We start from the raw sequence: 70,992 nt of genomic DNA on the forward strand, positions 1-70,992 counted from the left end.
GAGGTCCATCCATGTTATGGCAAATGGCAGGATTTCCTTCTTTTTTATGGTTGAATAACATCTGCTGTATATGTACCACATGTTCTTTATCCTTCACCCATCAATGGACACTTGGGTTGCTTCCATATCTTGGCTATTATAAATAATGCCGCAATGAACATGGGGATGCAGATGTCTTTTCGGGTTAGTGTTTTCGTTTTCTTCACATAAATACCCAGAAGTGCAAAGCTGGATTATATGGTAGTTTTGTTTTTAATTTTTTGAGGACCCTCCATACTGTTCTCCATAGTGGCTGCCCCAGTTTATACCCTCACCAACAGTGCAAGAGGGTTCCTTTTCTCCACATCATCACCAATGCTTATTTCTTGCCTTTTTGATAATAGCCACTCTGACAGGTGTAAGATTATATCTTATATTGTTTTGATTACTTTTTCCTGATGATTGGTGATGTTGAGCATCTTTTCATACCTGTTGGCCATCTGTATATCTTCTCTGGAAAAACATCTATTCAGATCTTCTGCCCATTTGTTAATCAGATGTTTTTGGCTATTGAGTTGTATTTTTTTAATATTTTGGATATTAACCGCTTATCAGACATATGATCTGCAAATATTTTCTCCCATTCAGTAGGCTGTCTTTTCATTTTGTTGATGGTTCCCTTTGTTGTGGAGAAGCTTTTAGTTTGATGTCATCCCACTTTATTTTTGCTTTTGTTGCTTTTGCTTATTGTGTCAGATTTTTAAAAAGTCATCACCAAGACCTATGTCAAGAAGCTTACCAATTATTTTTTCTTTTAGGAGTCTTATGGGTTCAGGTCTTACATTCAAGTTTTTAATCCGTTTTGAGTTAATTTTTACGTATGCTGTGAGATAGTGGTCCAGTTTCATTCTTTTGCTTGTGGCTGTCTAGTTTTTCCCAGTACCACTTACTGAAGAGACTGTCTTTTCCCCATGTTATATTCTTGGCTCCTTTGTCATAAATTAATTGACTATATTTAGTGAGTTTTATTTCTGGGCTCTCTAATCTGTTGCATTGATCTATGTGTCTATTTTTGTGCCAGCACCATACTGTTTTGATTACTGCAGCTTTGTAATATAGTTTGAAATCAAGTAACATGATACATCCAGCTTTGTTTGTCTTTCTCAAGATTGCTTTGGCTATTCAAGGTCTTTTATGGTTCCATACAAATTTTAGGATTGTTTGTTCTATTTCTGTGAAAAATGCCATTGGAATTTTGATAGGGATTACATTGAATCTGTATATTGCTTCTGGTAGTATGAACATTTTAACAATGTTAATTCCTTCAATCCATGAGCATGAATATCTCTCCATTTACTGTGTCTTCTTAAATTTCTTTTATTAATGTCTTGTAGTTTTCAATATATAGATCTTTCACCTCCTTGACTAAATTTATTCCTAGATATTTTATTATTTTTGATACAATTATAAATGGGATTATTTTTTAAATTTCTTTTTCTGACAGTTCATTATTAGTGTATAGAAATGCAACAGATTTTTGTGTATTGATTTCATATCCTGCAACTTTACTGAATTCATTTAATTAGTTCTAACAGTTTTTTGATGGAGGCTTTAGAGTTTTCTACATATAAAATCACGTTCTCTACAAACTGTGAAAGTTTTACTTCTTCCGTTCCAATTTGGATGCCTTTTATTTTTTTCTTGCCCAATTGCTCTAGTTAGGATATCCAATACTAGGTTGAATCCAAGTGGCAAGAGTGAGCATCCTTGGTTTGTTCCTGATGTGAGAGGAAGAGGTTTCAGCTTTTCATTGTCGAGTATGATTTTAGCTGTGGGCTTGTCATATGTGGCCTTTATTATGTTGAGGTATGTCTCCTCTATACCCACTTTGTTGAGAGTTTTTTTCATAAACGAATATTGAATTTTGTCAAATGCTTTTTCTGCCTCTATTGAGGTGATCATACGATTTTTATCTCTCATTTTGTTAATGTGGTGTATTGCACTGACTGATGTGCAGATGTGGAACCAGCCTTGCATCCTGGGATAACTCTCTTGATCATGATGCCTGATCCTTTTAATGAATTGTTTAATTCAGTTTTCTAATAGTTTGCTGAGGATTTTTGCATCTATGTTCGTCAGGAATATTGGTTTGTAAATTTTTTTCTCGTGGCACTCTTGTCTGGTTTTGGTATCAGGGTAATATTGGCCTTGTAAAATGAGTTTGGAAGGGTTCCCTCCTCTTCTATTTTTTGGAAGATTTGAGAAGAATGGTATTAATTTTTATTTGAATGTTTGGTAGAATTCACCAGTGAAACCATCTGTCCTAGACTTTTGTTTGTTGGGAGGTTTTTGAGTACTGATTCCATGTCCTTACTAGTAATTGGTCTGTTCAGATTTTCTATTTCTTCATGATTCAGTCTTGGCAGTTTTTATGTTTCTAGGAACTTATCCATTTCTTCCAGGTTGTCCAATTTATTGACATATAATCATTCATAGTAGTGTCTTATAGTCCTTTGTACTTCTGTGGTATCAACTGCAACATTTCCTCTTTCATTTCATTTTTTTTGGTGAGTCTAGCTAAAGGTCAATTTTGTCCATCTTTTCAAAGAACCAGCTCTTAGTTTTATTCATCTTTTCTATTGTCCTTGTAGACTCTATTTCATTTATTTCTGCTCTGATCTTTGTTATTTCCTTCCGTATACTAACTTTAGGCTTTGTTCTTTTTTTTTTTCTAGTTCTTTGAGGTGTAAAGTTAGGTTGTTTGAGACTTTTATTGTTTCTTGGGGAAGGGATTTATTGCTATGAACTTCCCTCTTAGAACTGCTTTTGCTGCTTCCCATAAGTTTTAGTATGTAGCATATCCATTTTCATTTGTCTCAAGGTATTTTTTGATATCTCCTTTCATTAATTCTCTGACTCATTGGTTGTTTAGTAGCATCCTGTTTAATCTCTGCATATTTGTGAATTTTCCAGTTTTCTTCATGTAATTAATTTGCAGTTTCATAGTAGTCAGAAAAGATGCTTGATGTAATTTCAAGGCTTTTAAATTTATTAAGATTTGTTTTGTGGCCTAGTGTATGATCTATCTTGGAAAACATTCCACATGCACTTGAGAAGAATATACATTCTGTTGCTTTGGATGAAATGTTCTATAAATGTCTGTTAAGTCCATCTGGTCTAAGAAGTCATTTAATGCCAATATTTCCCTATTGATTTTCTGTCAGGATGATCTATCCATTGATACAAGTGGGGTATTTTTTTTTCAAGTGGGGTATTAAAGCCCCTTACAATTATTGTATTGCTGTCAATTTCTCTCTTTAGATCTAATAATTTTTGCTTTATGTATTTATGCCTGCTACTATGTTATACCTTCTTGTTGCATTGACCCCTCTCTCATTCTGTAACACCCTTTTCATCTCTTGTTACAGTCTTTGTTTTAAAGTCTATTTGTCTGATATAAGTATAGCTACCCCAGCTTTCTTTTGGTTTTCATTTGCATGGAATATTTTTTTTCCATTCCTTCACTTTCAGTCTATACGTGTCCTTACATCTGAAGTGGATCTCTTGTTGGCAGCATATAGATGGGTCTTATTATTTTTTATGCATTCAGCCACTCTATGTCTTTTGATTGGAGAATTTAATCTTTTTACATTTAAAGTAATTAATGACAGGTATGTGCTTATTACTAGTTTAAAAATTGTTTTCTGCCCGTTTTTGTATTTTCTCTGTTTCTTTCTTCTCTTGTCTCTTCCTCTGTGGTTTGATGACTTTCTTTAGTGGTATGCTTAGATTCCTTTCTCTTTCTCTTTTGTGTATTTACTACAGGTTTTTGCTTCGTGGTTACCATAAGGTTTACGTATAACAACTTATACCTATAATAGTCTATTTTAAGTTGATAACAACTTAAGTTTGATCCCATTCTAGAGCTCAATATTATTACTATTCTTTCTACATGTTTTATGTTTTTGATGTCACATTTTACATCTGTAAACTTCATGCTTTAAAAACAAAATGTGAATTTCCTAGCTCTTGCCTCTGAAAAGGATGGAAATGTATGCTTACCCAGTTGCAACAAGCACTGAGAGTACCTAGATTCTGGTCTCTAAATTCCTTGCCCCAATTTTTAAAAACTCATGGCCAAAAGGTTGATATCACATCAGAGGCAGGCAATATTCAAGGTGAGCCTGAGACCATCCCGGGCTTAAAGTGAAGGAAGGCATCACAGACTACTGAAGTCATACTAAAAGGACACAAAGGCCTTTCACTGGCCAACACCAGCCAAGTCATCAGAGAGAGCAATGACTACACTTGACTGAAACACCTTTCAGATATAAAAATCCGTTTGTTTCTAATGACCCTAAAAAAGAAAGTAAAAAAAAAAAGTTTAAATCACACTTGTTACCATTGGAAGTAATTGTTGTACCAACTTCTTACTCTGAAAATTAATAATTGAAGGGGAAAAGGGAAGTAATTAAGTATTTATCTTATCTTTCCTATACAGCCTATATTTTGGGGTAACCAAATAGCCCTAGTTGATACAGTGAAAAGCTTTTTTTTTTTTTTTTTGGCTGTGCCGCACGGCATGCAGGATCTCAGTCCCCGACCAGGGATCGAACTCATGCTCCCTGCAGTGGAAGCGCTGAGTCTTAACCACTGGACCACCAGAAAAGTCCTGAAAAACTCTTCTTTACAAAAGAATTCCAGCTAATAAATCTCGAATGAATGTTGGAATATGGAAAATCAGTACTTTGCAAGTTCTTACGAAACAACGACTCAAGCAACCCTCACCAGCAGACTCTAAAGCTATTAGGTTAAGGCCACCGGGAACCTGGATATTCAAGGTGTCCACAGGCCCTTGCTGGTCGACGGGGGAGCTCGCAGCTGTATGGTGGAGGGACCAGGCTGCCACTGCAAGCATCACTGGTCAGTCCTAGCATCCTCGTGGCCAAACAGCAAGATGCCTTCTGAGCGATGCAACATCTGCGAAGTTCTCCTACCAAAAATGAGGAGCCCGAGTCTAACGGAGCCTTTAGATCTAAATTCTCATTTACCCAGGGAAAGGGAGATGGAGGACAGTTCAACGTCATCACAACAAGCAGAGACATCCTGAACGAGGGACTTGACCTGGTTTCTTGAATAAGCCTTGGCATGAAAGAAAAAGAGGGAGGGACTGTTTACAGATTGAAAGAAAGGTAAGAGACTTAAAAGCAAATGCAGGGTGGGGACCTTGTATCATTATTCAAACAAACCAGCTGTGAAATAGAATCTGGGGGACCGTGGGAAATTTAAATGTGCACTAGCATTGGACGGCATGGAACCGCCTCTGGCTAGCTGCGGTGGTAGCATAGATACCCTAAGAGAAGTCGTCTGTGTCTGTCGAAGATTTATCTAAAGCAGAGAGGTGCAACGCCGGGAAGCCTGTGCTTTGCCTTAACGCATCACACGTGCACACAAACGATAAAGCAAATGGGGCCAAAGAAGGTCAGTAACTGTTTGTTTGTTGATGGAGATGAGGGATGTTATACCTAGTTCTGTATGTCTGAACATTTTCACAACACAAAGGATTTAAGACTCTGGGAAGGAAGGGCCCTGTCTCACACAGCTCTCGGTGGTCCTGGGTAGGTTGGTGAAAGCACAAGGAAGTCTGGGCCCCAGGGGTCTCCCTCGGTTTACAGACAACCAAGTGGGACGGTTTACAAAGCAACTAGGGCTAGGGCTTTCGGGGGTCTTAGAGCTCTCTGTGTGCACGGTGCCACAGACGCCCTCCTTTTACACAATCCCAAGTCTCACGGCCAGAGAGCAAAGGAACGCACCCAGGGCCACCCATGTCCCGCGGCATCATTAAGGACAGCACTGTCGGCAGGCGGCCGGGCAACCTGGCAACCTGGTGTGTGCGGGAGGTCACTCCAAAGACATTTCCCAGGCTTGACCCTTCCAGGCCCGGCGCTGCGCTCTACAGTGACACAGCCTGGGATCTCTGGGCTCCTCTTGGCCTTGGGGCCTGTGAGAGGGGAGGGACAGGTCAGAGTTTGAAAGCAATGAGGGGGCATGAAGGCCTCTGTGGATTTCACTTGGAAATTTCGCCTTAGGAAATGATCTTGCCAACACACAGATGCTCTTCTAACGACATTAATGACAATTGTTACAAATCTGTGATAGTGAAGAAGGAAAGCGATCCGAATTTCCTACAGGACAGCCTCAAAGGGCAGCAGCAGTACAGCATGGTCCCGAGTTTTAATTATACTGTATTACCTTGATAAGATGGACGAGAATAAACCAACACTTTTCAGAGCGCGTGAGTGACGGATGGTAGAATTGAAGGCGACTTTTACTCCTGAGCTGTGGGGTTTCCCTATGCACCTTATGGTAGCAGTATTATTTATTTGATGCCTGTTGCAGTCCCAGCGCCACACCTAGGGCTTTAGGTGCAGACTGTGTGTGTTATTGACACTTTGCAGACGAGGAAACTGAAGTGCAAAAACGTTGAAGCGATGTAGCTGGTGATGGTGGAGCCAGGGTCCCAGACTAGAACACAGAGCCCAGAAGAACTGCAAATTCCAGACCTTGTTAAAGATGCAGCTTCCCGGGCCCCGGCCCGCCTTCTGACGGGATCTGTCTGGGCAGAGTCCAGGAATCTGTATTGACTAGGTCCTGGCTGATAGACTTCTGCTCAGCATCAAGGTCCGACGGGGCCCAGAGTGCCCACCTGGCATGGTTGCAGGGACGTGGCTCCCAGGAGCTGGAAGATCCAGGGCTTGAAACCCACCTGCCCCCCGAAACTCACCTTGCGGGTTAAGTACCCGCTCCCTCGTCTTGGTGCCTGTGCATAGGACCCTCCCTGGAGAAAGCATTCATGCCTGTGGTCTCCCTGACCCGCAGCAGCCTGTTTCACTGACAGGGAGGTGGGGGCCTAGGCTGGGGATGGGCCCAGGAGGGGGCAGGATCTGAACTCAGATCTGTCCACTCAAAGCCCGGTGAGCTCCCACGAGCAACGGAACCAGGAGCAAAAGGAGCACGTGGACCGAGGGATGACAGTGTCAGAAACAGGCCGTGACCCCAAGGGTCGGGTTCCAGAAGGTTCCCTAGAGACCGGACCAGAGCCTGACTCTAAGTTGGGGGGTGGGAGGGGTAGCTCCCTGCCCTGCTTGGCCTGACACACTGACCCAACTTTGCTCCCTGGGGCATGGTCACCCAGGTCCCTCTAGCTCTGCCCTTGTTGGGGGTGGTCCCCTCGGCCAGGCCAGAACGTTTGCTGCCCTTCAGGGGAGGGTGGAGGGGCTGCTCCATGACCCACCGCGAGCATTTCACTGGGCAATAGGAGCGTTTTAGCCCTTCTTGTTCGGAGCTGCAGCGTCCCCAGTGCCAGCAGCGGCCGGGCCGTGGACAGACTCTCCGGATGCCGGCTCCAGGTTTCCTGTCCGGAAGGCTGGGCTGACGTCAGCCTGTGTGCAGGCAGGGGCGGGCCCAGAACTGGCGGTGCTGGGAACCTGTCCCCTGAACCCGGGGTGAGCCATGGGCTTGGGACCACATGGGCATGCCTGGGAGCCCCCGGCCCACACCTGGTGGTGTCCCGGCAGGTTCAAGGAGAGAAAGCTGATGTCAACAATCCCGGGGAAAAGGGAGGCTCTTCCAGCCCCAAACGGGAAGTCGGCTGGACAGGAAGGTGAGGGCTCTGGGCTGGTAAGCTGGCCGCTCAGGCACGGCTGGAAGTCCAGTCCCAGGGGGGCCACTGCGCCCTCCAACTCCTCCCCCACTCCTTCTCGCCTTCCCCCTTTGGCTCCCCTTCCGCATGCTTCCCTTCCTGCCCCTCCTCCTGGGTTTCAAGCCCAAGGGGTAAAAAGTTACAATAAACCTCAAGACTGCCTGCCCACTGCCCAGATGAGCAAGGGGAGCCCCTCCCTCCTCCGGAGCTTCTCCACCTGAGCCTGCTGGAGGCTCCGGCTGGAGAGCCCAGAGAGGTCGACCCTCCTCCTTCCTTTCAAAGGACAGGCTGGCTCAGAGAGAAGCCCGGCTGGATCCCAGGCGGCTCTCAGCCCAGGCTCTTGTGCGGGCACCTGGTCTGGGTGGAAGGAGGCTTCTAAGGGCGGGGCCTGCCTGCTCACAGCCCGGCAGGTACTCAGCCCGAGGCAAGACATTCATCGCTGCCATGCACGCTGCCAGCAGGTGATCTTTTCCTCCAGGCAGCCCTGGGTCCAGCACAGCCCCTCCCGGCCCCCTTGGGACAGAGGAGGACTGTGGAGGGGCTGGGAGTGGGCTGGGAGGCCCCCCAGGCTCCTGTGTCTCCATGAAGCACGCGACACCCCACACCGTTTGTAAGGTGCAGACTCAAGGTGCGGAGCCCCCGAGGGTGGCCTGAGGCTCCTGACGCTTTTCAGAGCCCTGGCACGTTCGTGTCGCAGTCGCCTGTCCAGAGCATGGATGGCAGGACCTGTCTGAGCCTGGGAACCACCGTCAAGGAAAGCTCTTTGCTCAGATCACCCCGCCAGGTGTGTGTGTGTGGGTGCGTGTTTCTGTGGTGTGTGTCTGTGTGTGAATGGAGTGTGTCTGGTGTGTGTGTGTGTGTGCATCTGTGTGTGTACACCCTCCCTCTCAGGGTGGACGGGGAAGGCTTTGGGGCCTCACAGCTCTGCCTGGGCCGAGAGGGCAGGTCCACATGGACACAGGTGGGCCTTGGACAAACACACCCTGCACACGTATGCACACGCATGCACACACTTGCACACGCTTATCCGGAGCCTGTGGATGGTGGGGACCCATAGGGATGACAATGACTTGAGGCCTTGAGAACAGCAGGAATGGGGACACTTAAAGCCCTGTCACTCCCATCAGGTGGAATTCCTGGCCCCCACTGGAGGCCGTGCGGAGTGGCCCTGTGCCGGGGGAGAGAGCCAGCGCCCCAGAGGCTGCAGTCATCCTGGGGACGTCGGGGGCCTGCAGACGCCGCCCACAGTCAGGGGCCTCGGCCTCAGGCCAGCCTCAGGTCTGCAGGACGGGGGAACGGGTCGCCGGGGCCCTTCTCTGGGGCAGGAGGGGCCGCTGGTTAGAGCGGCTCAGAGCCCGAGCGTCCGCAAGCTCCAGCGGTGCGGTCTGTGGGGCTCCTGGGCGCTGTGTACGCCTGGCCTCAGCAGACGGAGGCAGAGGGAGGCCTAGCAGCCCACAGGGAGCGCCCCTGTGATCAGAGAGCAGGCTGAACCACAGGGCTGCCAGCCAGGGAACGCCGGCGGAGACAGGGAGGGAACCCCCTGGAGCCTTGGGAGGGAGCCGGCCCTGCCGACACCTTGATTTCAGGCTTCTGGCCTCCAGACTGTGAGACGATAGATTTTGGCTGTCCTAAGGGCCCCCCGAGACACACACACCCGCTTTGTTTGGTTTGGTTTGGGGTGGCTTAGCGAGAGCCCCCTGGCCCTGCGGTGCGCAGTCGTTGCAGGAGGGGTGGCCCTTTTATTAGGGGTGGGGCCCAGGACTCCCACGCTGTGGGGCTGAGGTTCCTAAAGCCGGGGGTTGAACAGCATGGCCCCAGCAAGACCAGGGCCAGGGCCAGTCCTTGGGAAGGGGACGTCCAGAATGGAGCCCCTGGCTCAGCTCACGTCCCGGGGCTTCTCCCAGGGCAGCTCCTGGGATCCCACCCTCCTGGGGCCACCCCACGGTCTCTCATGTTTCCACCTAAGACCCATCACGGACCGGCCCCCTGTTGAGCTGCAGGCCCCCTGGGGCTCTCTCGCTGGAGAGGAGCTTAGAGGTCGTTCATCGCCTGCGGCTAGAGGGCTCTTCCCTCTGGCCTCCTCCTTCTCGAGTGTCACCCCCTCCCAGCAGTCCTCCCTGACTACCTCATCTAAAGCGGCACCAGTCACTGCCTTCCCTGTCACACTCTTGAGCGCTCTGCACAGTGCCTCTCCCGGTGGGCAGGGTGGCACAGGGCATGTGCTCGGGGTCCAGGGCCCCGGCGTTGGAGTCCGGCTCCTGTGTGACCTTGGGAAAGTGGCCTAACTTCTCTGTGCCTCTGGATTACGGGGGCCCCTGCTTCATGGGGCGGTTTGGAGAGCTAAGGAGCTCAGAGCAGTGCTGGGAAGAGGAAGTTCAGCAGGCGCCACCACCCCAGGGGCAAAGGCTGCCTCTGCTCTAGACCGCGAGCTCATCGAGCGCGGCGACGCTTCATCCGGCACCCCGGCCTGAAGCTGCTGCCCTGAAGGAGGATGTGGGTGGATGAACGGCCTGGTCTGCTGCTTCCCAGCCCTGCTGCGTGTCCGTCCCCCCAGGAGATACAGAAAACTACCTGGAAATGTAGCCCTCCAGCCCCCGCAGGGTCTCAGGCCTGGGCCCCCCACTCTCTGTTAGCAGTTCCCACCTGACTCCTATGGACAGACCCCCTTCCCACCCCAGGGGCCAGCGTTCCAGGGTCGCTGGCCCAGTGCAAAGCCAGTGGGTGCAGAGGGTGGGCCCGGCCTCTGGCCACGTGGGCTCGTGCCTGTGCAACCCCATGAAATGATGGCGAGGCCAGGAAGGGAGCAGGCACCCCTCAGACAGATAGCGGGGGGCCCATCCCCCAGCCCTCCTTCCCTCCCAGTCAGCTCCAGCTGTGCTCTAAACACCAGGCGCTCCTCTTGAGCCCTGGGGACTCAGGCCCACCCAGGCTGTGGTGGTACAGTTGGTTTGTATTCTTTTTTTTTTTTTAACATCTTTACTAGAGTATAATTGCTTTACAATGTTGTGTTAGTTGCTGCTGTATAACAAAGTGAATCAGCTATACGTATACCTATATCCCCATATCTCCTCCCTCTTGCGTAGTTGGTTTGTATTTGCAGCTCAGAAAATACTGAGAGAAGCCAGTGAAAAGGCAGCAAGGTGACGCTCCCGTGCTCCCGGCACCCCCTTCCCTCAGGAAAGGGGGGCAGCATCCGTCTCAGGCTGGTCCCCCAGGGCGGCGGGAAGCTGTCCAGCCCCACAGCTGATGTGCTGTCTGAATGACATATACGTGTCCCCTCGACAGCCAAGCTGGCTGGCTGTGACCACAAAGCCAGGCCAGCAGAGATGACCATTAAAAAGCTGTCTGGGGGCTCCCTTGGTGGCGCAGCGGTTGAGAGTCCACCTGCCGATGCAGGGGACGCGGGTTCGTGCCCCGGTCTGGGAAGATCCACCATGCCGCGGAGCGGCTGGGCCTGTGAGCCATGGCCGCTGCGCCTGCGTGTCCGGAGCCTGGGCTCCGCAGCGGGAGAGGCCACAGCAGTGAGAGACCCGCGAACCAAAAAAAAAAAAGTCACAAAGCGGTCTGGAAGCACTTGCCCACAGACCTGGGCAGGCGAGCCTGAACTTGGCGACGCAGGCCACTCGCCTCTTAGCAGAGCCCACAGGCCTCCTGTCCTCGTTAGCCGGCTGCAGCGGGGACTGGACGTTTAGTGTCTGATGGGCAGGGGCAGACAGGACTGAGTCATGGCAGATAAGAGGTCACGTTCCTAGGAGAAAGTAGGTGACAGCATTGTCCCCAGGGTCCCCTCCACTTGGTAGAAGGCTCCCAGGACCCTTCCCACACTTAGCCCCTCCCCTTTCCTCCATGGCCTCATTCATTCATCCATTTATCATTCAGGGAACCAGGCGCTGTCCGGGGTTCTGGAGGCTCAGCAGAGAACCAGCCACGGTCCCTGCCGCCACATGGCCGACAGTCCAGAGCAGGGACTGGAAGCCCGGACGGCCACGGAGCTGGGCAGTGAGGCAAGGCAGTGGGGGCAGGGAACGGCATACGGAAAACAACAGTGAGGGCAGTATGGTGCGTGACGGAGGGACTGCAGGCCTGGCTGTGCACCTCGGGGCCGTGGCTCTGGACGCCTGGACCCCGTAAGGCAGTGAGATGACGGGGCTTGGAGAGAGAAGACACACAGGAGTGTCTGTCCTCACGTGTGTCACCCCGGGCCTCCGAACCACAGAACCCAGAGGTAGGGCCAGGAGCGTGAATTTAGAAGCACTGCCCGAGGCTGTGGTTTAAGCCTCCACCTCCAGGGAGCTAATGGGCCACAAGCCCCCATGGCCACGCTGAGACCACGCTCCCCGAGGGCTGCTGTCCAGTGTCCGTGGGACACACATGGGGATGTCAAGGCGGGCCCACTCCTAGGAGACCCAGCACCCCCAAGCTGGCCAAGCACAGCTCGAGGCCGCCCTGGGGCCCTCCCCACCTCTGCCCTGCACTGGGGTCAGACCTGCTCTGCCATCTCAGGCCTCCCAGCTTCCCCCGGAACCCCCTCACTTCCTATCACAAGGGTGTTCCCCCTAACACATCCCACCTTGGCGTCTGCTTCTCCGATGGCCCGGACTGACATTCCCTCGAGCATTTTAGGCCCGGCCAGTCTCAGACCAGAGTCTGCTGGTCCTCTGACGGGTCGATAAGGTGGCTGGAAAAGGTCACTGTCTTAGGCAAAAGGAGACCCAGGCTCCAGGCCAGCCCTTCCACTGACCAGCTTTTTGCCTTTGGACAACACTGGACGCATCTCCAGGCCTTGTTTTCTGGAGAAAAGGGGGAAGCAGGACCAGAGGTTCCCCAAGAACCCTCTGGCACTCGGCGTGGCATAACCTGTGCCCTGGCTTCTGGCCTGGGACCGGGGCTCTGCCTGCAGCACTGAGCCCACGTGGGGTCAAGGTCAGGAGCTGCTCCATGTGCAACCGTGCGCCCTCCTCACCCCCAGCTCGCGTGGTCCTCCCCGCCCTGTGCCGTCGCCAGTGTCTGGAGGGCCTGTGAGGGAAAGTGGTCAGCTACAGGTTGAGTCAGGCAAGAATAATCTCTATGCCTGTGATTTTGAGACCCCGCCAGTCTGCCCCTATCTTGGAAACCTTGTTTGTATTTTTTTTTAAGTTTTATTTATTTATTTTTGGCTGCGTTGGGTCTTCGTTGCTGTGCGCAGGCTTTCTCTAGTTGTGGCGAGCAGGGGCTACTCTTCGTTGCGGTGCGCGGGCTTCTCATTGCGGTGGCTTCTCTTGTCGCAGAGCACGGGCTCTAGGCGCGCGGGCTTCAGTAGTTGCAGCACACGGGCTCAGTAGTTGTGGCGCACGGGCTTAGTTGCTCCATGGCATGTGGGATCTTCCCGGACCGGGGATCAAACCCGTGTCCCCTGCATTGGCAGGTGGAATCTTAACCACTGCGCCATGAGGGAATTCCCCTTGTTTGTATTTTTGATCCATGAGAGTCACGAAGATAAGACTGGCTCTGAATCTACTCAAGTGGGGTCAATGGAACAGAGCCACCTCCTGTCTGGTTTCCATGGGTATCAGAAAGAAATGTGCTTTACTGCAAGTTAGTGGTAGGGAGGAAGCTGGAATAACTAAACAAATAAGGTTCTTTTTTAAAAAAATCACATTGTGAGAAACCAGAGACAGACAGTTGTTGTCTGTGGTTCACAGATCAATGAACCATTGCTGAAGCCTCTGTCATATTCTTGACCTTTACCTCACTAATGCAAGAAGGCTGCTGTGGCACCGGCTATCCCATCTGCTTTCTGGTGACAGAGTTAGGGGAGGGTTTATATGTGGGCGATGGAAGAAGGCCTGTATCAGGGAAACCACAGCTTGCCAGGACCTCCTAGTAGACTGTTCTTAGGTCTCACTGGCCAAAATGTATCAATGGGGGAGCGTTGGGAATGAGGAAACCCTTGTGTTCACCCCACCAACACACCAGGGCTCGGCCCTCCTTCTTGGGAGCATCCCTTACCCAGATCTCATGTGAGCACAAATCAGGTCTGTGAGGCTGAACTTCATAGGTTCCAACGCTGACTCATCTCCAGCCCCCTCATCACCCAGGACATGTGCTGGCCTGGCCCTAGCTGTGGGTCTAGGAAAAGCAGTGGCGGGGGTCTGCCTCCAGCTCTCCCTGCTTGCTGTGTGACTTTGGGCAACTTTTAAGCTCCCTAAGCATTGCGTTCCAACTGTAAGTTTGGGGTAACCAGACCTACAAATAATATTCTACCCCCGTGGTTCCAAGACACCATCCCTGTGACACGCACTATCACTGTCAACAACAGGCTTTGGGGAAAACTGCGTGTCTGTTTGAGAAGTGGCCCAACTTCAGTCATGTAAAAATGTGAAGAATATCTGAAAACTCAGGAAAGAGCAGGCCACCAGCAACAAATATTGCCTGAGGGTGCCTGGTGCCTGCAGGCACCTGGGCTGGACCCCACTGCAGCCACTTCCTGGCTAGTAATCTCTGAGCCTCAGTTTCCTCATCTGTTAAGAGGGGGAGGTTAGCAGTGCCTCACGTCCAGCTGTGAGGGCCAGCCCTCAGCCCGGCCCATGAAACGTTCCCATTGTCACCATGTCCCGGGGTAGTGCCCAGGGCTCCCCACATGTTGTCCACTGAACCCTCGCCTCAGTCCTCCCTGGGAAGCGTGCCATGGCCCATCTCAGAGACCAGAAACCTGATCCCTGGGAAGAGTCTTTCTGGGGCCCGGGGCCCTGTGCACATGCACTTTGATCCTCTCCCCCGGGCCTCCTCTGGTCCCTAAACTGGTGAGGCCGGTAGGTCCTGACTCTGCAGCGGGTGGATACCACGGATGAAACTGATCAAAGTACAGGACTGTGAATTTGGGCGCCAAGGCTCTGCTGAAATCTAGAAACGTTAGACAATTTGAGCAACTGAACAGGGACCATCCCCGGGCGGGTCAGCCCCTGACCGTGTCTCCAGATGGCCTGTGGCACAGCTGTCCTGGCCACCCAGACAGGACCTGGTCCCTCCGTGGCACCCTGGCCCTGCACTCCTGCTGCCTGCGGGCACCTTGCCTTGAGCCCTGGGTGATGGGCTGTCACCCTCCCCCCCACCGTGAACCGGGACGCTTGCCATCCAGCCAGACCCCATTCCAAATGCCTGTTCAACACCCCCAGCCGCCACTTCGTGGACACGGTCACCCCAGCGTGTCCTGTTGGCTTTGAACCCACTTGACTCGGTCCCTGCCAGCACCGTCCCTTTGGTAAGTTCGCCCAAACCCTGAGGGCCATCTGCCTCCTTGATTCCCCTCCCTCCCCACCGGCAGGAGGCCCCACCTTCTCACCCACGGGGCATCTGATCATTCTCACCTCTGCCCCTGCCCTGCTCTGAGGGGCCGTCGCCCTCCCCAGGCTGTTGAGGTCGACTCCTGACAGGTCTGCTGTGCCACCCTTGCTTCCTGCTGGTCAACTCACTGTCGGCACAGCAAAGACAGCCTTTCACAGTGGAGTTAGGTCTTTCCCCAGCGCCAATCCCATCCCGGCTCCCCTGGCTCTGACGGCCAAGGCCCAGGGGTCTGCCTGTGCCCCTTCCTCCCACCCGCCCACACCTAGCAGGTGCCCCCTTGCTAGTGACCTTGCCTGGGAATCTTCTCCCCGATGACATCTGCCCACTGGTGCTGCCAGCGCTGAGCCGCCGCGGTCCTTGCCGCTCCTTTGCTTGGCCTGAAAGAGGGAGCCTGGCCGGCGGAACGGACGCTGCTTTTTCCTCCCTTAAGTTCACAGACGCTTTGAACCTGAGTGCCCTTAGCTCACGCCGGCTTGTCCACTGTCCTTGAGCCTTGGGTCTCCACCCCTGCAGAAGGGCCTTCACCGGGGCCGTGGACAGACAGAGTGGGGGAGAGGACCCGCGAGCTCTGCTCCTGAATAGACCAGAGGTGACGACTGCCGGATTGGAGGGCATTTCTGGAATCGACTGGCTGCTCTGAATGGGCTGTGATGTACTTTAAAGTGTGCATCTTCGATGTCAAGGCTGTCAATTGTCCAGAGCCAGAGTCACCCTGGGGAGGTGGGCGGGGCGATGGCCAACCACACACAACCCGACATGGAAGGGGGGGGTGTGTCAGGGAGGTGGGCGGGGCGATGGCCAACCACACACAACCCGACATGGAAGGGGGGGGTGTGTCAGGGTGTCCTGGCAGCGGGGGGCTGTGACCCACCCCCTTGGTGGCCGGAGCACCCGCACGACAGGTTGCTGGAGGGATGGCTGCAGCCGCGGAACAGGTCAGTCTTATTTCTCACCTGCTCTCTAACACGGGCTCGTTCCCAAAGCATCTCTCGTCAGACAGGGAGGTTGCAGAGGTCACTATGCCTCAGTCGCTCCACCCTCTGGGGCCACTGTCACCACGAGACTTGTCCTAGCAAAAGCAGCGTAGGTCGGTTCACACCACCATGGTCACCATTCTCACCTGGGGGAGTCCCTGACGAGGAGGAAAGGGAACTGGCTGAGACCTGGAGTCAGAGCCCAAGGGCGGAAAGGTCTCGGGAGCCACGGGCCGGTGGGCCTGACCCGGGGGCTGCATCCGGAGGGGCTCCCTCGGCTCTCTGTGATGGAGAGAAAGTAGGGGTCCTGCCCGTGGAGGGAAGAAGCCATCAGGCAGCTCAGGCGGTCAGAGGACGCACGGACACCTGGCCGCCCAGAGCTGACACCGACACCCCCTCCTCCCTCCCACCCGCCCGTGATCTCCAGTGTCTGCTCAAGCACTCCCCACTCTGCTACAGGGTGCTCGCACCTGGCAGGTCCCTGTGTCTCATCCCTCTGTCTGCAGCGACACCCTATCCCTTCCCCACCCACTTGGCCCTTGGGGGACCGCAGCTTTCAGCACAGCAGCTGGCATCCAGGCTCCGTGATGCGTGTCCTCACCCTGGAGACATCCCAAGACTGTCTTATCTCAGTCACGCTCATGCGCCGCTGTCGCATAGCTGACTTTCCCCGCAAACGCTGCCATCGGATCCACAGGCTGGACCTCTGAGGCCACCGGTCATCGTATTGGCCCAGCGACCCCTTGTCCTGTATGGGGCAGGAAGGTCCGGCCTCAGAGGCGGGCCGGCCTGCGCACGGCCTGCAGAAAGCCCGGCCCCCCGCCCGGTGCCCTGAAACATGTCCAGCCAGGCGACCACACCCAGGGGACGCTGCCACGGGTGGAGGGCCTGCGGGGAGCCGGCACACACCGACAGCTGTGGCTTCTGGCTGGTCTCTAGGGCTAGCCCCTCGGAGGACAAGCGCCAGGCACTGGGCTGTCCCGAAGGGTGAGAACCCCGCCCTGGGCTCCTGTGTGGGGACCAGGGACTGGAGGCAAAGGCGCAGCTGCAGGCCAGCCCACCGGCCCCTCTCGGCCCAGGCAGCGCCATCCGCCAGCCCAGGCCCTTACACTTGCCAGCACATCTGTGCTCCACCCAGCGACCGGAGAAGAGGGGCACAGCTGGGAGGGGCCCAGGCAGGCCTGCACAGGTGGGAGGCCCTGAGGCAGAGACCAGAATGTAGTCAGAGCAGGGGGCGGGAAAGGTGGGCCTGGGCCCCAGCCAGCATCCGCCTGGTTCCATGGGAGGGAGGGGGCCTCTGGAGCTTGGACCCGGGCCCCACGAGCCAGTTCTAAGGGAGGGGCCGCTGTGATGGCTCTTGGGGACGTGAAGGACTGAGGCTGACGACCTCTGTCCTCCGTGAAGGGGACCATTGGGAAGGATGCTCTCACAGCTGAAGGGGCCTGGGCAAGCTCGGCAGCCTCCGGAACTCACTAAGGGCCCTGGGGTGTTTGCAGACACGGCCCCGGGCCTCCGAGGAGACACACTCCGAGCTGGGGACACCCTGGAGCCAGTGGCCCCTCTATGCTCCCCCCACCTCACCCCCCCAGATAAGTGCACTCAGAAAACAAGGCCAGCATGGCCTCGGCTGGGGGCAGGGAGATGAGGAAAGGGGGCCTCGGCTGGGATTGAGGCGCTGGGAGCTCCAGAGGACCCCAGGCTCCCCATCCTCCACAGGGGTGTCTCCAAAGTCGGAAATGCTGGGGACAAAGTCTCTGTCTGAGGTTTCCAGGGGCAGCGGAGGAGTGACCTAACGGCGGTCGTGGAGGCGATGGGAACACTGAATGGTCACCCGGCCCCCGGGGCTGAGCGACCGACCGTAACCCACAGCGATGGCCAGGAGCCCTGGGCACCAGCAGGACCCTGGGGTGGGCTCTCTTGGGGCCAGGTGGCCGGATCCCAGAGAACGGACCTGGTAACACTGCCAGGCTGGGAGAGTGTCCTGGGGATGCCGTGACAAACCCCACAGTCCGAGCGGCCCAAACCACAGAAATGTGTTATTGTCTCAGCCTGGAGTCTGGACCCCAAGATCAAAGCGTGGGCAGGACTGGTGCCTTCCGAAGGCTGTGAGGGTTCCAGGCGTCTCCCGGCTTCTGCAAGTCTCAGTGGCCCCTTGCAGACAGCCACCTTCTGTGTCTTCACAGCATCTTCGCTCTGTGTGTGTCTGTGTGTGCAAACGTCCCCTTTATATATGGACTCCAGTCATACTGGATTAGGCCCGTCCCTAGTGACCTCATCTTACGTTGATCATCTGCAAAGACCCTACTTCCACGTAAGGTCACATCCACAGGTATTGCAGGTTAGGACTGCAGCATCTTTTGGGGACACGGTTCAACCCCTCGCCTGGGGGAAGGTGCGGGAAGCCGCAGGGCCACCTGTGGAGGGAGAGCTGAGTCCTGTACCGCCTAGAATGAGCCCATTGTGCTGTGGCTACTTCCCCTCTCCCACCAACCCCGCTCCCAGAGCCTCTCTCCCCCCGCCGCTGCCACACGCGAGCATAAACTTGCGTCTAGTTTTACGAGCTGGAAACGTAACATCAAATCCTTCCTGCTGCTTCAATTTCTACGTTAGGACCTGGCAGGATGGGCGTATTTTTCTCCCTGTTTTACGCTGGGCTGATTCACGTGGGCACGTGGCCAGGGAGAACACTAATGACAGCGAGCCTCTTCTCCCTGCCTCGGGAAGACACAGCGTCATTCTGCATCCTTCTCCATCTGGCCAAGCACAGCCCTGAGCTCTGATGGTGAGCCAGGGGGCATGGTCTCCTTGGTTTCCTCTGGAGGTGGAGCTCTCTGGAATTGCATAGAGCAGACACTGAAAGCATCACAGGGCTAGCACTCCCCTGACATCTTTTATTGTTTTAATATTTAAATTGGTTATTTTAAGAAACGAGCCGCAAATCTCATGGTGTGCCCCTTTTATGTGCATGAGCTCTAATTACTTGATATTCTGTAAGTGCCTGAAAAATCATATTTCTAATTCCTCCCAAGGCCCGTCAAGAAAGAGCTTATTATAATCGCGGGGCCTTCCCCCAGGATTCAGGTCCTGCTGAGGGCGATAGAGACGCGCAGGGCTCCTTGCAAGGATGGGCCTGGCAGCCTTCAGCCTTCACAGCTAAACACGACGTGCCCACTGAGGATGTCTGTGTGTATCTGCATCAGTGACGTTTGCAGGCCATGGAGGGCAAGGACCACCTCACCACCCACAGTTTCATCATTGCAGGATTGGGTCACATCACCAGACCCAGAGCAGATAAAGAGCGGCCCCCCTCACCTCCAGCTCTGGTGTGCAGAAACGGGGTAAGGAGGTTTTGGGGGGCAGCCCACAGAGCAGGCTGAGCCATCTGGAAACCCCTGGCTGCCGAGGAATGGCTGGGGGCTGTGTCCCTCCCTGCTCCCCATTTCTTGTCACCTCCTGGGGCTGTGTGTCTGCCCTTATGGCCTTCTCCCAGCTCTGGACAGTCCTTGGATGTCAAATGTCTCAAGAATGCCAGGGAGTGAAACTTGCTGCTGGGCAAAACGTTCCTTCCATGTGGGATTTATTAGAAAGAGTTCTGAAACCTTACAGAGGGGAGCCAGGCTCATAAAACTGTGAAATTGGAGGAGACTTGGGGAAGGAAAAGGCGTTAGAACGGCGTGGTAGGTTACCTCAAGGTCAGACGGCAACTGCCGGCCGCTGCTTCCGGATTCCACAGTGGATGCAACTCAACTTCAGCTCAGCAAACAAATGCTAGGCCAGTGATTCCTGTTGCTTACTAGCTGGACATCTGCAAGGAGTGGAAGAAAAGTTGTGACTCCCGCACTTGGGAAGCTTGTGGTGTAGACTTAGCAGAGGTGGATTCTGAATAGGTTATGTCGGAGCAGGAGGGCACTATTATACGTCAAGCTCTAGATAAGGTCCTTCAGGGAACTAAGAAGGCGGATGAAGAAAAGACTGCAAGCTACCCCCGACGACATCCTTTCCTTCCTTCTCCCTTAGTAATTAGAACCCCAACTTTTAGCTGGATACACTGCATTCATATGAAAGACTACATTCCCCACACTACATTATGACTAAGTGAGGAATGTCCTCTTGGTTGGAATGCAGAGGAGGTGGCTGCCACTGAAGCAGCCATTTTGGACCACGAGGTGGCATGGTCAGAGTGAAGGAGCAACATGGGGAGAAGTCTGAATCCCAACTCTTATTTGAGCACATTGTAAAATCAACCCCCCAATTTAGTTGGGCATATTCCCCATTCTCTTTTGCAGCTAGATGTGGCCATGTGCCTAAATTTTGGCCAACAAATTTTAGACAAACGTGTTGTATGCAACTTCCAGAAAACATCCTTAATGGGAAGGGCCATGCCCTCCACTATGAACTGAATTGTGTCCCCCATAAAATGCATAAGGTGAAGCCCTACCCCCTCAACATATTTGGAGGTGGGGCCTTTGAGAGATGATTAGGTTTGGATGAAGTCATGAGGGTGGAGCCGCCACGATGGGATTTAGTGTCTCTATAAGAAGAGGAAGAGACACCAGAGCCCTCTCTCTGCCACGTGAGGGCACAGTGAGAAGACAGCCGTCTACAAGCCAGGAAGAGAGCCCTCACCAGAACCCTACCCTGCGGGCACTCTGATCATGAACCTTCAGCTTCCAGAACTGTGAGAAATAAATGTCAGTCGTTTCAGCCCCTGGTCTGTGGCATTTTCTTACAGCAACCTGAGCGCACTGAGATATCCTCCTTTGCTCCATCCCTGCTGGCTGGGATGCCCAAGCGGCCATGCTGGTCCTGATGGGAGCCTGCTTATGATGGAACCGTTATAGAACCAGACGCTGCTCTGTGTGGGCCAGGTCACCCCCCCCCCACCAAGTTACCTTTGATTTGCAATATATTCTGAGACAGAACGTACATCTAAGACCTGAACATGAGCATGGCTTTTGCTTTGGTTTTGCAATGAAAGAAAAACCAATTCTTGGCCTGAAAATTCTCACCCCACAAGCTAATACACATGTTCCTGCTCTCGTCTTCCCCAACTAGGCAATGTTGCCTGAGGTTGCCCCAATAAGTTATCACACACAGGGTGGCTTAAAACAACATATTTATTTTCCCACAGTCCTAGAGGCCAGAGGTCTGAAATCAAGGTGGCAGAGCTGTGCTCCCTCTGGAGGCTCTGGGGGAGGGTCCTCCTGCCTCTTCCAGGTTCTGGGGCTCCAGGCATCCCTTGCTTGCGGCCGCATCCCTCCAGTCTCTGCCTCCGTCCTCGAATGAGCTTCCTCTCTCTTCTCTGTCTCTCCCTGTGTGTCTCTTATAAGAACACTTGTCATTGGATTTAGGGCCCACCTGGATAATCCAGGATGGTCTCGCACTGAGATTCTTAACTTAATTACATCTGCAAAGACCATTTTCCCAAATAAGGTCACAGGTAAGGAGTCCGGAGATTTGACATGGACATACCTGTTGGGGGGCCTCTTATTGGCCCATCACCGTGAGTAATTGCAAACAGAACACGAACGCCCTTGGAGAAGGCCTTCAAGACCCTGAGAAGTCTCCAGCCAGCACGTGGCAGCCCCGGGAGGCTCCCAGGCTTCTTCCCGCGGCTCTGAAGCCCCTTGGCCTGATGTTCCTGGTGTCACCTGGGGCCACACACCTGGACCCTGCCTCCCCGCCTAGCTGAGTGGGGTCAGCCAGTCACCTGTGCTGGCTTCATGGACTGAAATATATCCTTCTGGGCTTTTCCTCGGCACCCCAGCTCCCCTCCTACTGCCCTCCCGGACTCCGAGTTCTGCAAAGCTGTTGGAGACTCCGCTCGTCTCAAGTCCTGAGCTCCCCTCTGCCTGGGAGGGGCTCCTGATGGCGCTCCTGATGTCCTGGACCCCTCCTGCCTGTGTGCTCTCCCACCGTCTGGGGTCCTGCACCCCCGCTGGCTCTCTTCCCCCAACGCTTGGAAGACTGGCGTGGGCAGCGTCTCCTTTCCAGGGCCCTCCTCATCCTTCCCACTGTTTGGGACCCCAAGGGGCAGAGGAGTGGAGGGGATAAGAGCCCCATCTTGACAGTCAGGCCAGCCCTGGATTCCTGACCACCCCCCGACCCCAGCCAGTGCGAGCAGACCTCGAGCACGAGGGAAGGGTCCCCAATAAGGGAAAGCTTTCTCCCTGCCCCTCCCCACGGCCACCACTGTCCAGCCCTGTCCCCCAGCCTCCCTGCGGCCGTCCCATAACCTTCGCCAACAGTGGCCCCTGCAGTTGTGCAAGGGGACGCTTCTCACCAAGACCCTCTCGGCCTGGCCCCATCCCCCCTCCCATCCCCCTCCTCCTGGCTGCCAGCCCAAGGTGCCTCTGACAGCCACTCGGGATCACCCTGGGGACCACCACTCAGGAGCCCTGCTTGAGGTCCAGCCCTCCGGCGGAGTATTCTCCTGCCCCCGGGTCACACGACCTTCTCGTCCCAGGCCGCAGCCTCCCACCCACACCGGCCTGTCACTTCCAGAAGCCACTCTCTGGCACCCTCGCTGGGCCCTGTGCACCTTTCATCTGCATGCCTTCATTCCCACCCCCTTACCTCAGCTCCTAGGGCCTGTCCCTCCACTTTGCGACCAACCAGGTACCTCAGAAATCTCCCTGCCACCTGCATCGTGTCCCTGCAACAAGCAGGACTGCACCCAGGTGGAAACGCTTTCGGGGGAGCTCCTGCAGGGGAAGCCTCCAGGCGTCAGCAGCACAGGTGATATCACCCCAGGGATGCAAAGCAGGGCACCCAAGCCCACCCCAACCTCCCACAGTCCTGCCAGCAGCCGCGGGGAATCGCCCTGCTCGGGGGGCCTGGGTGACTGGCCGGAGGAAGTGACCCCTGGGGACGAACCACAGCGCAGGGGAATGAAGACAGGCCAAGGGCACCGCCCAGATTCCCCTGGAGAAGGCGAGGGGGAGGAAGGAAGCCGCCCTCCAGCAGCAGCTCCTGGCTTTCCAGGGGGCAAAGTCAGGGTTCCTGTGCTGGCTGTCACCGTGCGATGCGCACCCGGCCTTAGCCGCGGCTGGGAGCAGAGCCACCGCACTGAGACAGGCCCCCACCCCTGTCTGCTCCTCCAGTTGCCTTCCCCCCACCCCGCCCCGGCCCGCTGCCCCTTTGCTGGGCCGGGATTGGGAGAGGCTGAGGAGAACCTCCACTGCTTTGGAAGGAGCTGCAAACCACAACCTCGGGTTCCCTGACCGCTACCTGTGCGGCCTCTCCCAGACAGCCCAGGGGGGGTGGGGGTGGTCACGGAGGATTTGGTCCCTATTAACATTAGCGGCCAAAAGTTCCTGGGGGGGGCATCCTTGCACTGGAGGATGCTGTGGACCCTCCCCGGCCTCCACCCACGAGATGCTAATAGCACCTCCCCACGTTGGCTTGACCAAAATGTCTGCAGACGTGGCCACATGCCCCCCAAGGAGAACCTCTGACGCAGAGGGTCCTGGCTGGGGAGAAAGGCGTAAGCCTCCCGGTGCCCTTCCAGCCCCGAAGCTGCGGGTTCTGGGCCACGGGGAGGAATCTGGAGGTGCTGGGTGGAAGTGGGTGGGGCTGGGCAGGGGCCTGGCTTTTCCTGGAGAAGTGATTTGAATAACATTTGCATGGAATAGTTTGCATTTCAATGAACCAAGCTTTGGGGACAAGCAAACTCTTGGGGCCTCAGGGGTGAAAGAAACCCTTTGGGAGGCAAAGCCCTGAGTGGGGGGGGAGTTTGACCCAGACCAGAAATGGACCAGGCTGTTCCTGGAGCCACCTGGGGAGGGAGGAGGGTGCCTGCCCACCTCCTCCTCCCTTTCTCCCACCTGGAAGCATCGGGGTGTGTGTGTGTGTGTGTGTGTGTGTGGCGTGTATGTATGGTGTATATGCGTGTGTGTGTGTGGTGTGTGTTTGGAGCTGTAGCTCAGCTAAAACAAGAGATGAGTAAGTTAATATGAAATGGAAAAGTGTTTGAATTAATGAATATTCGTATTGTTAAAAACAAGAGATTTAACTAAAATACGTATATTTGAAAAGAGGTGGCCTCCCAAACTGTGTAATGAGAGCAGTGCCCCAGCAGAGAAGGCAGCCTCAATGGGCCAGCTGTCCTTGGGGCTCTTGGCCTGTCCTGAGCCTCAGTGATGCCACCTGCCTCTCCTCCATCAGGAAAAGCCATGACGGCCTGGAGGGCTCCGCACAGACCTCCTCAACACCAGAGACAGTTTTAGCTACTGATATTGATAATAGGTAATTCTAAGACACGACATGAAATCCCAAAGAGAATGCCTTTATCTTTCATCAGTTTCCAACCGTAGTGGGTGGAATGGTGGCCCCCAAAAGATAGGTCTGCTCAGAACCTATAAATGTGACCTCAACGGAAAAAGGGTCTTTGTAGATGTCTGCATGAGGTCATCCTGGATTAGGGTGGGCCCTAAATCCTATAAAGTGTCCTTAGGAGAGCAGATAAGGGAAAAGGCACACAGGGAGGAGGCCACGTGGAGACGGAGGCAGAGGTTGGAGGGATGCGGCCATAAGCCAAGGGTGTCTGGCGCCACCAGGGGCTGCAAGAGGCGAACAAGTATCCTCCCCTAGAGCCCGGAGGGGGTGTGGCCCTGCTGACATCTTGGTTTTTGGACTTCCGCCATCCAGAACCATGAGACAATAAATGTCTCTTTAGTCACCCAGTTTGTGACACTTTGTTACGGTGGCCCCAGGACACCAACACACCAACCGTCTCCAGAGTTGCTGCTCCTGAGGTGTTCTGTGTGTCCCCATGAACACGCCACATGCCCCTCGGGGTTCCATATGTCCCCCAATCCCTGTTCTGCACCTCACTTTTTGCATTTGGCAGGTAATAAGGGGATGCATTGTCTATATGGAATTTTAAAACAATTGTAAAACCAACTATTATTACCACGTGCTGTCAACTCTGAATTGTCCGTGAAAGAATGCACCCCCTCCTGAGAGGACCCCCTGTTGGCACTCCACCGTTGGGACGTCATGGGAGCTCACCCTCCTCCATAAGCCAACACAAACCCTGAACCTCTGCCAGGGACCAGGGCCTGGTCTTAGAGCTGGGTTAGTGTGCGTTTACACCGTCTTCAAATCGTATAATTTATCCCCCCAGAATGAGAAAATAGAGAACAAGAATTTTTGTCATATTAGTTGTGAGACATTATTATAAAAGTATTAGGGAAACTTCCAAAGAAACACCAAACCTTCAAAAAAATTAAGCATGACAGTTCCTCAAAAAATTAAGCATAGCGCTACCATATTATCCAGCAATTCCATTTACCGGTATGGACCCAAAAGAATTGAAAGCAGGAACTCAAACCCACATTTGTACATGTGTGTTCATAGCAGCATTATTCACAACAGCCAAAGGGTAGAAGCAGATGGATGAATATGACAAATTGGGGTCCATCCGTACAATGGAATATTACTCAACCCGGAAAAGGGAGGAGATTGACACCTGCTGCGACGTGAGTGAACCTTGAGGACGTAACGCTTGGTGACATAAGCCAGACACAGAAGAACAAACACTGTGTGATTCCACTTATGTGAGGTCCCTGGAGGAATCAGATTCATAGGGACAGAAAGCAGGACGGTGGGGGCCGGGGGCTGGGGGAGGGGATGGGAAGTGAGTGCTTCATGGGGACAGAGTCTCCGTTTGGGAAGATGGAAAGTTCTGGAGACGGACGGTGGGGATGGCTGCACAACAACGTGAACGAACTTGATGCCACTGAGCTGTGCACTTAAAAATTGTTAAGATGATACATTTTATGTTGTGTCTTTTACTACAATTAAACAAACAGTCCTCTAACTTTTTAAAAAGGAAACAGAAAAGTTGTTGTTAGAAACAAATTTTTAATGAACAGGCAAGAAGAGTCGGCAAGGTGAGAGCAGGAGCTGTCAGATCTGCGGCCAGAGAGACGCCGTGTCTGTGCCGGGGACACCTGCACACGTGGTGTCTGAGACGCGGGCTACATCCTCGGCGGCCACCCCACTCCCCGCACACACCCTCCGCTGGAACCCAACCAGAGAAGCTTCCAAGGAGCCTCCCAGCTTCCCGCACCTGGTTCTGTGTGGCCCGTCGTGTTCCTAGCAGATCTTTCTTCCACTGGCGGGACGCTAAGCTGACCTCTTTCTGGACCTTTCCATCAACACCATCTTATCAGAACCTTCACCTCTGACCTTGTCTCATAAATGAGGGTTTCTCTGGGGTTACTCTGCCCTGAGAAACCCTGAGAAACGGGGTGCTTTCTGCTCGGGCTGAGGATCCTCATTAAGAAGAGGTGTGGCCACCCTGGAGAATGTCCTTCCAGGCTGGCGGGTCCCCGGACAGTCCCCAGAAGGGCCCAGGAGCCATTGGGCAGCCCCACGGAGGCCTGAGCTCCCACCTGCAGCAACAGGCCCATCTCATTCCCAAAGGGTGGGGCTGGATCAGAAAGAAATCAGCCCAGAGCCTCCACGTGCGACACACAAGGTCCTACTCACTTTTACACACACGTCACCTCCCCACACTCAGGAAGCGAGGTGGATGGTCACGGTGCAGACGAGCCCCACGCCCAGCTGTCTGAAGAACTCAGACACTAGAAAAAGCAATGCCTCCGTTTCCCAGTCCTGCCCCTTTAACTGCGCTCTTCGTTTCACAAACAGAGTCCCTGAAACAGCTCTTCCCCAGCTCAGGCATGAGGAGAGGAAAGCCAGGGCAGACTAAACATTTATGGAGCCTGTAAGATCAGTCGGCTAACACACTGTGGAAGAGAATCTGGCGTGTGAGGTGCGAAAAACCCAAGAGGGGTATTTCCTTTGTAGAATTTTCTTACACGGGGAAGGTAAGAGGGTCTGTAGGTGCTTCGGGTGATCGCGCCAGGGACGGCTTCCTATTTCACTGGGCTGAATTCCAAAGCGCATCTTAAAAATGTTGTTTAGACATTGCAAACAATACGTCGGAGGTGGAAATGAAGGTGCGTGGGCGTGCCGGAACGGGCAGCGTGTTCCTCTCATCTCCTGACGCCGGCTTGAGTGACGATGTGCATCTCCATCTCGCAGCCACGGGTGGCTAAGGTGAAGTGGCGGTGGGGAGGGATGAGAGCTCTCAGCTGTGTGCCGGAGACGTGAAGGCACGTTCTGAATGCACTTAACTGTTTCACGGCTGTCTGTCCTCCCTCGGGTCAATATACACGTACTGACACGCGGACAGACGATTGGCCGGCCCCTGGACCCGTGTTAATTACTGCTGCACCCCGTCTGCCTTATTAGCTTTCACTCACCATCCCGCAGCAGGCGGACCCCAGTCCCCACGCCGACAGGCGACCCCCTGTAAGGTCAAGCTCGACACCTAGCCAAGGCTGCTCTGTTCAAAGGAGGGTTCCAATGAGGGCCTCTCCCCACAGCTGCCCGGCGGCCACTGTGAAACTCACACCTGGGCAGGAGCCTCTGGGTTTCCGGGCCCAAGGGCAGGGCTCCCCCATCAGTCAGGCGGAGGACTCTACCTCCCGGTCCCTCCTGCCCCGGAAACACCAGGGGCCTCCCCTTCCTGCGATGAGCAATGATCCTCCCAGGGCCACTGCCCACTGCTTCCTCTGAAGGAGACTCCATCTCTCCTGGGGGCTGGGGAGCAGACGGAGAAATGCTTCTCCTTCAGGGACATCCCCCTCCCCTGCTGTCCTCGCCTCTCTTCCGCCAGCCCTGCCCCAGCTGCCCAAGGTCTTGGATGCCAGCACGTCCGTGTAGCGGGGAACCTTCTGCCCCTGTGCCCACCTGGGCCCTGGGGAGCATCTGGTGTTGCCCTTCTGCAGTCTGGCTGGTCCAAGCCTGGGCCTCATCTATGGAGGTGGAAAGCAGGCTCACCATGGGGGGCCCCCAGTTTGCTATGGCTGGATGGGCAGGAGACGTCCGAAGGGCTGGTGGAGGGAGCAGCTGTCCCGTGGGCCTGTTAGAAGCTGGGTCTCATTAATCGGGGACACCACACCCCTCCCTACCTTCCTCCAAAACTAAGACAGAAAGGGCTGGCTCTGAGGCAGGGGGCTTCCCGTGCCAGCTGTGTCAACGCGCAGGGGCTGCCAGCTCCGGGCTGTGGCTGGACCGTGGCTGGACGCCCTTCCCTTTTCTCGGGCAGGGCCATTTGCATTCCCGGTACAGCCTGTTCGGTTTCTGTCCCACCCTGTCCTGGCTCAGGAGAGCTCTGGAGCGTGTGACAGCGAGGTCTGGGAGCCAGCACAGGAGAACATCAGGGCGCCGGGTAGGGGATGGGGTCCAGCCTCCTGGGCCCAGCAAGCACCCAGTCCCCTCCTGGCTGGGAGTCAGTTTCCTGCGCAGCCTGGATTCCAGGTCAGCTGGGATGTGGCTCGTGGTCCTGCAGCCCCGCGGCCACACAGTTTTATCAGTGGTGATCACACGCGTCTATGAGGCGCCTCCCTCGTACCAGCATCTCACCCGCTGCTCCACACGCGCCCACTGAAGTTCTAGCCGCGCTGGGAATCGGGCATCTTTGTGTCCACATTAGATATGAGGAAGCACTTTGCGTGTGACCCACTTGGGAGCCTCTCCCACCCGCCCTAGTTTCCCAAGGGAGCGTCTGCAGGGAGATGTCCCTGCTGGGTGGTGCTGGAGCCAGTGTCTGGGGCACGCCCAGGCCCCCGGCTGCCTGGGGCTCGGAGATCCTTCTGGTAGACCAAGCTGTCGGTGATAGAGAGGCAGCAGCCCCGCTTGGGTGCCCCGCCAAGACTGCCTTCAGGGGGCTGGTGGGAGGAAGGAGGGAGGCCCCCTCAGACCCCCACCCCCTGCGTCAGACGATGCGGTACCCCCCGGGGAGGGGGCTCACACCCTTCCCTGGCGTCCATCAGGCCGTCCCTCACTGCATGAACTGACGAGAGTGTGTTCAGGACACGTGGCCAGCTGTCTGCAGGGACCTGCTTCCAGCCTCCCTGTTGGGGGCCGGGGTGGGGTCCCGCGGTGAACCGGCAGTGCAGTGGCAGCGGAGGCCCCCCGTCCACACTCGCACGGGCAATGCTTGTCCATCAGTTGGTGGAGGGATGACCGTAGGTGCCTGGGCTCTGCCTGCCCCGAGCTCCCCGGCCGGGCCTCCTCTGCCTCTTCCGCAGGAAAAGTCCTAACTGTGAGCCAGGCCACGCCGCAGGGCCTCCGAAGTCCCAGTGGGCGTCCCCCATCTGCCTGATGCCAGGTCTGTGCCACTGCATTCTGACGGTTTCCCTGGACGCCCCTTGCGGCCCCGCCAGCTGGACGGGCTCGAGCGTCAGCACCTCCTCGCAAGGCTGCCCCGTGCGGCGCCTCGGGAAGCCCGTGCCGTGGACAGTCCTCAGTGCCCACGTGGCGCAGACGCTGCCCTTGTCCTCCCAAAGGCACAGAAATGGGCAGCCCCTGGGACCCTAGGGTTAGCCATGCAGCATGGGACCAGAACGACTGTACGGATATCCCCAGGGTGCTGGTGAGAACAGCTGGCACGGTCCACGTGCGTGACGGGCAGCAAGGACTGAGCCACAGGCCACCTCCCCGCAGCCCACCTTCTGCGTCCCCCCCCAGACCGGCTCTTTAAAGGGAGGGGATCACTTTGCGATCTGTTGTGGGTTGCACCGCGTGCCCCCCAAAAGATATGTGCACGTCCTAACCTCTGTACCGTGACTGCGACCTTCTGCGGAAATGGGTCTTTGCAGGTGTAATTAGTTAAGATGAGGTCAGACTGGGGTCAGGTGGGTTCTCGTCGGAAGAGAAGAGACGCACACACAGGAGAAAACAGGCCTGCCGTGGCCGAGGCTGTGCTTGGAGTGACGTGTCCACAAGCCGGGAAGACGAGCATTCCAGCAATACCCGACTGAGGAACAGACTGTCCCCTAGACACAGGAGGGAGCACGGCCCTCTGACGCCTTGATTTTGGACTTCCGGCCTCTAAAACTGTGATAGAAAACGTTTCTGTTGTTTTAAGCAGCCCCATCTGTCGTCATTTGTTTCTGCAGCCCCAGGACGCTAACGGGCCATCATTCATGTGCAGTCCGGACCCTGGGTGGCCCTGGAGGAGGCCTCAGGAAGAGCCAGGACTTCTGTTCTCCCTCCCCTCTCCTCCACACTCTCCCCCTCTTCCCCAGGGGTCAAGTCCTCCACCATCCATCAGCCACGCGTCCCTTACTGAGCCCCTGCCCTCCTGGGGGCACAGACCTGACCGCCCCCTCCGCCGGCCTGTCTTGGAGCTCAGGCCTGCACGAGGCGGACCAAGGCCGCAGAGCCCATAACAACGGGCTCCGGGCTTCCCTGGTGGCGCAGTGGTTGAGAGTCCGCCTGCCGATGCAGGGGACACGGGTTCGTGCCCCGGTCCGGGAGGATCCCACATGCCGCGGAGCGGCTGGGCCCGTGAGCCATGGCCGCTGAGCCTGCGCGTCCGGAGCCTGTGCTCCGCAACGGGAGAGGCCACAGCGGTAAGAGGCTCGCGTACCGAAAAAAAAAAAATTAAAATAAATAAATAACTAAAATAACAATGGTCTCCGATGGAGGCCAGGCCCGGGCTTGGAGCAGCTCTGTCCCAAATGCCCTCCCGCTGCCGCCTCTGCCGGGAGAGCTCACCGCGGAGATCCTTTGAGGGTCACTGCCCCGCCGGACCTCCGTCCTCTCTGCTCCCGGACGCTGACCTGCCCCTGGAACTTCTGTTCTCTCACCCCGACCAGGTGCCCCGGGGCGTCCAGGGGCCAGGGGGTGACTGAGCAGACTGTGTGGCGGTCCAGGCGGGCGTCACAGGTGGCGGCAAGCTTACGGACACGCGGGAGGGCCACCTTCCCACCTCCCCCCACAGAGGGACATAGTGCTGGGGAAACATCACCCGCCCTGCCCTCCCCCCGTGTCTGTGAGGAGCTGCTCCCTTTTCTGCCGGCTCAGCTCTGAGATCCCAGCTGAGGTCACAGACGTCCACACGGTAACTTGGGACCCAGAGTAAAATCGTGCATCTCAAGGAGGTCAGAGGAAACACCGGAGGCACCGGTTCTCAGGAAGGACCCACACAGCTGCAGAGCCACGCGGCAGCCCCCGCGCAGCCCCGGAGGAGGCCACGGCCAGCCGGTCACGGCAGAGCGAGCTCCGGTGCTGCCCGGATTCGTGCTGAAATGGATGTGGGATTCTTGTCTTGTGAAGGGAGGCGGGGACTGTGCTTCGTGAGAGTCTCCCCCCTCCCGCCATGGCACGGAAAGGGGACGGGACTCCCCGGGAGGGAAAGGACGGGCCGTGCCGGGAGGAGTCCCGAGAGCTGGACGGCAGCCGTGACCGAGGACGCGTGGAGCCCGGCGCCGCCGCAGGCCCCTGCCTGCGTCACCCCCGCAGGGATGGGGGAGGAGATTACCGCACCGGCAGTGGGGGGAAAGGTGGGAAGACATGCTCTTCTCTCTCTTGCCTGGGGACAGCCGTCTCCCGGCCGGGGCGTGCGAGGGCACTGCGTAGAGGAAGTGTCGGAGTCCCTCCAGGACAGCCCCGGGGACCCCCTTCCCACGGGCCCCTCCCCCCACCCGGGCCAGAACCCCACTCACGCCGCAGAGGAGGTCGGGTCCCCTCTGCACATACAGGCCGTGTGGGATCTGCCCCTCCCCACCACGCAGCCCCAGCCTCTCCCCCTCCTTCAGGCCCCTGAAGCCCCGCTGACCCCGTCTTGCCCAGCTGGGCGCCCGCTCTGCCCTCTGCCCTGAGGGTGCCCCAGAGCACCTCTTCATTCCTCAGATGTCCCCCGCCGTGGGGCCCTGCTGGCCACCCAGCCGAAGGGCTGCCCTCCCACCCTCCTCTGGCCTCTTGCTGTCTGCACCCTGCACTCACCCGCCCCTTCGTGATTTTTTTTTAACATCTTTATAGGAGTATAATTGCTTTACAATGGTGTGTTAGTTTCTGCTGTATAACAAAGTGAATCAGCTATACATATACATATATCCCCATATCTCCTCCCTCTTGCGTCTCCCTCCCACCCTCCCTATCCCACCCCTCTAGGTGGTCACAGAGCACCGAGCTGGTCTCCCTGTGCTATGCGGCTGCTTCCCACTAGCTGTCTACTTTACGTTTGGTAGTGTATATATGTCCATGCCACTCTCTCACTTCGTCCCAGCTTCCCCTCCCCCTCCCTGTGTCCTCAAGTCCATTCTCTATGTCTGCGTCTTTATTCCTGTCCTGCCCCTGTTTCTTCAGACCAGTTTTTTGTTGTTTTTTTTTTTAAGATTCCATATAGCTTTTGCACAGCAAAGGAAAACAAAACAAGATGAAAAGACAACCCTCAGAATGGGAGAAAATATTTGCAAATGAAGCAACTGACAAAGGATTAATCTCCAACATTTACAAGCAGCTCATGCAGCTCCAATACCCCTTCGTGATTTGACATTTGCGCGTCTGCCTCACTGGGATCTAACCCCTGAGGTCGGGGCTGTCGAGACCCCAGCGTGGGGCACAGGGTTGGCCTCCATCCAAATTCTTTGAACAGACAGACAAATGAATGAGTGACTCAGCCCCCGTTTAGATATTGCTGGTCCTAGGGAGCCCATCCAGGTGGCAGGCAGTGGCCGCGAAGCCTCTCCCTGCTAGCCCAGCCCCGTCTCAGAGCTTGTGACACGGCATCTCGGCACAGGACACGGTCTCGGTCACCCCATGGGCCCCTCCAGGCCTGGAAAGGGTGGGGAGCCGGCGGCTTTGGCCCAGAGTGAGGGCTCCCGCGAACGCCCACAGCTCTGCTCCCGGGAAGTGCACCCACCAGCAGGGGTGGGGCCAGAGGGACCCCAGGGGGAGCACAGCCCTGCGGAGCACCCTCGGCAAGGGCGTGGCGAGTCATGGTCAGTGTTGGTGACCGCGGGGCCACCCGGACGGCCGAGAGAGGACGCCTCATGGAAGAGGCCTGGCCAAGAGGACACGCTCAGGGCAGCGGCAGAGTGGCCTCGCGGAGAACCCCAGGAGAGCCAGGTGAGACTCGAGGCTCCCACACCTGCGACGCCTGCTGTTCCCACTGCTGCCAAACCGGCGTGGCCTGGGGGACCGCAGCCACCAGACAAACAACGAAATGCAAACATTTCTGAGAATGTGTTTCCTAGCTCCCCGGACACAGATGCTCAATTACAGCAATAAGGCAGTTATGAATCCTGCTATGGTCCCCGGATGCTGCCGCAGGATAAAGCCATTGTCCCAGCGCGGCTGTCCACACCCTGCAAGCCCTCCAGCCTGCTTTGTTTTCAACTCTCCGTTATTCAGACTTTCACTGCTTCTGACCTGCTTTTCCTCCCAGGAGCCCAAGTCGATGGTGGTCACTCACCATCCAGGAACACGCCTCACGACCTGGCCTCTCTGCTGGAATTTATACCAGTGACCTTGGTTATACGTCACCCCTTAATTTTTCATTGCTTATCATTCCCAATTCTTCACAAAGCACCCCCAGCAGGAATGCAGTCCTATTAGGGATGTTGTGAACCACTTTTTCAGAGCCTTCTTGCTTTAATATGCTGAAAGGAGAGCAGCCCCTGCATGCGACTTCCAACCGAGGTTTGGACAGGTCTCTTCGGGGGCCGGGCTGGTCCTCTTTTCCTGCTGTGGTTTTCCTTCGACCTCTTAGCGGCAGCGTGTGATGGGGACAGGGGAAGACCTGTGAGCAGGCGGGCACGGGGACCAGAGTGCCACCCTCCCCTCCTCCTGGGCAGTGGCAGGGCTCCCACATACTCGGTGTGGGCCCACAGACGAGCCTTCCCCTCCCCGCGCCCGGGACAGGGACCCCTGCTGCACTCAGCAGCTGATGGATAGAGAAAGCCTGTGGCTTCTCTGGGAGCCCCGGGCCAGGGGAGCTAAGTGATCCGTCCACTCGGACATCAAAGCCTCACGGAGGCAACAGCCTCTGTGCCAAAGCTTTGCACGTATCAGCCTGTGTGATGCTCTCAACGCCCTCTGAGGTAGGAAATATCAGAACCCCCGTTCACAGAGCAGGAAACTGAGCACTGATGCGTGAGCAGCTCTCCGACCGAAGGCTGAGTCTGCAGGTCCCCGTTCAACAACCATTGCCCAGTGATGCGACTCTCGCCTCATCGACTCTCGCCGTTGCAAAGGCACATCCCTTTGCAATGTTATTCTAAACAGACTTCCTGGGACTTCCCTGGTGGTCTAGTGGGTAAGACTCCGCGCTTCCAGTGCAGGGGGGCTTGAGTTCGATCCTGGTCAGGGAACTAAGACCCCACATGCCACGGGGCGCGGCCAAAAAAAAAACGTATTTCCTGTTGGACATTGACGGCGCTCAGACTCACCCCCGAGAGTCAAGGGAAGGACAGACATCCTGATGTGAAGTATATGTTGGGCCTGCCGAGGGGTCTAATGGCTGAGGGTGCAGGGACACCCAGGCAGGCTGCTCTGCGTTCCCCCCAGGGGTCCCTCCAGCAGCCCCCAGGGCTCCCAGTCTCGTGTCTGGGACTCCGACCCCCCAACAATAGCATCGAAAGAAACCCCCAGGAGAGTCTCAGAATCCTCTAAGTGGAATTCTCACTTGTTTGGGGCCGGGGGGTGAGAGTCAGGCGTGATGGACGGTTGGCAAATTCAGAAAGAGCTTGAGCTCCACAAACTTGGTCCATCCCAGCGTTTCCCAAACTGACCAGCCTGTGGAACACCCAGAGAAGCTCAGGAAACAGGAGATGTGCAAATTGCAGGCAACGACCCAAAATGAGAGTCGACAGCCCAAAACCATGATTGAAGTATTGCTGCAGGAGATGGTCGAAGCTGGATTAAACACAATAACGGTATTTAATTTTAGAATTAGCAAAGGCAGAGACACACAGGCATGCACACACGGGTACACACACATCCTCTCTTCTGGCTCTCGGACGCCTGGTTTGAGACACAGAAACTGGGCAGCTTCTGTCATCACTGTGGAGACAGTGCGTTCTCAGGGACCCCATGGCCGGCAGGTGAAGGGTGGGAGGGCCCTGGGCGGGCTCCATGCACCTGCCGAGGGGCACCAAAGAGAGCCTCCCAGCTGCCAGAGGAGGGGCCCAGAGAGCCCGGTGGCCCCTGTGGGGCCGGCAGAGCCGCTCCAGCAGGTGTGCCGGGGCGGCGAGCGCACTCCCACCACACAGGGCGGGCCCACTGCGTCTGCAGGGGTGAGTGGGCCCTGGCAGGTGGCATGAAAGGGGGAAGCGATGACATCAAGGGGCATTCACATCCACTGACCCGCGGGAACGGCCGAGGGCGTGCTGCCCTCCCCAGCTCTGGGGCCACGTGCCAGCTGGGCTGGCACGGGAAGGGGTCCAGAGGCCGCTGGGTGAAGGGAAGCTTGGGTGCAGTCAGATTCACAAGTCCATCACGCAAATGACTCAGCTCATCCATTGCTTTGAGTCCAAACCAGAACCAGGTGAGGCGACCTCCCCAGACAGGCACCTGACGGAAGCTCCTTCCTGCTGATACAAAACCCCCGTGAGTGAATGTGGAGGCCGGGCTGGCCGAGAGCGGGAACTCTGCTCTGATGCGGCCGATTCCCAGGGCACCTCCCAGGATGCCTGGGGAGAGCCTGTCCCTGGATCAAACCCCAGTGGACACAGCTATACAGCATTATCGTGACGATGGCTGAATGACAGGGCCTTGAGCCCATTACTCAGTGTCACCCCACGGAGCACATCCTCCGAGCGGGCTAGAAGCTTCTGACGGACCCCAGCCCTCGGTCCGTTTGCTCCCCGTGGGCTGTCTCAGGTTGGGGACCGCCCGTGTTATAGGTGCCGTCCCCACGCATTCCATGGTTCCTGCTTGGTTTTCATTTCCCCAGCGACAAGTCCGAATTCACTTCCTAATGAGTCCTCTCTGGGAGGAAAACGCAGGCAGACTGGCCCTGTTACATTAATTTGACTCAAGTCCTGAAACTTCCCAACGTCAGCAGTTGTCCGGTCTGAAAACACTCTCAGCGGCCGAGAAGCTGAGGGCTGAGTGACAGGCTCCCCTGGGGAGGAGCTCCTCCACCCTCCCCCTCCGCCAAGGACCCCAAGGCTGCGTGCGCCACCAGGCTCCGGGGGGGGGGGGGGGGGGGGGGGCGGTGCCACAGACGTCAGCAACCTCTGCTCCGTGCCCGGCTCTTCCACGACTGGCACGGGGACAGCAGCTCCTGCCGCTTACAGGGTGTCAGCCTAAAAAAAGCAGCACTGTTCAACCCCAACCGGGCAGGCGCTGCCTCTGGCTTTGACGTCTCTGCCGGCTGGTTTGTTTCAGATGACAAGTCCATGCAGCGTGGCTCCTGCACCCTGGGCACACGCCCACACACACGGCGAGGCATGTGCACACGCGGGCAGTCACGTACAAGAGAAGGCCGTGGAGCCCTTGTGCGAAGGCAGTCCTCCTGGGAGACTGGGGGCGGCGTCCCCGGGGGCCTCCGGAATGCGCCAGTGGCCGGGTAATGACGGGAACCGGCTTCCTGTGGGACGCGCGCTGCCGGCCCTGCTGGCCTTGGGGACGGGCCTCTGAACTGGAATGTAGAACATGCGGGGGGGTCCCGTGTTGAAACAGCTCTGCAGGAGCGCACGTGGGGCCCTGGGTACGTGGGGATGCTCAGGCGGCTGAGCCAGAAGGGGGCCTGGACCTGGGTGCCTCCTTCAGGGGCCATGCGCCCTCTGTGTCACCCCCTGTCGCCTACGCCCTGACAGGCATTGAGCTCTCCTGGCCCTTTCCCTTCCTTACCAGCCATGACCACGGGCGCTCAGGGCCTCAGTTTCGGTACCTGCAGGATGGGACGGGTGCACCAACCCGCCAAGGTGTCGTGAATGGAAGTAAGGAATTCACGCGAAGCGACAGGCGGTACTGGGTGGTCAATGAATGCCTCTCTCTGGGCTTTACGTACAAGTTATTTCTCATCCTTGCACCAAACACTTCCTCCCTGCAGCCACCAGCTGCCTGGAGCAGGGGGAAGGGCAGTGATGGGCTGGGCGGGTGGGGGGAAGCATCCTTCCCAGGCCCTGAATTCTCACCAGGACGCTGCCCATCCACTCATGCCTCAGGCGGACCTGAGAGGCCCCGGGAGGCTGGGGTGATAATCCGACAGAGGCAAAGGGCAGGGCCAGTCCCTGGTTCCACACGTGACCTCAGGTCCTGAATAAAGAGGCTGGGGGGGGAGGGCAGGGCACATGGAACCCGCGAAGGAAAGAGGACCTCCAGGCAAGGAGAATGCCATGGCGGCCAGCTCCAGCCACCTTAAGGGCCCACCGCGTGTGCCCAGACCTTTACTGGATGGAGCCCCAGAGCCATTTCGTGGTGACCTAGGGTGGGGTACCGCAAGATGCGACAATCGGGCCCCCATATCATTGAACCCTGCGCCAGGCTACACATGCCTGCCTCCAAATTCCTTTCATGTGAAAGAACCAGAACCTTCTATCTCATGGTTTTAAAGAATGTTTTTCTAGGCTGTCGGCTCCGTACCGGTTGGTCTGAGCTTCCCGCCTCCACGTGCTCACGGCCTCACACACGGTGGGCTTCACGGCCGCGGTGCAGAGACGTTCCTCTCGGCGGACGGGCCGGGGCTGCGGCTCGGCCTCCCGGCCGCCCCCGCTGAGCGGTCATCGTCCCACGTGTCCGGAGGTGGTTGTGCAGCAGACAGAGCTCGGGGATCGTCATCCACCTGGACGTGGGCCAAAAGTAAATATAGTTCAAGAGTTTAAATAAAACTCCTTCCAGTGCGGTAGAACTGTTGGAAAGGAGTACTTTTTAAAATAATAATAAACAGAAGTTAAGTGGGTCCGGGGAGTCAGGCGGGAGTAAGAAGGAAAGAGGCCCCTGGATACTTCGTTGGGCCGGGGGCTTCCAGGGCGGACATGGCAGTGCTTCTGGGGCAGCCGCTCAAGCGTCCGATTGTCAGGCTCTGGGTGAGGCTGGCAGGCTTCCTGAGGCTGAGCCTGGGCTTGGGGGAGCCCACTGTCCCCGTGGGGAGGCCCAGCACCTGGGCACGAGCAGCTGGAGTGGCTTAGAGCCCCACCCGGGGTGGGCTGCACGAAAAGCCCCAGAACCCGGGAACCGCTGGAGCCCGGGATGCTCTATGTGTCCCACCCTAACCGGTGCGGATGGAGACCCAGCCCTGCTCCCTGAGGCTCTGAGGGAGGCCTCGGTGACGCTGATGACAAGCCAGGAGCACGTGCCCACCACACGGTCGCCCTCCGGCTGGGAGCGCTTAGTGCCCGCCTCCTGCATGAGTCTCCGGTCGAATGAAAGGCAAACACCCCCAACAGAAGAAGCTGCCTCCCCACGGGGCGCTTCCAAGAGCCGTGCCCCTGTGTCTGCTTTACCGGCGCTGCCGGCTGCGGCCCCAGCAGGGCTGGCGCGGGTCTGACACGTGGGGAGGCGCGTGTTGGCGTGCGTGGTGGTGCGCACGGTGCTTACGTGCCAGCGTCTGTACACGAGGGGTGTGAACGTGTGCATCAGTGTGTGCCAGGGTACGTGTGGGTGATGGGGTGTGTGTGTCTGTCATGTTTCTCCCCAGAGATGAGGCCACATTGCAGCCCGCATGGCCCGCTGGCTGGCTGACCCGACGACAGCTGCAGGCGGCAGCCGGGCTCCACTCCCTTTGAGGTCGAGGCCCCAGAGCCCCTCTGAGCCCAGCCCCTGGTGCCCACGGTGCATCACCAGAGCTGGCCATGGAAGGAAAGCTCTCCTCTCCCCCTCTGCCAACAAGCCCTTCTTGTGTTTTTCCAAAAAGAATCTCCAGTTTTCTCAAAACTCCCACCAGGAGGATATCCACCCCCCGGTGGCCAGCTGAGTCCAGGTTCCTGAGCGGCCGCCAGGCCCGCCCAGCCACAGGGAGGGGTGCTTGGCCCCTGTGGCCCTGCCCTGACAGTCCCCTCACCCCCTCTGACCACTGCGCGTCGTCTGCCCCAGAGAGGAGGCCGGCTCAGTGAGCGGCACGTGGGGACAGCTGAGCCAGCTCCCCAGGTGGCCCTGGCACCATCAGCCCTGTCCCCTGAGACGCAGGATCTAGAGCCAGCCGAGGACGGTCTGCCACCTGGACAACCAGGTCCAGGGGTCAGCCATCCCTCCCAACCCCACCCCGAGGTGTCTGGGGTTCTCTGCTTCTCAGAAGCGGTGGCCTGGGGCCAGATGTCCAAGCAGGCGGGGTGTGAGAGCCCACCCCCGGGGAAGGCAGCGGGGTCAGGTTGGAGAGAAGCCATGGCGGCTGCCTTGCAGAAACCACGGCGGGAGCAGCAGGGTAGCTGTGGCCACCGACGGCTGGATCGGGGGACGCCCGTCAGCAGGGCCTCTTCGCGGTGTGCTTGGCAGCACGGGGAGTGGACGAGTCAAGAGCAGGGCAACGGGGAGGAGCGTTTTAGGGTGAACGGGCTGGTTCCAACCATCACCCCCTTTTAATCCCCACGCCCACCCCCACATACTGAAGGATGCACTCGACGACTCAGCAGTCAGCTCAGCTCATCGATGCAGATGACCCCAGAAAGGATGCTGCCAGGACCAGCAGGGCCCCCCACCCGTGGCTGCCAGCGTTTTCTGCTCTTGGGATGGGGTTTGGGGGAGGACGCCCAAGCCTCTGGGGAGGGGGGGCAGGGAGGCTGAGAAGGTGCCAATAACTGGGTGCAGGCATCCTGCAGAGCTGGGTGCTGGCCATATCTGATAGTTTGTGCTAATGCGGCGATCTGGTTGGGGCCGGTCACGCCAGAAACACCAACCATGGGATTTGAATTGGGGATTAGGGCTGGGGTTTCGAGCCGGGGGTTATCAGCAGGACCCCTGGGGAGGAAAGGGGGCTGGAGATTGGCTCAACCACGTGGGCGATGATTGGACCAATCTAACCTCGATGCAGACGGGGCCCTGAAGCTCAGTGAGCCTCCACGATTGGCCAGCCCAGAGTGAGGTCACACGTGGATGTGCCTGGAGGGACAGCCATCCCTGAGGACAGCAAGCTCCTTCCTTGCGGGACCCTCCCAGACCTGGCCGGATGTGAGGCTCCTTTCAGTTGACTCTGACGTGTAGCCTTTTACTACGATATCTTCTTGCTGTAACCTTAAGTATAACACTTTCCTTAGTCCTGGGAGCTGGTCTAGGTAATTATGGAACCTGAGAGAGCCTGTGGGGACCCTGAACGTGCAGCCAGCCGGTCAGAAGTGCAGGTGGTCCTGGGACCCTGACCTGGTGTCAGAAGTGAGGGCGGTCTTTAGTGGACACGCCCCAAATCCTGAGTCCTCCCAACTGCAGGTCATATCCAACGGAAGAGTGTATCCAGACAGCAAACTCCCACAAGTAAGAAAAAAGCCTGACAGCTCCATTTTTTATTGAGGTATAGTTGGTGTACAATGCTATGTAAGTTTCAGGTGTACGACACAGTGATTCACAATTTTAAAGGTTATACTCCATTTATAGTTATTATAAAATATTGGCTATATCCCCCATGTTGTACAATATATCCTTGTAGCTTATTTTATACCAAATAGTTTGTACCTTCTAATCCCCACCCTATCTTGCCCCTCCCCACTTCCCTCTCCCCACTGGTAACCACTGGTTTGTTTTCTATATCTGTGAGTCTGTTTCTGTTTTGTTATATTCGCTAGTTTGTCGTATTTTTTAGATTCTACATGTAAGTGATAACGCAGTATTTGTCTTTCTCTGTCTGACTTATTTCACTGAGCCTAATACCCTCCAAATCCCTCCGTGTTGCTGCAAGTGGCAAAATTTCACTCTTTTTCATGGCCGAGTAATATTCCATTGTAGATACAGACCACATCTTCTTTATCCATTCATCTGTTGATGGCCACTTAGGTCTGACAACCCAGTTTTAAATAAATGAGTGAAAGACTTGAAAAAGCACTTTTAGAAAAGTTACCCAAATGGCCAATAAACGTGAAAAGGGGCTCAGAACCATCAGTCACCAGGGACAGGGAGGGGGAGATGTCACCAGGCACCCTCCCCCACCTGAATGGCTAAAAATTACAGGCTGTGGAGAGATGGCGTTCCTGCTGATGAGTAAAATCTACAATCACTTTGGAAAATTGTTTGCTGGTGTCTATGGAAGCTAAACATGCAAACATCCTATGACCCAGGGTGCCCCTCCCGTATATACCCAACCGAGACGAGAGGCTGCACACACCAAAAAGTTGTACGAGAAGGTTCATCATGGTCTAAACGGAAACCTACCATTGTCTGTCCGGAGTGGGATGGGCAAACTGCATGTCATACAACAGAGTGCTGCACAGCGGTGCAAACCAGCAAGCTGCTGACCGCTCAGTATGGGTCAGTCTCTCAGGACACGATATGGAACACAAGAGGCCTGACCCCAAAGCACACAGCACAGGCTTCCATTTAGGTATTCGGGTAATATTCGTGACGAGGCAGAACTAGTCTGTGTCATAGAGATCACGGCAGTAATTACCTTCAGGGCTTGGCGTGGACTGGAAGGGGCCCAGGGAGCCACCAGGTCACTGGAACTATTCCACACCTTGATCTGGGGGGTGGTTCCACAGATGTGGCCGGTTGTACTGTACAAAGACGGCTGCTTCAATTACCCGCTTCCCACAAGGTTTTCACAACGTGGACTTGAGGCTCCTGTTGAGGTGTGGGGTGGATAACCCCCTCTTTGAACGTGAGCAGACCTTTGTGATCCCTCGATCAATAGAGAGAGGACCACGGAAAGACTCTGTGTGCCCTTCCGCCTGGACGCTCCCTCGGGGAACCCAGCCGCCACGCTGTGACGAAGCCCAAACCACGCCGAGGAGAGACCACGTGCAGAGGCCACGTGGAGGGGCTCCGGCCACAGCCCAGCTGAGGCCCAGCCAGCATCAGACAAGAGACGTGAGGACGGCTGCTCCAGCGGAGCGCAGCCAAGCCTCCGGTGCATCGCAGCCCCCGCGGAGCAGGGGCGGGCTGTCCCCGCACGCCCAGCCGGCTCCTGAGGGCTTCGTCCACTGCTTCCGGAGGCTGGAGAGGCGGCGCTGGTGACGGGACCGAGCGCACACAGAGAGTAAGGGAAACGTGCACTTGGGGGTGTGTGCACTTTGCTCTGTGTAGGCTACAGCTCAATTTTTAAAAGAACCATCCAAACCCTCCTGGAGAAGAAAAAGAAGGCAGTGGGGCTGCCCCACCAGTTGGAAGGCGACTTGTAAAGCTACAATCGAGGGTGAAGTGTGGCGGCTTCCCTGCGGTCCCGTGGTTAGGACTCCACGCTTCCAATGCAAGGGGCACGGGTTCGATCCCTGGTCAGGGAACTAAGATCCCGCATGCTGCTTGGTGCAGCCAGAAATAAAGGGGTGGGGATGAAGTGTGGTGTCAGCCCAGGAAGTGACAAACTGGACAACCGAACAGGATAGAGAACCCAGAAGGACACTCACCCGTAGATGGGCTTGGATAAATAAGGGAAGTGGCATGATGGGTCCTTGGAGAAAGACACACAATAAAGGAGCGGGAAAAGCCCAGGACAAAAAATTAGTTCCTTTCTTTACACTCAAAAAGCACCTCCAAATGGATTAAGAAACAAAATATATCAAAAACAAAAGTTTAAAACTTTAGAAGAAAATACACGTGAATATCTACGTGACCTCAGGATAGGGGAAAATTTCCTAAACAACACACTCACTAACCTTAATCATATAAAAGAAAAGATTGATACGTTTGACGACATTAAAATTAAGGACTTTACACAATAAAATGTACCTTAATGAAAGGTATGTTTTACCTTGTGAAGGGACAAGCTGCAAGCTGGGAGACAATCCTCACTGCGCCCAAAGCCAACCAAAGACAAGTGTCCGAATTTACAAAGGATTCCTAGGGGTCAGGAAGCAAAAGCAAACAACCCAACAGCAAAACTGGCAAAAGACGGGAGCTGCCAGGAGAGCAGAGGGGCCAACGGACGTGGAGAGAGAGGCCCACTGTGCTGACTGTCATCAAGGGACATGTTTCATAATGAGACGGAATGTTGCACACTTTGATTGGCCCAAAAAAATGTGCTGATAATTCCAAATGTCAGAGAGGACGTGCATCGCCAGAACTCTTACACTTTGCTGGTGGAGCACAAATGGATGCAACCACTTTGCAAGACAGTCAGGCGTTACCTTGCCAAGTTAAAATTTTGCGTTCCCATGATCCAGATTCCATTCTCAGCTCTCCTCCCAGGAGCGTCCCCCGCGGGCGTGGACAGGAGGCCTGTTCGTCAGAGCGAACGCCCGAGCAGCCCAAAGGCCCGACAACAAGAGAAGAGAACGGAGAACGGATGATGTAATCACACAATGAAAAATTCTAGCGTGGTGACTTTCACTATCTACAGCTGCTCACAGAATATAAACAAAGCTCAGGAATGTCATGGTGAATAGGAAAAATCAAGTCCCGGAAATAAAAACAAAATGAACACCAAGTGCAGAATCATGTTTACCTCGGCTGGAGGAGGAAGCGGCTGAGGTACTGGCTGTTCCAGTTCTCGGACTGGCTGGCGGTGCAGAGTGTTCATTATATTTTTACCATAATCTTAAAGGAAACGAGCATCCAGTAGGGGCCAATGCAGAGCGTGTGCCGTGAACCACAGATTACGATCAATCCAGCCTGTGCACGTGCGGTCTGGGATCTACTAAAATGTTGGTTACAAGGAGAGGGGGAAGCTGAAGAGGCAGAGTACGGGGGTCTTTAGGGCCGTGAAACTACTCTGTATGACACACATCAGCACACATTTGCCCAAACCCCAGAATGTGCAACCCTGAGAGTGACCCTAATATAAACTATGGACTTTGGGTGACGAGGATGCATTGGTGCGGGTTTTCATTTGTGACAAACGCACCACTCTGGCGGGGATGTTGAGGGTGGGGGAGATTTGCGTGTGTGGGGACAGTGGGTGTATGGGAAATCTCTATATTTCTACTCCATTTTGTTATGAACCTAAAACTGCTCTAAAAAATAGTCGAATAAAAAATTTTTAAGAGAGAGGGCTGGGGAGAGAATCGAGGAAGAAGAGTTTCTATAAACATTTCACACTGTTTTTGGCTTGACCAGCCAGCATATCCTCCTCTCTAAATCACAAGTGCTGTCTGTGTCAGAGGACCCAGCTATGTCAGGACCCAGCCCACCCACTCCAGGGAAGGGCAGCTGTGAGACACGCCCAGCTGGTCCTCAGCACCAGGTAAGGGAGAACATGGACCTGAGTGCCCTGAAGAGCCAGCCCAGAGCACATTCCATGTCTCACTGGTCCTCACGGCACCCACACAGCAGTTGTCACCATCCTATTCCTCAGCTGAACAAGAGAGCTGCCTCTGCGCCTGCCCTCACACCAGGGGGAAACACTCCAAGCTTGGTCACTTCACTCTCTATGAGCCAGGGTCCTGGACAACTAACACCTTGGTTTAATTCCCAGAGCAGCCGTCCTCCAGCTCTTTGTAATCAGGGCTTCCCTGGAAGCAGGAACGCAGGAGTGAAGGCCTCTGCCCAGCTCACTTTCCCTCTGGCCATTCGGGTCACTGTCGCTGGGACGTGAGGCCCCGCTGGAATCCCCTGGGATGGTCTGGCTGCAGCTGAAAGATTCTGCCCAGGCTGGAGGCTGCAGGCGACAGGGACCAAGGCAGCCCAGTGCCCAGAGCTGCCCCTGCACGTGGCTGCACTTCAGCTGCCCCTGACAAGGGGCACAGCCCGCCCTAAACTCTCGTGCAGCTTGGAACATGGTTTCCTCCAGAAATGCTCCGCGCACAGCTTCGCCCACCAGCACCTCACATCCGGATTTTAGACAGACCATCTGGGCGGTCACGATTCCTGCTTCCTGAGGGGCCACTGCCTGCCCGGCCTGGCTGTGTCCATGGGGGGGTCTCAGGTGGGGAGACCCTTTGACGTGTGGCCTGACGTGCAGGCAGGCAGGAGGGGCACAGGTATGTGGCTGCGGCTCCTGTGCCTCTGTTCCCGCCCCTCCTCACAGGCCTGGGACCCCAAGACCCGCAGCTCCAAGAGATGCTGAGGATAGCAGGGTCCCCAAACCTACCTCCGACACTAGGGCCTCTGGGCCTCATAGAGCAAGTCTGATCGAGGGCCCCGTGGGACTCCGCGGCCACATGCACACGCCTCTGGGGCCTCAACCTCCCCGTCCTTCTGTCCACTTCCAAGAATGGCGCCCTCCCGGGGAGGATTGGAGGTGATGCAGTGAACAGGGAAGCTGCCTGGTGGTTGTCGCAGGTGAATTTGTGCCGCCACCCCCGGCAGAGGCCAGGTGGTCTCAGCAGCCCAGGCGAACGCTGGCTGGACGGATGCTGCCGGGGGCTCTGCACCCCCTGGAGGCCCCACCGCAGGGAGAGGAGGCCGGCGGCTCGCCAGGCTCACACCTAGCCAGGCCCGGGCCCACCCCCTGCCCCCAGGGGACCGCTGGGCCTCAGGACCACAGCCACCAGGTGGCAGGCGGCGGGGAAGGTCGGCCTCGCCGTCTGCAGGACAGGCGTCACCCGCATGAGCAAGCCGCCCGCTGCACCCCGCCTGCACCTTCACCCCGGCCGCAGCCAGCCTGGAACTTTCCAGGCTGGGAGCTGGGAGCAGGGCAGCCCTGGGGCCAGGGACCGGCCTCGGGCAACTCCTCAGCCACCTTCCTGTCACGTGGTCGTGGCCCGTTCGCGTCATAGACCGTTCCCGTGAAGCGGGAAGAGCGCAGCATTGGCTTCCGGTGGCTGTGGTCGTGGCCGTGGCTGGGAGTCCAGGGGTGACGCGCACAGAAGTTCGATCCACACCTCGGCCGCTCCCTGGAGAGGGGCTGCCGTCACCACCCATTCCCATTACGGCCTCGGGGCAAAAGCGAAGGTGGACGGGAGGCAGGCCGTCCAGCCCCCTCGGGCGAGGCCCGAGTGCACAGGAACACCGGGCGGAAGGGGAGCCGGCGTCTAGCTCCTAGAGGACGGGTGGGAAGAGGGTTAAGCCAGAAGAATCCATCGTGGGGGAGGCAAGCAGACGGATGCCAGATGGTTCTCTCCTTTGCACCGGCGTGTGGGAGCCGCCCCCCTGCAAGGCCTGCCCTGCCTCCTTTCTCGCCTTCACGGATCAAAGGGATGTTCGCCTGGTCACACGGCTGAGGGGTGGGCGGGTGCCGGGGAAGGGAACCCAGCTTTGAGAGGGTCTTTAGCAGACAGGCAGGTCCACCGTCAGCAAGCACCTTCTGCAGGAAACGGAGCCCCTCGGACAGTTTGATGCCCAGAATCAAGAGATGAAAGTCTTTTTGTGTGAATGCCAGGGCTCCAGCCTGGCGTCCGTCCCACTGGGAGACTCGTGTGACTCCTGGAAACTGCAAAGGGAACAGGACCCACCAGAGAGGAGACCACCCTCCCCCAGACCAGGGCCAGCAAGGAAGGCCCAGCTCCTGCCCATTGCCGAGGGGGTAGGGGGTTACGTGGGTGTTCCCCAGGAAAGAGAGCACGTCCCGAACCTCCAGGACTCAGGTCAACACCAGGTGCCCACCCTCGACCTGCCTGAGGATTGAGGGGTCTTCCCAGGGGAGCCCGGGAAGCACCGTGCTCTGAGCTGAACACAGGTCTGAGAAACTGGCCGCCCTCCAAGGAGAGGGCCTAGGACCACTGGGTCCTTTCCAGATGTGATTACTATGAACACGGCTCAGACTCAACGAAAGAACCACTGGTTTAAAAGCAAGGGGGTTAGCCTGGCAGTGCCCAGATCTTGACCCTGCTTGAATTATTTCTGGAATCTGGGCTAATGCCCAGTGTACACGGGCCGAATGAGCAAAACTGGAAATCCTACCTTATGTTACGCTTCGTAAGAGCCTTTGGTTTCTGTTTCATTTAGCTCTTGCTCCATGACTTAGAATAAAAACCGACCATTTTCTTGTCCTTCACTGTTCTGTGTGTCAACTTGGGGTCTGCGCTCTCTGGAGCCCCTGGGGTTCAGGGGTGTTTGGAAGGTCCAAAATGGCCTCACTCACATGGCTGCAGGTCGGGGCTGGCTGGTGGCCACGAGGTCAGCGGGGCTGTTGGCTAGGCGCCCTGGTTCTCCTCTGTGTGGCCTCTCCTCGTGGCTGCTTGGACGGCCTCCCAGTATGGCAGCCGGGCTCGAAGAAGCAGGAAGTAGAAAGGCCTGGGCTTGGCAGTCTCAGATCGTCGTTTCTGCTGCATCCTTTAGGTCAGAGCCCGTCCCAGGGGCTGGGGGAATTCAAGGACCGGGGCATTAGCTCCGTCTCTTGATACGGGGGCGGCGCGTGTACCAGGAAGGGAGGGATCGTGGGGGCATCTTGATGACCAGCTACCCCACTCTCGTCCAGCTGTGTCTGTGCAGAATGACCTTTCTCACTGTCCAGTGCCCACTTGCAAAGCCCAAGGTAAGAGTGTTGAGAGAACCTTGTGGACAGTCCTGACCGCATACCTGCCTCTCGGCGTCCAGGTACCTGGGCCTCTGCTAGGTGAGGTGACACCTCCCCGGGTTCTCCTCGGGTGGAGAACATGACTCTTCTGTGCAATGTCCCAGCAGCTGGTGGTCTGGGAACCGTCCAGTCTCATCCTTCTCGATCACCAGTTCCGGCGAGAGCTCCTTCCCCACCTCCCCTGGCAAAGCTGAGGGCTCAGTGGGAAGTTCCTGATGGGGGCGGAGCAGAGAAGTCAAAGGTGAGTCCCAGTTACTTCTGCCTCCTTCTCCAGGCCCAGGAGTCTAGTCCCCAGGCCCTTCCGCCCACCCCATGACGGAAAGCCCTCTCACCCTTGCCCCAGCCCGCAAACAAGCCCTGGGCACCGGCCTAAGGCAAGGGCTGCCTCCTTTGGTAGCAGGATTGGATCCCGCGCTGCTCGTCAGAGCTGAGCCGACTCCCATCTGCACACTGGCCTCAGGATTTGGGGTCCAGCTCAGGAGGCCAGGGGTGGGGTGGCTCCCGGCATCTGCTGAGACGCCCGTGGTACTACTGTGGCCCAGATAGGGTCCTCGCAAGTCTGGAGTCTGGGATGTAAATGAACGGTCACTAGGGTGGAGCTAGTGGCCTAGACCTTGCAAATGCAAGCGGCATCCAGCCACCAGCCACTTCACTCACAAGGACTGAATCAAAGCAGAATATCAGAGCTGTGTGCAGAGACCTCTCGTGTGCACAGATATTCTATATTCTCTGTGCAGTGGTGAACAGATGTGTCCCTGCCCGGGGGAAGGCGGCTCAGTGTGCCTTGAATGAAGCTCATGATCAGAAATCAGCCTGACCGAGACGGGGCAGCCGCAGCCTCTGCCCTCCGACCGCCCTGGCTTATTGAACTTGTACGTTTTCTCTAGACCTCAGCCTCATCTCTCGGGCAGGCACCTTCCCTGAATCTAATACCTGGCAGCACCCGGTGTGCAGCCTCAGAGCCTCTCACAGCTTGCTCACAGCACCCGTCAGTTTGTGATAAACGTGTTCTACTGTGGATTGTTTTTTTGTCACGGCCCCTAGCACCGGGCTTGGCACACGTCATGACACATGACATGTGTCCCGTGCAGCTGACATGCAGCGGGAGCGATCAAATGAACCCATACTTAAGTAACGACCAGCTAAGTGTGCCTGGCCACGTAAGGAAACTGATGACCCACCTGCTGGGATACTCTTCAGCAACTTACAGGAGCTGTAGGAAACTATAACGTGTGAGAAAATGCAGATGAGATCACATCAGGGGTATAAGGCCATCGTCAAGATGTATGTACAATTCGGTCCCAAGGAGGACAAGAGTCATGCCTAAGCATTAAAGAATGGCCGCCCACATGCTGCGGTCGGGATGCAGAAGGATGCAGCCGTGAAGGAGAAGGTTCGGGCAGTTCTTTAAAACACGTGTGGCAGTTATCCCAGGGAAACGAAAACTTGCGTCCACAGCCAAACGCATACGCAAATGTCCATGACGGTTTTGTTTGTCATCCCTCCAAACAGGGACCGACCCAGAGGTCCTTCAGCAGGTGAGTGGATGAATAAGCCGCGACACCTGGAAACCACGTAGCAAAAAGAGAAACGATAGACACAGTTCCCTGAAAGGACCAAGCCTGACTCCACTTATAGGACGTTCTTGAAATGACCGAATATGGGGATGGAGACAGATGAGGGGTGACCGGGAGTAGCGAGCGCCCCAGAGAGCATGACCGTGAAGAGGGAGCACGGGAAAGACTTCGAGGTGATAGAGCTCCTGTGTGTCCACACGGCGGTGGTGCTTTACTGGTCCACATGTGATGAAATGCCACAGAGCCGGGCACACTTGCACCGTCACTTTCCTGGTCTTGATATTTCACTAATGTCAGATGTAACCATTTCGGGGGAAACTGGGGGAGGGTCTGTGACAGCTCTCTCTTCCCCTTGCCACTTCCTGCAAATCTCTCATTATTTCAAAGGAAACGTTTTTTTAAAAACAGAAATGAAAAAAGATTGAAAAGGAAGATTCTAAACGGTGACAGGATTTATCTCTTAGTGCTGATATTAACTAACTTTTTGAAAAAATCTGATTGGGTTTCTATATTTTTCCTGCTTTCTCCAAGCAGCATGGATTACTTTCGTAACTAAAAAAAAATCATAGTCTAACATTCGGGGAAGCTGGGGGGAGGATATATAGGAACTTGCAACTGGTCGGTGAATCTAAAACTCTTTCCAAATAAAAGGTTTTTTAAAGCAAATAGCAAAAGAGATCAGATGCTACATAGGTGTAGTAAAAAGGCAAAAAGTGAGTAACCTGAATAGAGTAAGAGCTCTTTGCTCAGAGAAAAATCACCAATCACCAGTCTCCTCCCACAGCTGCTAAAGCCAGCGGGGCACGGGGTGGGGGGTGACGCTTCTCCGGTGCCCCCTGGTACTCCCTCTGGTGCCACTCCCCCGGCCCTCGCTCTTCCAAGCCCCTTGTAAGTGCTCATCTGCTTCATTGCCCTTCCCACGTGGCCTCGGGATTGGAGCCCACGTCCTCCTGCCTCTCCCGAGCTCTGATGGCCCCTGGTCCGTGTTAGGACGATGATGACGGACAGGTGACTCGGCTGTGTCCTGCGTCATCCTCCCTGGAAACCCCCGGGGTGGGTGGGTGGATCGGTGGGAGTGACCAACCTCAGGGTGCTGGGCCCGGCCACTGCATCTTCTCAAAGCCTCAGCTCCTCCTCTGTGGGGTGGACACTGTCCCCGATGGGGTGAGGTCAGTGAGGGGGCTGACAGGTCACACGTGCAGTCACGCCTCCAGGGTCTGCCCACAGCTGGCGCTCAAGACGCTGGTTCCCACCCACCCGGGGGAAGCGGGTGGCACCCCCGGACCCCGGCTCTATCATGCGCCCCGCCTCGCTCGGGGACAGGTCATGGCCTGAGGCCCTGCCGTGCTGTTCTCGCTGCCCAGAGCCTCGCAGACATTTTCTGAACCTGCCTCCTGCTCCCACGCTGAGGCTCGCCAGCTCCCCCTCCCCCCGCTCCCCCATTTGCCAGATCCCTGGATGTTTCCTGCAGACAGCCTGTGCCCCTCTGCCCCTTAGAAAACGCGCACACGGCTCGTGCAGGTGCCGAGGCCCCGGTGTCCGTTCGCTGCCCCGGCTGGGTCTGCGGGCCTGAGGGTGAGCCTAGTCCAGACAGGTCGGGGCAGGGCAGGAGGGAAGGGCAGCGCCTGCCGAGGCTGCGACAGGAGGCAGCGTCCCGCGTCCGACTTAGAGGTGCCGGCAGCCCAGGGGGATTGGACGGCAGGCCAGGGGACAGAGGACGGGGGAAAGAGGGAGGGACGGGTGGGCACAGGAGCAGGCAGACAGGTCGCGAGAGAGGCGAGCCGTGCAGAGGTCTGAGGTCTCCAGGGGCCGAGAACATGGAGGTTGGGGGCCCAGGGGTTGTCCTGTGGGTGCTGGACGTGGGGGTGAAGGGGGACTGAGGCCAGGGGCTGCCACGATGGGGGGCACGGGAAGAGGAAGCCAGGTTAGGAGAGGGTGGTGTCGGAGGAGCCCCCTGGGCTGCAGGGCGAGGGCTGGTGTCCTCAGAGCAGGGCAGTGCAGGGGGGACGGGGCGGGGTCACTGGAAGGCTAGGGGAGGGGACCGGACACGCCCAAAGCTGCAGGGCCGAGACCCGTCAACAAGTGACACAAGTCTGGTGGCCAAGGCTGGCGCCTGGTGTCCTTCGGTCCCTGGGGGGGAGCAGGTGGCTGGAGGGTCATCGCTGGCGCCCTGGGCTCGAGCGGCCGGGGGAAGCCTCTCGGGGCTGACTCACGGTCTCTGGGCAGGAGCGGGACCCCTCGGGTCCGGCCCGCTGTCACCGGCAGGTGTCGGGGTGAGCGCCTCGGCTTCCATCTGGAAGTGGGGGGCTCTTGAGGGGGGCAGTCCCAGGGACCCCCAGAATTGGTGCTTTGTTCTACATTTCCATGCCTTTTGGGGTGAGCGTCGAGGGAAGAGGGGATCTCTCTGGCCACAGCAGCTTGATCTCCAGCGGGTCTAGACCCCAGGTTCTGCAAACCCTCCCTCCAGGACCGGCAGCCCCAGACCACGAGCCCGCCAGAGGCGGCCCCTTGCCTGGGCTCCCCACACACACCCGTGCCCTTCCCTACATCCACCTGTAAATGCAGGCGAGGGGCGGTCTGCCTCCTGTGCTGGACGTGCGGTGCCCTGGGACGGTCTGGGTCCCCTGCTCCATAGACATGTCCCTGCAGGGCAGACATCAGCGGGAGAGGCTGAGGCAGGAACCGGGCCCAGGTCTGGCCTCCACGGCTGCTGCTCAGGGACTTTCAGAGCTGTTTTCTTTTATTTTTTAATTTTGTTGTTGTTGTTGAAGTGTAATTTGTGTGCAATAAACCGCGCCCTTCAGCTGTATTGATCGGCGTGTCTGACGAACGTCTACGCCCATAAAATCCCCACCACAGTCAAGATTCACCCCCAAAGCTTCCTTGTGACCTTTGTAAGCTACGTCCCTCCCAACCCCTGCCCCAGGCGACCACTGACCTGCTTTTCGTTGTTGGGGGTAGGCACTGGTGTAAACGTTTTGGAGGCAGTGAGGCAATCACTATCAGAAACTTCTAGGACCACCTGTCCTCTCCGGCCTCGCTGGCCTGCGCCCTGAGCCCCCAAGCACGCCACTGCCCCAGGGCCTTTGCACGTGCTGTTCCCTCAACCTGGAAGGCTCTTCCCCCAGGTGGCTGCCTCCTCCCTTCCCCCGGGTGTGTGTCCATCTGTTACGTGGTCAGGAAGGCCCCCCCGCCGTCCTGTCTTAAGCGGTCACCCCAGCCTCTGCACACCACCTGCCCTGTGCTTTACCGCCTTTCTCTTCCAGCACATCTGGTCTCACACATTTGCCGGCCCTTGTTGGTGAGCCTGGGGAGAGCGGGGCCTTTGTCTGTCAGGCTTGCTGCCTGAAGCAGCGTTTCAGTTCCCGCCTCCAACACAAAGCTTCGGACGGCCAGTCCCATCTGATCCCCAGCACCTGCCACGGTCCATTAGAATGAGACGCCGCAGAGGGAGCTGCACACACAGTTCCGTGGAGGAGAGGAGGCGGGGCAGGGAGTTTGGCTTCTTGGTCCTGTGGCCGACAGCCACCACCAGCCTGGAACCCAGGGCTCCTGAGTCCAGGTGGCAGGTGCCTCCTGCCGGGCCCACTGCCTTCCCTGGGTGAGGGGCGCTCGCCCACCAGGGGCAGGGCCCGCCGCTGCACCAGACTGCCAGGGCTCAAATCCCGGCTCAGTGCAACCCTGGGTAATACGCTTACTAGTGACCACATCGCTGAGTGGTACAAGGACCCAGTGGTCCCAGCTGCAAGGGTCAGACAGCGCCTGGATGTGCAACAGTGAGCCAGAGGGAGAGGGGTCACCAGACAGTGCGGGGAGGGGGCAGGGAGCTCACAGTCACCCAAGAGAGGTGGATGGGAGGCTGGAGCCCACAGACCCATCCCACTGGCTCCCCACCCACCTGTCATCCCGTGCACCCTCCACCTCCCTGCCCTGCACCCCCGGATGGGTGGGTGGTGCACGGCACGTTCCAGATGGGCAGGCAGATGCCCCGGAGAGCGAAAAGCAATTATCAGCACAGACAGCGAGGCTGTGACGGAGCCACTGGATTGTGACAATTGATCTCCTTCTACCAGGAGAGAGTTACCCGGCAGCCCGCTCGCTAATTCACGCCACCAACCGCCGTCCTCTGACTGGAATGAAACAGCTGAACCATGTTCTTCTGAATGACCCTGAGAGTCCCGTGGACAGAAGCCCAGCCACTTCCTAAGGAGCTTAAATCGAGATTCTCCTTAAACACATTTAAACGTGTCTATTTTTACGTGAGTTACATAACCGTTTTCTCTCGTTCATCGAAGGCAAACCCTTCCCTGTGAATGGTGTTTCTGTTTAGGGAAGAGTTGACTCCTGTCTTTCTAGCTGAAGCCATAAACTAAGCCTTTGGGGTGCCCCAGGATAAAGCCAGACGAGCATAACGCGGACTTGGGCAGGATGGACCTCGTGCTGCCGCTGGCGCTCCGCGCCCAGGCGGGGCTCCCTCTGGGGGTCGTCGGCCATGGCGCTGCAGTCAGGAAGGGCTGCCTGTATGTGGGTATCGTGTGTATTACCCTGAACGCGAACCTGAGGCTTCTGGATCAAGGCAAGGAATGGACATTGATGCATTTCCAGTAAAGGCCTTCGTCACTCGTTCCACATGCGCTCGTGTGTGTGTGTGTGTGTGCGTGTGTGTGTGTGTGCGCGTGTGTGTGTGTGCGCGCCCACACGTGTGTGTGTGTGTGCGTGTGCATGTGTGTGTGTGTCCTGTGCAGCCTTCTGTCCCTCCACAAGGATCCCTCCTGCTGCCCCAGGGTCCCTGCAACACCCCCTCCCTCCCCCACTCCAAACTCCTGGCAACCACGAACCTGTCCTCCATCCCCATAATTTGCTCATTTCAGTTGAATGCCAGAGAAATGGGATCAGACATATGTGAGCTTTGAGACGGGCCTTTCCCACTCAGCACGGTTCTCTGCAGATCCACGCAAGGTGTTTCGTGCGCCGTGTTTGTTCCCATCACCACTGAGGAGGCTCCAAGGCATGGCTGCCCTGCGGTTCGTTCTGCGATCCACCTGTTGAAAGACACTTGGGCTCTTTCTGCGTTTTGGTGACCATGAAGAACGCTGCTCTAAACAGTGGTGCACATGCTCTTGTGTGAACACAAGTGTTTTTCTCTGGGATAAATGCAGACTTTTAGTTTTGTTTAAAAAAATAATAATAAGCCAAACTCTTCCGGGGCAGCTGTACCCCATCCCTAGGAGGGGCCCCCGCGCCCACCAGCACTCCTGCGGCCACGGTGTGCTCCAGCCACGGACGCTGTGCAGTGGTACCTCGCTGTGGTCTCGCATCCTCCAATGCCGAGGACGGGGACCATCCTTCCATGCACTCTTTACCATCATAGATCCTCCTGGGCAAAATGCCCATTCCCGTGTGTTGCCCATGTTCTAATTGGATTATCTGGGTTTTTGCTGTTGAGTTGCAGAGTTTTCTCTATACTAGTCCTTCGCAGGCTACGTGGTTTGCAAACATTTCCTCCCAGTCTGTAGCTTATTCTTTCTGATCTTCACATGGGCGTTCACTGAAGAGTTTTGAATTTTGAGGAAGTCAGTTCTCTGGACAAAGTGAATCAGTAAACAATCTACGATAGGAATAGAAGAGACTTTTATCTGAGCCAGACTGAGGACCAGAGCCCAGAAGACAGCCTGTCATAACTCAGAGCTGCTCCGGAGAGGCAGGGTTTGCAGCACAGTTTTCTGTCTTGTCAGAACAAAGAATGTTAGGTCAGGGGTACATTCCTTCAAGGTTTCAAAAAAAACCAGACCAGCAGGTACGCAGCGAGTCAGTGTGGCCTTGGCACCTGGGAGGGAGGCTTGTCGTCAAAGGGGGACCAGCGCTGGCCTCCCAGGAAGCGAGGCATTTCACCTTTATGTTTAGCATGGACATTCTTCTGGTCAGTGCGCCCTCTTCTTTAGTAATTACAGCGGATGGACAGGGTGTGTTTGAAAGCCCACAAACAGGCTGCTCTAGTCCGCATCAGATGCAAGTTAGCTCATGCATAAGCCAGAACGACTTCCCCAGGCCTCAGTACGTGAACAGTTCTGTTATCAGGTTTATCAATTTTTCTTTTCATGGACTGTGTTTTTGGTGTCAAATCTAAGAACACTCCACCTCATCTTAGCTCCTGAGAGATTTTTTCTTTTTCCTAAAAGGTTTAATAGTTTATGTTTAATCTGTGATCTATTTGGAGTTAATTTTTGCATTAGGGGCGAGACGTAGGTCAGGTTCCTGTTTCAGCCCCTGAATTCCCTCCCAATTTCTCCAGCACCGTTATTGACAAGGCCATCCTTCCTCTGTTGAACCCTGGCCTTTATCAGCCATGGGGGGCAGCGGGGGGCGGCGGATTCCTCCGTGCGGTTCCTTTGATCTGCACGTCTGCCCCTCGGCCAGCACCACGTGGTCCTCAACACTGCAGCCTTACAGCAAGCCTTTGCAGCCGGAGACTGCCTTCTAGGTTTTGAAGGCTGTGAAGGTATTTTCCATTCCAAGGTGAGACAATAAACATTCTTAATTAATAAAATCGGGATGTGGGAAATGCTCTCTTCTTGTAGCTCTTCTTTTTTCCTTGAACAGCCACCAGTTGGGAGGATGTTCCCATCAGTATTTGAGGACAGTTCAGTGCAATCGCAAATGTGGTTCTTCCTTTGACCTCCGGGACAAGGTAGATCGCTGGAAAGAGCAGGGAACTGATCAAGGGGGTTGCAGCCCAGGGCCCCAAAGCTACTTGGGACACTGGCCCTTCTGAACAGGACGCATTTGAGGACAGGATGTATGGGAGCTGCTGGCTGGTCTGCTGGGGTTGGGGGCAGGGCAGCTATTCCAGCCTCAGAGGGGGAGCATCAAAGCACAGAGAGCCATCTCAGGGTCCGTGGTCTAAACGGCTGCACAGTTCACAGTCTGGGGGCTGAGGCAGGCAGGTTCCCAGGGGGAGTCTGAGCTCCTGGGTGGACCCCCTCCACTCTAATCAAAATGAAGGGACAGCTGGTAGCTGAGCTGGGCTTTGTTCCTGGCTCCAAACAATATTACCAGGACCTCAGCCATTATTTATCCTCCTCTGTCAAACAATCATGCAAGTGATAATTGGTCAATAAATGCATTCCCCGGGCTTCTTTGGGTGGTTTTACCACTTTTATGGTTCAAAATAGGGAAGAGAAGGGCCAGTCTTTGATACCTTTGAGTCAAGGTGGCTCAGCCGTATTTCAGAAAGTCCAGAAAACTTATAAGACAGATGCTGGCGCCCGCTGAAAGCAGTGTCCAGCCTCTCCCTCCAGAAGCTCACCGTCTGCCGAGCTACAGGCACTACTCAACACCGGCCAGGACGGGTCGGCACCTCTGCTCTGTGCTGAAGGGCCACCCACCACGGACACACCACTCCCCACTCAGAACGGGACCAGCCTGGCCTTGGACCGCCAAGTTAGGAGGCGCAGGGCTTTCAGAGCCCCAGTGCTCAGGCTGCACCCCAGACAAGCAATCAGGACTCCTGGGGGTGCGACCCAGGTGACAGCATTTGCTAAAGCCCCAGAAACAAAGTGAAACAAAGTGAGGCCAGAGAGCTGACGCTCGGGCCCGCGCAGTGATGCAGCCGCGCGCACCTCAGAGGCAGAGCAGGCCGCGCGCGCTCTGTCTTTTTCAAAACTCAAATTGTGAGAGTCACCTGTTCGTGGTTGTTTTGGGTTTGGGGTGTTTGGGGCAAATTATGCCCAAGAGTCAAACCAAGCGACGGGCAAAGCTCCCCAAACAGATACCCTTTCTCCCTTTTGCAGCCCTTTTCCATGGGAAGAAAGGAGAGACGCCTCCATCAGTCTGTCACAGATTTTGCGAATCCGCTGTGTCCAGCGGATGCAGTGACCTCCAGCTAGGCTGCAGGCGCTTGCATGCCGGGAGGTGATGGCTGAGGGCGGGGAAGGGGTTCTGGGCAGCCAGGGAGGCCTCAGCTGGCTGGCTGAGCCGGGAACGCCCCAGGGGAGGCCAGGCAGCCACCAGTTTGGGGGTAATTACAAGGCCATCCGCCTGAAAGGGAGATCCAGTGGCGTTTCCAGGAAATCTCTGCACAAATGGTGGCAGCTCAGAGACTAGGAGGAAAAGCACCCTTTCTGCCTCCCCCCGTGATCCTGCTGGCCCCCCGACGGCTGCTCTTCCCCCGACGGGGAAACGATTTCTCACGCTGCTTCCCCATGGGCTGACTTCGAAGCCACCTGCAGGCCTGGGTCCTGGAGGCCAGCCCTGGCCCTGACCCTCGGGAATCCCGAGTCCTGCCCTTCATCTGCCGCCTGCCTGCCGGGGCTCCTTGCTGGGAATCGCCCGGCAGCCCCCGTGCCATGTGGGGAGTGTCCTCAGCACCCAGCCCTCTCCCCTCCCCTTCCTCCTTCCCGCTGCCCACGCCCAGCGTCCGTGCTTTCTGGAAATGCTCTACGTGAACACGTGCACCCCCTCTGTTGGGGGACACACGGGAGCTGGAACACAGCCTCCAGCCCACCGGGGCCGCCCAGCTTCAAACCTGGAACAGACGCTGACCGGCCACCAGCAGGCCGAGCACTGCTCGTATTCTGAGCACAGAGCAGCCCCTCAGAGAGCTGGGCGCGGGGACACTTTCTGACGCTGTTAGAGCACTTGGGGAGGGGGCAGGGGTGCGGTCAGAGCCAGGGGGTCCCAGGCCTGTGAATGACCTTCGTCCCTACCGCCAGCCTCCCGCTGTCCCCTCCTGCAGGAGGGGTGCTGCTGGCCTCGGGACAGGGAAGCCGAGGAGGACAGCGGCCACGGGGTGGAGGTAGCTCTCGCTCATGACCTTGACCCAGACAGATCCGCAGGGAGCCTGTGGGGAGCAGAGTGGCTCTCCGATTCTATTCCTGAGGTCTGGCTGCGTGTGACTCACGTCAACACTGTACCTCTCAGAAAATGGGACATGACTCATCACGACTCAGCCGGCCCTCGGCTGTCAGCTCCACCTGCTGGGTTCTCCCCGAGGTCCCCACCCAGGCCCTGGGTGCGTGTCCCCCTCTGACCCAGCGTCTTCTCCTCGGCCCCCAACTCCTGGCCCACATCTCTGCGGGGCTCATCCTTCCCACCAGGTCCTGGCCCGGTATCTCTCCCAGTTCCCAAGGGGATGACCTCCTTGTGGATGAAGGCGAAACAGGGAACCAGAGCCCCACTGCTGGCCCAGTAGCCAGGAGTCTCGGGACATGGGCTGGAATCCAGGAGAAGGCGGGGCTGCCCAGGCACATGACATGGCAAGACCTGCAAGGTGGGCAGTCAGCGGCAGGGCCCTGCGAGGGCCGCCTGCTTTCCATCACTTCCAGAGAAGGGCAGACCGGCCCCCCCTCACTGCTAGCCTCCAAAGGCCCTTGGTCTCAGCCTCCCAGAATCTCTGCCTCCCAGGCTCCGCCTCCCTCCAGGGCTCAGGGGCTCCCCTGGGCTCCTTCTCCAGCCCTCAGCTTTTCATTGACCCGAGGAAGCCGGAAACACCTGGCACCGGCCCTCCGCGACCATCCTCAGCAGTCAGCAGCCCCTGCGTGTCCTTCAGCCACGCTAACCCGTAGCATCCACGTCCCTGTCCTCACGCCGGGGGCAAAGGGAGGTGGGTGCACATGGGGGCCCGTCTGCAGCCACAGAGCTCCTGCCCTGCAGCGTGGACCTATCCCCAAACCGAATGCTCGTGCAGGGCCAGCTCCCCCCTTTGCTCCTGCTTCTCTGTAGCTGCCGGCCCTAAACACGTACAGCATTCGTGAGTGGGGAGACACAGAGGTCCCTGGCCCGGCTGAGAGCATCTCCTTCCCTCCCTGTGGCCACCCCACCGGCAGTCCCAACACCCAGGAGGCACCGGAGACATGCAGGTGGAAAACCAAAGAGAGAGATGGACAGACAGGCCGAGGTGACCCACTATTGTGCTTACGGCCGTGAAGCCTCAGGAGGAAAGGGGCCTCTGTGACTCGAGGCAGAGACCCTGCCTTTACCACCTGCCCCTCTGGAGCGAGCAGGGGGCTGTCCTTGCCATCTCCCCCACCACCAGCTTCAGCCATCCCGACCGTTGACCTCCAGCTGGACCGCCAGCACTCCCACCTCCGGGCTGGGGAGACGGGAGGGCGCCAAGCCTGGTCCGCGGCCCGGTTGTCTGCTCAGGGGCTCGGGGGGTCCTCCACCGAGGGGCCGGGGAGCCAAGCGAGCCCCACTGTGGGGCTTTCTGTCTCCCAGAAGAACGGGGTACACGCCCTCCAGAGCGTAGTCCGAGGAGGACCAGCTGCCCTCTGCTGATGGAGCGCCACCCCTGGGTGTGCTCGAGGTGGGCGTTCCCGTCAGGAGCTCGGGTTCCTGGGCCCCAGATGGGGCAGCACAGAAACTGTCCACTCCTGCCTTCATTCCTGCATTTCCTGGCGGCTCTACCGGCGGGCGCTTTCAGCCCTTGGGTCCCCCTTCCCCGAGGTTTGGTCTCAGGGATCTGCTGCTGCTTCGGGACTGTGCGGACCAGGACAAGTCCGGGGCCTCTGGGGTCTGCGGGGGGCCCTGGACAGCCCACCTGCTGCACGGGACTCTCAGCACCAAGACGTACCAGCCCTGGAGGGGTCTGCAGAGGGGCCCCCTCTTTCTCCCTCCTGGTCAGCACCTGGCCCAGGTGACAGGGCCACCACGGCCAGAGGCCGGGGAGGCCAGCGTCCACTTCCAGCTGTGGGAAGGGAGGGCTCCCATCTGTGTAAACTGACACTTGCAATTGGCAGCCAGAGACCTCACGGCATTTGCTAACTGCGTGCTCTGAGATGAGGAAAGTGCAGGGTCTCTGAGGTTGGGGAGGGTTACCCACAAGTTGTACGGCTGATGAAACGGGGAGAAATATGCGAGGTGGGAAGAGTCACCCACGACTGGGATGGGTGCAGCCTGGAGGGGGCGGTGAAGAGCATCTGTCCCTTCATCCTGCTGCTTCACTTGTTCCTGGAACCAGGCGCAAGGAGCCTTTCATGGGGGACCGTGGTGACGAGCAGAGAGGTCTGCGGGATGCAGACGGAGGCGGGAGGTGAGTTTACAGTCAGGAATACTCACTGACCTGAAAAGTGGATTTGATTCAAGCAAGCAAGCCTGGACCGAAATGCAAAAAAGTAAAAGAAAACATAGCAGACCTAAGACCTCTAATGTTTAAAAAACAAAAAAGTACGCAAAATAAAATCAAGGCAATGACCCTTGGAATTTCTGGTTCATTCTCTGAATTCCAGCCCCACACTAGTTTTCTCAACAAATGGAGCACATCTGGGGTCCAAGCCCCGCCCCCCAACCCCCAGCCTGAGTTCCCGCTGCTGCCTGGACAGGACAGGGAGTCCTAGACCAGCAACTTTCTGATACGGCCCACAACCTTCTCACTTCCCTTCAGTGAGGTCTTGACGTGGGGAGAGAGGACGGGACGGGGGCAGGGAGAAGAAACAGAAGAAGGGTAGGAACAGCCGACAGCCTCAAGCTGGGCACAGAGCTGGGAATCACCCCCGCCCCCGCCAGAGCTTAGAAATAGAAGCCAAGAAGCGAAGAAAGCAGAGGAAGGAAGAGAGGGAGATGATAAAAAGGGAATTCCTTTTTTTTTTTTTGAGAGGGGATTATTAGGAAACTTAAACGCCACTTCTCGCGACTTCCCTGGTTGCGCAGTGGTTAAGAATCCGCCTGCAATGTGGGGACATATGTATATGTATAACTGATTCACTTTATTATAAAGAAGAAACTAACACACCATTGTAAAGCAATTATACTCCAATAAAGATGTTAAAAAAAAAAAAAGAATCCGCCTGCCAACGCAGGGGACGTGGGTTCGATCCCTGGTCCTGGAAGATCCCACATGCCGCGGAGCAGCTAAGCCCGTGTGCCACAACTACTGAGCTGCGCTCTAGAGCCTGCGAGCCACAACTGCTGAGCCCGCAAGCTACAACTACTGAAGCCCATGTGCCTAGAGCCTATGCTCCGCAACAAGAGAAGCCACCGCAATAAGCCCACACACCGCAACAAAGAGTAGACCCCACTCACCGCAACTAGAGAAAGCCCGCAGGCAGCAACAAAGACCCAACACAGCCACACACACAAAAAAAAAATTTTTTAAATGCCATTTCTCACCAAGAGTCTAATAAACTAAATTTCGAAAATAAAGTCAAGTGAGAATTTTCAAAGTAACATTTGCCTTCAGGTGGAGGTCAGGGATCACATGGCAAGAGGAGGGCTCAGACAAGGAGTGTTGGGCACCATGGAAGTGAAGGTGCAGCTGGTGCTGCTGTAAGGAAGAGCCCCAGACACAACAGCAGAAGCAAGACAGAGATTTCTCCTCCAGACGCACGTGCACGTGGACCCAGACTCCTCCCATCTCACCGTTCTGCCCTCCTCACAACGCAGATTCCACCTCGCAGCCCAAGATGGCTGCTCCAACTCCGTCCTTCTCTTCTAGTTTCCAGGCAGCTGCAAGGGGAGAAGGGGAGGGTAGACACAGTCTTCACCTTTACTGGCACATCCCGGAAATGACCTCATCCCTCTATTCACAGTCCACGTGGCTCACCTGACTTCAAGAGAGGCTGGGAGGTGTAGTCGTTATCTGCGTGGCTGAGTATCCAGAAAGACAGGATGGACACTGGGTCCACTAGGCATCTCAGCCGTACTTGCCCCAAAAAAGCTGTTTCCTGTGCCACCGTGCCCTGCGCGTGGCTGCCTGACAGCTGCTCACCTTTGCTCACTTAACCCCAAGCGAACTGTATTTACCAAGCGGTGGTTAACTCCTTTTCCTCTCGTTTCACAGATCAAACGTTGACTGTCCGTCAGCTTCCGTCTCTATGAGATGGCGTTGCATGGCAAAGATGATTAAGCTCCTCTAGAAGCAAAGAAACTTGACGCTCTGACTGACCCCAGAAGCTTGACGTTGGGGAGTGGACGCTCCTTAGGCTTTTCCCAAGACCCCGAGCCCCATGGTTTCCTGTGAGGATTCTCAGGGAGCAGAGGCCCCGGCCCCAGGACGCCCTTCGTGCCCCGAGTGCCACAGTTTTTTTTTTTTTTTAATGTGTGGCATATTAATTTATTCAATAAACATTTATGACCGCTATAAACTTCTGGAATGAGGTGGACATTAAATCAAATAAACACGAAGCAAACATTTATTGAGTACGTCCCATGTGCTGGGCTTTGGACTGCATATACAAAAACAAAACAAAACAAAAGACGTGACCCTGCCCCAATGGGACAGCTCTGGGGACCTACAGACTCAAGCCCTCTGCTGGGTACAGCTCCTGGGGACAGGTAATGACAGGCCGGCTGCCTGGGAACCGGGGCCTCCCAGCACCTAACGGGCAGCAGCTGCAGAGAAATTAATAACAGTCTCTGAAAAGACTCCCGCTGGTCCCCCACCTGGCACGTGGCAGGAGCTCGTGATTTTCTTTCGCTTGTGAATTGAAGGATCGATTTAGAAAACTGCAGCCAACCAAATCAGATGGCTGGAAGGCATCTCCCCGCTGCACGGCGGCCTCCACGTGGCTCCAGGAGTCGGGCTCACACTCTCCTCACCCGCCGCCCTCCTGACGCGGGGGCCCTCGCGGCGGCACATGGAATCGTCTGCAAAGAGCAGGTGGGCCTGGCACGGAGGACCCTGCCCGTGGAGCCACCGGGAAGGACCAAACGCCTCTCCCTCCTAGGGTTTAGGACTCCGGGGTTTCCTGGGTGGGTGGGTGTGACCTCAGGGCACCTGGTGGCCTTGGACGCCCCTGAGCTGCCGCAGGATTCAGAAACTGAGCAGCTTGGAGACTGGGTCCCTGATAAAATGAGCAGGCCTGGAAGGGGTGCCCCCAGGGGCGGTGCTTGTGGGCAGGAAGGGGTGCTCTGGTCCTGATGGCCCCCCAAAAAGCAAGCCTGAGAGTCCCGGGTGGAGGCAGGAGGCCGGAACTGCAGTCGGGGGTCCCAGGGTGCTCTGGTCGGAGAAGACGGGCCAGCACCCACCCTGCAGGGGACTGACCCGGGCGTCCCTGCATTTACCCCCGAGACGACTCTGACAGGTCAGACTCTCCAGCAGCCCCCATGTTGCCCCCCAGATTGAGCCCATGGGCCCGTCTCATCTGAGCAGACTTACTGGCCGTGTCTGCAGGGAAACGATGAGATGATGACAGGTAACAGGGACAAAATTCCAGAATCGTCCAAAGTCAACCAAAGCAGCCTGAAGGCCCAGTTCTAATCGTCCAGGGAGGTGTCTTTCCTGTTTAAGGGGACCAGAGAATCGCTTTGGTCGGCAGGAGGGGGACAGCTGGCCCCGCCGGCAGCAGAGCCGCCCGAGAGAGCGGGGCGCTGGTGGCCACCGCGGAAAAGAGCACTGCTGGTCTGCACTGTGGGCGCAGCACCTGCTGGGAGCCTTTGGGGGTTAGTTCTGTCACCCCAGCAGCTCGTGCCGCGGGGAACGCACTCCCTACTTCAAGGTGACGTAACAGGCACAGAGGGGACACGTGCAGAGCTGGGCAGCCTGCGAGACCCCCCGCCTAGCGGCACCAGAAGCGATACAAGAGAAACACGACAAGCTTTCTAAAACGACCAGCTGTTTTCCTTTCCCTTCATTCACCCAAACTGTCATTTTCTAAACCTTGGAAACCGGCAGGCCTGCTTTACCTCAAAGGCCGAGCCCACCCCGCAGTGGGCACGGGGCTCGGGGAACACTGCCCTGGGGTCCCTGACGTTCCCAGCAGTCACGCCCTCATTTTAATGTCCCAGGATGGGCTGCTGCGTGCTGTGTCCACCACAGACCCACAGGCTCGACCAGCTCCTGCCGGGCCGCCCCCTCCCTCAGCTGACGGTGGAGGCAGGAGGCGTGACACAAAGGGGACGAAAGGAGCTCAGCGCAGCCTGCTGTGAGAGGGAGCTGAAACCCCCTGCGCGTGACAAGCCCATCAGCCAGCGGGGGGACGCACCCAGGGCTCTCTAGGGGGGGACTCCTCCAGGGGCGGCAGGGCCGCAGAGCTGAGCACACAGGGCCCTCAGCAAGGTCGCTGAAGCCGGTCACCCGGGTGTCCACGCTCCATCCACGTCTGCCTTGGGGAACCACGGCAGAGGAGCACAGACAGTTGTGGCCCCGATGTCACCACTGGGAGTCCATCTGTATCACACACAGGGGACAGTAACAGTAGCCCAGGATGGGGGCAGTGGTTGAATGTGGGGTCAGACCCAGGAGGGCACAGATGGGGTCTGCCCCCAGCGCCAGCATCCCCCCACCGGGCGGCCTGCTCTCATGGGCACCCGGACTGCGCTGGGTTAAGATCCGGTGTTGCTGAACCCCGAGTTCCTGGATAACACGTATGGGTTCTCTGCGTGTGCTCCTTGGTGGGAATAATTCCTCCTGTTCTCTCCTGGGAGCCGGGGCTTAGAGGGCAGAGGACACAGGGGGTCACCATCAGGTTTCATCCACTCCGGGGGTCAAGTCAGGGGCCAGCACAAAAGTCTGCAAGTTCCCAGAACAAGGGAGCCCTTTAGAAGAGGGGCCCTGTGAGGAGGACGGAGTGAGCTGCGCTAAAACGAGCACGCTGCGCCCCACACACACGATCCGTAGCAGAACTTTGAAAATGGCTGTGTTTTCATGAACTCAAGGGAAGAGCTTTCTCCTTCCAAAGACGGAAAATTGAACTCACTGTTCAGAGCCCAGGAAAGCCAGTATCGTCCGCCCCATCCATGCAGGTCCCTCCTTCCCACATTATTGAGGTACATTTGAAAGCTGCTCTCCAATTCAATCCTGCCTTCCCCGAAGCGCTGGAGACCCCAGTGCGCACCCGTCCCGGCTGGCCCTACACGGGTCTTTGATGGGGACACAGAGCGGCTGGCGTGAGTGTCCCCACCGTGGCCGACGCGTGGCCTTCCTCACGTGGCCGTCCAGTCACTTACTGATGACGTTTGATCAAATGCCTTCCATTTGACGATAACTTGATTTCCTCTGAGCAAGGGAACGGCTGCCCCCTGTAAGTTCTCCTGAGCACAGTCAACGTCGCCCGGTGGTGTGACACCCAGGTTTTGTAGTGAAAGGTGATTTTCTGGCCACTTGGAGACCAGTGGCCACTAAGACACCACCGAGCACTCGTCCTGCCTTCTCACCCAGAAGGCTTTCCCACGGATACGTCTGGCTCTTCTGGTCTCTTTCCCTTTTTCAGAGCGGAGATGTTTTCTCCCCTTGGCTGGGGGCAGGCATGGGGGGTGAGTTAAGGCTCTGATCCAGGGCCCACTCCCCCACTCACCCTGGAGGCGGATTAACTCCGTGGTGGGACTGACAGGCCACACCTGCGAAGGCAGGGAGACTTCACCACGTGCCTGGAGATAGGAGAAGATGCCCCTGGTCTCTGCACAACCTTGGGGAGCGAGACACATTAGGGCCACACCTGCCTTGTGGCTGGGGGCAAGGCTGGCCACAGAAACACCCAGGCGTGAGCCAGACCACCCAAACACTCACTCAGGACGCCGAGGAGGAGGGACGGCACAGGAGGAAGAGCCCAGAGCTGAGGAAGACGGGACACCGGAGAGAACGGGCTGCAGGCGCCAGACAGGGAGACGCTGAGCCTGCAGGGTCAGGGTTTGTGCTGAGGTCGCTGCCAGGCCTTCCAGGTTTAGGGGCGTGACCTCTCCACAACGTGAAGAACGCACCTGCAGGCAGAAGCAGAGGCCGGTGCGACTTGGGACGAGAGGTGATGAAGGCCTGCCCTGCAGCAGCTCAGTCAGGGCTGAGCAGGGAGGCCCAGCCTCGGGCAGAGTGGGAAGAACAGCTCCGTGGACCACCTGTTAGGGTCATGCTAGAGTCACCCCCACTCCAACTCCCATCCACGGCAGGGTTTTTAGTTTAAAAGGACATGGCTGATGGGCATTCCCCGGGGGTCCAGTGGTTAAGACTCTGCACTTTCATTGCCGAAGGTGCGACTTCAATCCCTGGTCGGAGAGCTAAGATCCCACAAGCCACGAGGTGTGGCCAAAAATAAATAAAAATAAAAGAGCACGGCTGAGCTCAAAAGCAAGCTAGACATTTTGGAGTGCCTGAGAGGGAGGAGGGATCAGAAGTTGAGACTGGACTCGAGGAGTGCAGAAGAAGCCAGGGGACACCCCTTGCCCTGGGCACTGAAGCCTCTGCTCCCAGACAGAGGCTGGGCCGGCCTTGCTGCACGGACCAGAAATGTGCAGAGCCTGGGACCGGGCTGGTGTAAGGCTGCTCTGCCTGTAAACAGCGGCCAAAAGGGAGCTGCTGCCTTCAGGGCGCAGGTGGCCACGGAACCAGAGTCTCAGCCACATCAGCCTCGGGGAGGGAACGTCCGTCTGCTGAAGTCACACCTGGTTCTGAACTGTGAACCCAGTGGTGGCAGCTGCAAAAGTGCCCATGCATGGGCTTCCCTGGGGGCACAGTGGCTAAGAATCTGCCTGCCAACGCAGAGGACACAGGTTCAAGCCCTGGTCCAGGAAGATCCCACGTGCTGCGGAGCAACTAAGCCTGTGCGCCACAACTACTGAGCCTGTGCTCTAGAGACTGTGAGCCACAACTACTGAGCCAGTGAGCCACAACTATTGAGCCCGTGAGCCACAACTACTGAGCCTGTGCTCTAGAGCCCACGTGCCACAACTGCTGAGCCTGTGAGCCACAATTACTGAGCCTGTGCTCTAGAGCCTGTGAGCCACAACTACTGAGCATGTGAGCCACAACTACTGAGCCCACGAGCCACAACTACTGAAGCTCACGCACCTAGAGTCCATGCTCTGCAACAAGAGAAGCCACCACAATGAGAAACCCATGCACTGCAACAAAGAGTAGCCCCTGCTCACTGAAACTAGAGAAAGCTTGCATGCAGCAACAAAGACCCAACACAAACACAGCCAATAAATAAATAAAAATTAAATAAATTCTTAAAAAAAAAAAAGTGCCCATGCAGGGGGCTGGCTGAGCAAGGGGGAGGGGGGAAAAGCAAAATAAAACAGAAAACACCTACTCGAGGTGAACTTACAAAATAAACTTTCAAAACACGTTAGAAAAACTAATGCCATGATACTCAGCCAATAAATTCAACAGAAGGGAGGAATGGAATCACAAAGCAATCAAAACAGACATTATAACATTCCCTATGTTCGAAATCCCCAGAGATTCGAAAACAAGCCAAGAAGACCATTGGTCAAGAACAGAGACTATAGGGGAGAACCAACTAAAAATACTAGAAATAAAAACTATGGCCATGAAGAAATTTTAAAACCTCCATAGTTGGGATGAACCCTACACAGAAGAAGAAATAACTAGTGAAATGGAAGTCAGTAGTGAAGAAATGACCAAGAGAATAATAGAGATGTTAAAAGATGGAAAACATGAAAGAAAAGTTAGAAGATGAGGAAGGCAGGTACAGAAGATTTAGCACATGCCTTTCAGAAATTCCAAGCATAAAGAACAGAGGAAACTGCAGTTAGGCACTGTGATACTCTGGCCAATTCTGAGGTAATGGCTCAGCACTTTTCATAATTGAAGATGTGAGACAGATGGGCAGGGCACATCGGGTGCCAAACAGGATAAATAAACACAGACAAACAAAAATCTTTTTATTTTTAACAAATTTATTTATTTTATTTATTTTTTTTTGGTCATATTTATTTTTGGTCATGTTGAGTCTTGGTAGCTGCACACAGGCTTTCTTTAGTTGTGGCGAGTGAGGCTACTCTTCCTTGTGGTATGCAGGCCTCTCATTGCAGTGGCTTCTCTTGTTGCAGAGCACGGGCTCTAGGCACACAGGCTTCAGTAGTTGTGGCTCGCAGGCTTTAGTAATTGTGGCATATGGGCTCCGTAGTTGTGGTTCGTGGGCTCTAGAGAGCAGGCTCAGTAGTTGTGGCCCACAAGGTTAGTTGCTCCACGGCATGTGGGATCTTCCCGGACCAGGGCGCGAACCAGTGTCCCCTACATGGGCAGGCAGATTCTTAAACACTGCATTACCAGGGAAGACCCAGACAAACAAAAATCTTAAAAGGTACTACAGAGAAAGATTTCCTCAAAAGGGGACACCAGGAAGCTGTCAAGAGCCACGTACACCAAAAGACTTAGAAGTGAGAACGCCAAAGCGCTGAAGAAAAATAACTGTCAATCTGGAATTTTATACCCAGCCAAACTATTCTTCACAACAAGGATGAACCAAAGTCATTTCAGAAAAAAAGCAGAGACAAGTCAACATTTGTTTTTCATAGATGCTCTGTGAAGGGACTACTTCAGGATGAACCTCAGAACCACAGAATGGGTCAGGAGTTGGAGTTACCACTATCATGCAAGGGGGGATGATGTAGAGTACTTAAACAGGGGATTTGGTTGAAAGTGGGGAGGTCTCCCTCCAGGCCCCATGCCAGGCATTTCCCCACAAGAATCTGGAGTTTCATTATCTGAAAGTTTAAAGCAGTAACTCTCTGGATCCAGGGATATTGGGTGCAGAAGAGGTCAGGAGAGAGGCACACGGCTAAGAACAGGGAGGTGAGGTGAAAGCTTATATAGTGTATGTGATGGTTAATTTTCTGTGCCACCTTGACTGGGCAGAGGGTTCCCAGACAGCTGGGGAAGCATGATTTCTCGGGGTGGTTGTGTGGGTGTTTCCAAGGATATTAGCATTTAAATCAGTAGAATGAATAAAGTAGATGGTCCTCACCGGGGCAGGTGGGCCTCATCCAAACCACCAAGACCCAGACAGAACAAAAAGGTGGAGGAAGGGTGAATTTGCTCTCTCTGCCTGAGCTGGGATGACCATCTTCTGCTCTCAGATATTGAGCTAATTCTCTGGTGTTTGGACTCAGCCCAGGACTTACATCATCAGGTCCCTGATTCTCAGGCCTTCAGAATCAGACTGAATTACGCCGATGGCTTTCCTGGTTCTCCAGCTTGCAGAGGGCAGATCATGAGATTTCTCAGTTTTTATAACTTTGTGAGCCAATTCCTGTAATAAATTAAATAGATGCATATATATATTCTATTTCTCTGGGGAACCCTGATTAAATACAGTGAATCTTAGCTCTTTCACGCCCCCTCACGACCAGCCTGAAGATTAGAGCCACCAATACTGGTGATTTTTTGAGGCTGGCTGATTAGGGAAGGAGTCCGGGCCCCATCTCTGGATCAGGTCCTGTGGTGAGGTTTAGAGTGCTATGACTGGCCAGACTCTGACCAGATGTCCCTTCTTGTGGGTACTCTGATAGCCAGGGTATTCTGACCGGCAGCATGGCCTGGAATGAGCAGGAGAAGGAGGGAAAGGCAGGCACTGCCCAGAACAAAGGGGGAAGCAGATGGAAACCACATTGGCCCACTAAGAACATTCTGGAAAGGTCAGATCTCAAAGATTCAAGGTTTGTAAAAATAATAAAATATATATTAAAAAGGGTCCTCCTAGGGAAAAGTCCAGCTTGTTGTCTAGTAACTATACACATTTGGGATGGAAGGAATTAAAATTACAATGTCTTCTCACCTTATTTACTCAAGGTAGATGAGATTACATCACAGGAAGCTGGCTCCACACATGGTCTGAGGACCAGCAGGTTTGGCATTGATTTTTTTTCCCCCCTAAATCTAATCATATGCTTCTGCATCTTCCTGTACATCAAACTATCATACAGGACATTTTTTAAAGACCTATTAGAACAATATTTCCTGTAAATATACAGCATGAAATGGTTAAAGTTTGTATCAGGTAAGATGTTCTTGATTTCAGACGACATTGCTCCTTTCGTAGTTTGTTTTATGCTTCCTTGGGGCGAGTGTAAGTACACTTTCCTCTGGGCTGATTTACCCCCGCATAACCGTTGGTGTCCTCTATCCGTTTCCCCAAGCGTTCCCTGAGCTGTCTCTCTAACCGGCTCGATGGAGTTCACACATCTCCCCGCCTGGCCTGAGTTCTGGGAATTATTCCACCGCCAGCTCACGTCATGGAACTTCCCCGACGCGTGTGTAGACTCAGATTCGGTCAAAGCTCAACGGGACCTGATGTAGACATTGACCTTCTTCTCCCAGACCTTCCTCCTCCCAGCTGGCAGAAGGATCGCTGCCCCCGGAAAGACAACTGTGTGGACTGGCCAAACTTGCTTCGTCTGTTCCCTTTCTCGAAGGGGTCGCAGTCCTGCACCACCTGCTGTCCTGATGCCCAAATCCAGCTTTCAAGCTCTTTTGGCAAAAAGAAAAGAGCCAGCGCAAGTTTCCCACCAGTTGTGTCTTTGTGGCTGGCTGCAGAAATTCTGCAAACCGTTTTTGGTGTTTTAAGTTACCTCCCTTCCTTAGGAACTCTTAGAAATGGAACTTGAGAAGGTTCAAGGAGACGATGCCTGCCCCAGACGCGTACTAACCACCTGCCAACGCCAGACCCTGGGAAGCCTGACTGGTCGGAACAAGAGTCCCTGAGGCCGGGAAGAGGAACCACACAAGGGTGTGGTCATCCAGGACTTAAGGCCAAGGCACGTCCAGGGCAGAACAAAACACGTCCAGGGCCAAGTTCCTTCCGATTCCAGCAATCTGTGATCTTGGTGTTTTAGATGAGTTATTGACTCCCACTTTCAAAAATACAAAAGCAAAATGCAGAATTCGCAAACACGTGACTCTAGTCAAAGTGGGGTGCATTGGGATTTCCGACCGATAAGACTCCTGGAAGAGCCTCATTTCTGAGTAGAATGATCTAGGTCTGTTGGCACCAAACGTCCACTCCAGTGCTTTCTATTTCTAGGATGAAAGAGCTTTCTTTTGAGTTAGTAGATCCTCATAAAACCAACTTTCCAGCAAGGTGGATGAGCCGTAAAGATGACCGTGTTAGGCATGTGTCTACTGCCATGGCCCTTTCTACTGAGCAGTGCCCGGCCCCCAAGCCCTGCCACGTGGGCTACCGTGTTGGCACCCTTGACCCTGCTCCTTCTCCTCCAGGCGCCTGGTCTAGAGTGGACCATGGAGCTGCACACCTTGCCTGCACGCTTGCCAGTGGCCTCTGGGGTGGCCTGCGAGGGAAAGTATCCTTCACTTGAATACGAACTAAAACATATCAAACAAACAAGACATTTAGTAGTGAGAGCTGAGACTCAAAAGATACTGAAGAGATGAGCCTTGAGGTAAGTGTGGGACCCTTCAGGGGCAGAGACAGGACTTGCTGAAGTTACAAGTAAGTGAAGCTATAAGACAGGAAAATGAGA

This window comes from Delphinus delphis, chromosome 4, assembly GCF_949987515.2.
Source record: "Delphinus delphis chromosome 4, mDelDel1.2, whole genome shotgun sequence".
Lineage (NCBI taxonomy): Eukaryota > Metazoa > Chordata > Mammalia > Artiodactyla > Delphinidae > Delphinus > Delphinus delphis.